Source organism: Chroicocephalus ridibundus, chromosome 4 (genome assembly GCF_963924245.1).
Source record: "Chroicocephalus ridibundus chromosome 4, bChrRid1.1, whole genome shotgun sequence".
NCBI classification, from domain to species: Eukaryota; Metazoa; Chordata; class Aves; order Charadriiformes; family Laridae; genus Chroicocephalus; species Chroicocephalus ridibundus.
In genome coordinates, this window is record NC_086287.1 from 75,845,201 (window position 1) to 75,917,289 (window position 72,089).

The 72,089-nt window shown below is 37.8% G+C and overlaps 2 protein-coding genes across 2 annotated transcripts; one reads left to right on the forward strand and one right to left on the reverse strand.

Annotated features, from left to right (window-relative positions):
- Positions 1-390: 390 nt before the first annotated feature.
- PLA2G15 (phospholipase A2 group XV) lies at positions 391-20,712 on the reverse strand. The gene is made up of 6 exons (XM_063334280.1): positions 20,480-20,712; positions 12,381-12,537; positions 10,746-10,864; positions 9,246-9,344; positions 8,603-8,827; positions 391-4,655 (listed from the first exon to the last, which is right to left on the reverse strand). Exons 1-6 carry the CDS (start codon positions 20,601-20,603, stop codon positions 4,144-4,146), a joined length of 1,236 nt encoding a protein of 411 aa, XP_063190350.1. The 5' UTR covers positions 20,604-20,712; the 3' UTR covers positions 391-4,143.
- A 16,099-nt stretch (positions 20,713-36,811) lies between these two features.
- On the forward strand, positions 36,812-39,236 carry LOC134514471 (leukotriene B4 receptor 1-like). Its single transcript, XM_063332332.1, has one exon. It carries the CDS (start codon positions 36,923-36,925, stop codon positions 37,925-37,927), a length of 1,005 nt encoding a protein of 334 aa, XP_063188402.1. The 5' UTR covers positions 36,812-36,922; the 3' UTR covers positions 37,928-39,236.
- The last annotated feature ends 32,853 nt before the right edge of the window (positions 39,237-72,089 follow it).

Below are 72,089 nucleotides of genomic sequence, written 5' to 3' on the forward strand. Positions count from 1 at the left end.
TGAACATGCATGGGTTTGTGGATCAGTTTGTAAACCAACAGTATAAAGGCAACTGCAAGCATTTAGGACGTGTCAAAAACCAGGGACTAATTTCAAAATTATTACCTGAACACAAGGATGAGGCATCCCAAGAACTTTTTTATTTTCTTTGAGATGAGCAAGAAAGAAACAAAGGAAATGGAGTAATCTCCGTCCCACATCTCCATAAATTCGAGAACAATTAACAGAGAACTCCAAGTGTACCACAAGACATTAGGTGCGTTTGGAAGATGAACCAAGCAGCAGTTACTGTGAGAAAAGGAGACAGAATCCCTGGGGAAGAAAAATAGCAATAAGTTGCTACTGCATCTGAGCACTGAGACAACACATTATTCACAACAGGAGACAAGCTGTATTAGATCAACTTTATTATGTTATCAAAGTTTGACAATAAAATATTCAAAATCTATTGAACGCATTCATACACAAAAAGAGCATATAAAATGCTAGGTCTCAGAATATGTTCCATACAAAATACTGTTAAATGTAGAGCAGCAAAGTCATTGCCAAACATTCCCTGAATTTAAGAGGGCCTTGAACACCCTGTGCTCCAAGAACTACCTTAATACCAAACATTCCTTCCTTTGGTCTGCAAGTCCTTTGCAATTATTGCTAGTTATTGAAGCCTTCTGTTTTTAAACAGAATCACATAGTGACTCTGAACCTCTTCAGAAGTATTACAATGACAGCTGAAAGCTTCTTCAGCATTTTCTATACATTTTGTCAAACATAAGAAACACATTTGGTCCTCAAGACTATTTTTTGTTTCTGAAAATATCCTAGAAGAATAAAACCAAGTAAAAATTACGGAAAGCGAGACATGATCGATATGCGTTTAGGTATAATGAAGATATGTCAGTAGATTCAAACATTTCAACTCTGCAGTGTGGCAAAGCACCTGAGTTACTCCTCTTAAGTGCCACATTCTCCTCTCCTAAAGATTTGTTTCTTCAGACCTCTCTCCTCACGAGAATCTAGAATGCTCAAGTGCACATGGCTCTAGCAGGCCTATAACAGTAATGCTAAACACTCTTGCCTTGTAGAGGAACATGCCATAGTGAGTAAGTACTTCTCAACGTGCTGAGTGAAGTGGTTCAGTTTCAACGACTACAATAATGTAGTTTACTTGCTGCATTCACTTTTCAATGAGAACTCCATCCTAATATGCAAGAAACTGAAAATGAAAGGGCTGAAGATGATTTGGTACAAAAATCATAAGTTCTGGACACAAAACAGAACCACAGTCTGCAGAACCCATCACGTCCAATCAAAGTCTCACCAGAAACGCTGTGCTTGCTCTAACATGGTGCTTAGAACTCAGGTACGCACATTCTTGTGCCACAAGGCTTTATAGTGACAAACAACATTAAAAAAAAATAAAAGCCCTGAAAAACTTTCAGCTTCATTTTACCAGGTTAACTGACATAAGTTTTAGAGACACGCTCTAGGGCTTATCTACTAAGGGAAAGCTGATTTACAAATCTTCAGGTTAAAAGATACAGTCAACTGATCTCAGAACCCAGTACTAGGTTGCCAAAGTTAGAAAAGAAGAGATTTTTTTTTTTTCTTTTGGGGCACAAAAAGAAAAGCGTAGTAAAATAAAAAATGAAGAGAAAAAAAAGAAGAAAGAGCATCTTTTGGAGTCATGTATTTTGGAACTTCAAATCACAAAAACCCCTGAACCTAAACTCTTGGTATGGGACTGAAAATAACACCGATTAATGGGTAAGGATCTAAATGAAGCTTAGAAAAATTCTTCACATCAGGTTAAGAACTGTTTACCTATGTTCTTTCCTCATTTTTTTCAGCCCTTGATGCCCATGTTGGTAGCCTCCCATACAGCCTCCATCTCCACTCATTCCAGTGCTTATTAACAGGCAGTCTACTTCAGCAAGAAATGCTGATTGTGATAAACTGTTCTCTGTAACATCTTTCTGTTGTAAACCAGTATCATAGCAATTTCTTCAAAAATCAAACCACAGAGACAGACCACAGGAAGAGCTTTATCTTTGAGCAGTCTTGGAACACAAGCCTGAAGCTTATCCAGCTGACAGCCCTGCCTAAAATAGAACACTTGGCTAAAGGACTTTTTTGTGGGGATTTTTTGTTGTTATTGTTGTTTTGTTTTTTCTTTTCAGCAGTTAACAATTACAAATGGCTTGGGGCAACTCGGTACTTACTCTGGAGTCTAGGCAATATTGCTGCTGAACTGTAGGTTCCTGGGCAGCTGACGACAGGATAAACGTTCTGTTTTAAAAATCAGGAATATGTGTCCTCTCCCTCAACAAAGGTAATAGGGGAAAATTCCGGGGGAAAATGAAGCTACATAAGGAAGTTAAAACCTAGGAAAATATTTAGCTTATGCACAACCCTAGTTCAAGTTGTTCTGGATTTACAAGTCATTTCTGATTAAAACTTAGGCCTTAAACATACCTCCTGTGCCAAAGCATTTGCATTCTACAGTAACAAGAGTTCAAGCCCATCATTTCAACACATCTTATAGATACATTTAAAGACAGCAAGTATTTCATGCATGCCACCAAAATAGTTAAAAACTTTACCGTTTAGACAACTTCAGTTTCTTAAGTAATGAATCCTCAATAGTTCTGATGAGTTTCTGAAACGCTTAAAACATTTTTTTTCTTGGAAGACCTAGCATTTTGAAAGCATTCAAAGCTGTGTTTTCAGGAAACTAAGTGCAGTCTAACTGGGTGACTGGTTTTAAAGCAAGCAAAAGAGAATCTTCAAGTGAAACTATTTCTCCAACAGCACTTCCGTAATCAACATTGTAAATATGAGGGCCTTTAGGTTATCGTTTCTGTGTCATTCAGAGTTGAATTACTCTTTTTAAACATTGAGTAAAACAATACTGTAGGAAATTAACAGAGCTGCATGTTCAGCAATTTACAGAAACATTTAAGGAACAATGTGTCCCAACTTCTTGAAACAGCAATAATGAAACTTGTGATCTATGGGAAGTGAATTTTAGTCTTAAAATGTAAAAGATTCTTTTAAGCTGAATGCAATATTGTTCCGATCACTATTTGGTCAGTTACTGGATCAGAGCTTAAGTATTTGACTGATAACAAGGTTTATACTTCATACTGTATTATGCTGGCTTCCATTCCCCAACCTAATTCAGGAAGTTCACTTTTCGAATTAATGCCCACCATACATTATCATTTCTACTACAGGAGATAATTTTTTACCGAGAAATACAATTCTGCACTGTATGGATTGTTTGCCAGTATTCAGCTCCGCTTTAATTTATGTACTACTACACACAGCTACAGTTATTGCAAGCACCAATCACTGTTTAGCTTCTTTCCCTCATTGATAAATAAAGCACAAGGTGAGAATTCCTCAGACTCCAGATTGTAAGTAATCAGGTTCTAGAAGTCAATGAGCAAACAATTTCTTCCTTTAAAAAAAAAAAAAAAAAAAAAACACACAAAACACACAAGCCAAAAAGATACCTAATAAGAAACTTCAAGTAATTCACACATCTATCTCTTTTCCCCCAAATGCTGTAACAAAAGAAAGGCTGGATACAACAAAGGTAGTACAGTACCAGACAGACCTCTGCCCTATCTGACCTAGTAGGTATGCACATTTACAAACTAAGGTACTGGAAACTGTAGATCAGAATATGCATGACCTTTTAAGAAGTTTACTGTGCTTCTCAAGTTAATATCATTCCCTTGGTTTACGGGCATTTGAAATTCCAATACTTCCTCGCCCTCCCGCTCCAAACCCTGCAAAGACCACGCAAAGGAACTCAGGTGTCTATGATTCTATGTAGTACACGCCAGGGGCTGCACAATTGCCAAACGAAAGTCTGTATGAATATTGGACACAGAGGCACCAAAATGCATATTTGACCAAATTTGCAAATATGAAAATACCAGGAAGCATCATGAAGACAAATCAGAGACAAACGATCATTTAGGACACCAAACAACTTCTTGAACAAAGCCTTAAAAAAAAAAAAAAAAAAACACAAAATAAATAATTCAAATATCTAAATATCAAGGGATTGAAAGGCATTTTCCCATATTTAGGGAAGGCATCACAGGTGAGGAAAATAACTGCCAACACAAGGTATCACAAATCAAAAAGCAGCTTTTTCACATAGGAGATAGTAGTATCATTGGATAGCATTTGAATATGCTCATTTCCTGAAAGCTCAAATATCACCACTTCCTGTTTTTGCATGTCCACCCACTTTTGACACTGCAAGGCACTCTGTAAGTTTACTGTACCATCCCCATCGCTGTAAAGAATCTTGGGTTCTTTGTCAGGAAAACTTTCATAATGGAAAGAATCAGGTGTTTCCACACCAGTACCATAAAGACAGTGTATGCGCACACCAGGGGGTGTCATCTGGTAAACCAGGGGTTCAGTGTCTTGTCTCATGAGCCAGCCATCTTCAAAATTGATGTCCCTGTAGAATTTTCGGTAATCCCGAAGAGTGTAGTTAGCTGTAGGTGTGCTTACAAAGACCTTATCTGGAGGCCACGTGTAGTTGTAGGGGAGCATCCAATTTGTGGAAACCGCTGATCTCTGCTGGTCTCTAATCTTGAGTGAACTGATAACAGGGATTCTGTTGTTGTCACCTTAAAAAAAAAAAAAAAAAAAAACAAAACACCAAAAAATAAGTGGAATTTCATTATACACAGAGTAAAGCATGAATCTCAGCCAGCAGCACTACCACTCACAGTGATAACATGAATAAAAATATTATTCCCTTTGCTTACAGTGAAAATTTGAGAAGTTTGTGCTCATTTATGATTGTCTGGATAATTAGCTGCTGCAAACTAATTTCTAATAACTTACAAATTTAAATACAAGTTGATGAATGGATGACTGACAAACCAAGAACACAGCTGCCTTTCCAATATGCTCCTTTTTAAAGGAGAAAATATTTCCTATATTAGCTAAGTAAGAAATGGGCTTTTATTTAGGCATTATTTATACCATTTGCAAGTTTTGTCTTAAGTGCTCTTCTGGAAATGTGTTTTACAGCGATTCTGGTACCTAGATTATGGTTTTGCCGAATATCCACACACATGTGAGAACTCATGAAGAGACTTTATATGCTTAACAAGATGTTTAAAGCTTTGCACATTGAGAAGAAGCAGAGTAGCAGTATTTCATTCAGGATAGCTATAAAAATAACTATGTGGTTTATTTACCGTTTGGCATAGTGTTTTACCAGTTTATGCACTCCCTTCGTAAAAAAAACTACCAGAACGTGCCTACAATTGAAAGAAAATGGCAAACTCTTAATAGTTACCTAAAAAATTAACTTGTCATAAAAGGAAACAGAAGAAATACTGTATGGCAACAGTGAACAGAAGTACTGTATGGTGAATATTACTGTTTCTGCTTATGCTATCAAGAATGCTCCACTCAATGATGAATTCAGTAGTAGTACTTCGGCAAAAGAAGAGATAGAGCTTGTTAGCTTCTGGTGGGAACCATGGAAAAATCACCAATATCGGCATCTTCCCTTCCAGTCAGCATTTCAAGACTGCTAAAATGCTTGTGTTCCTCAGAACACAGGTTTTCTCTAATGTAGCACTAACATTTTCTAGCAATTCTGGTAACCTAAACTACATCTTTGCCAGGGAGAGACAGACAAAACCAACAATTCCTGAAAGCAAAGCAGTTGATAACTACTATCCTTGGGAAATGTTTTCAGCTGACCAAGCTTTTCCAAGGCATCATATTTTCTTAATATAATATAAATCTAGAGAGCTAGATCTTATTATCAGTTAAGTTCTTAAATTAACCCAAATGCCCAATAAACCACAAAATTGTTACATTTTACCAAATTTAGGCTTACTCTTATTACAGAACTAGTGTTTGACAAAAGCATTTCTAGAATTTTTTGTAGACATTAAGTCTGTTGTTTTCTTCGCAGTTTGTTCCAAAGATGGCTCAAACTAACACATGACTAAGTTATAATTTATATGCATCTTTCTTCATATTTTAACCATTATTCTTACGTCTTCACAAAACTAAAAGCTTCTTAATAAATGACCAATATAGTAATTACTATAAATGATTTTTCTTAAAAAAAGAAAAAGCAGCCCTGAGACAGAACCAAGTTTATTTTCACAGTGAGCGTCCAATCAGACCTATTTTCTATTATCACAATGGCTAGCACTCCTCAATTCTTTTGTCAGCTGAACCTTGAATCGGGTTTTCTATTAGGTTCAGGCAGTTACAGTATATAGCGATGCAGGTCAACTACAGCATAAAAATTGAAACACTGGAACCAAAAGCGGTACTCCTGAAATAAGCGTACTTTTCAATTCCGTAAGGTGGCACTATTGCTTCAGCAAGGAGACCTAAAGATCAGTCTTTAATGCCATCTTTAGGAGGACTATATTGCTGGTATATTTAGGAGACATTGCTAAACATTGTTTTATCTGAAACAGATAAAAAGGAAACTCAAAGGAGCACAGCAAGAATCACAAAGGTCCTAAAAAATGTGTTTCATATTACTGTGTGGTATAAATACTAAAGTGTGCACACTCACCACTAAGCTACCAAATACTTGGCAGTTTTCAGCAAAGAAAGCCTGAGTTCTGAATTGAACAATAAATGGAATGTGTAGAAAAATTATTTCCAGTAGAATAATCAAACACAGAACGTGACTATTCCAGCCTTCTCTTACAGAACTGTTACAAAATACTTATCAAATCCTTTACTTTTCTCTGAAGTGCAGAAGTACTGTATGGCCAAAACCATGCTTAAGTCAGCAGGCACGACACTCGTTGACATTATAGCGAATAAAATATTAGATCTAAGGAAGACACTGCTAACATCTCAAGCTGACAAAAAACCAACCAACCAAACAAACCACCACAGTGAACTTTGTGTCTTTGCTCACCATAGTCAGGAGAACATCCTCAATTTACTGGCACTGGAATTGTAATGATACAAGTATTGATCTTGCAAAGTACATGAATAAGTAGCAGAAAGTATCACAGAAGATCTAGAGAAAATAATTCCACCTGTGTACTTTTTATCACTTTGATAACACAGCTGTGGATTTGCATGAAGTTCCTAGCTATTACCATATTTATAAACAGGAATGGGAACAGAACGAATGCATTCAGAGCTTGCCTTGTCTTTCCTGCAGCAGTGCAGTATTTTTCTTTAAAGCAACAATTCTTCTGCATACTAGCACCCTGGTAATCTCAATTTTAGAAACTCTTTAATAGACTAATGTAATCCAAGTGTTAATGCCTGATGGTAGTGATTTACTATAGATATTTGAGACAGAACTCGCCTAAAAATGTGCATTCTAATGTTACGTTCTGCCCTTTTAACTTTCATATGTGATTCTTAAATTTCTGCTCTAAAACATGGTCCTTAGTACAACAGACACACAGATTAAGAGATGACTGCATTTTAGTAGAAATTTAACTATTCATTATGCATTTGTATAGCTAGCCACTTCGGATGACATACATCTTAAAGATTAAACAAGATACCAAGCACAAAAGTTTCATCAAACAGAAATCTGTGACTGGAATTTTTAGTAAGGCGATATTAACATTGCTCACTTCCTGCCATTTCTGTAGCACGCAAACTTGTCAGATGAAGCCTGTGGGAAAAGGAAAATAACTTTGTATGGTGCCATTGCAATAGAGTACAATGTATAACTCCATACAAACATCCAGTTAAGTTTTCTAATTAGTAACTGAGTTGTACACTACCATTCAGAAACAAATGCCTTTGCTAAGCAAAGTATTCTTTCATGCATGGCTGGACATGTGCTGTGTGTTCTGCATTTTGATGAAGTCCAGTTTCTGATGTCGGCTTTGTTTAGGAAGAAGGTAGTTATTTCCAAAGCTAGTAAGTCAGAAACAAGCTAAAAAACCAAGCCAGAAACATCACGAACTAAATGCTGAAGCACATGAAATAATTATGGTATCACATGATGGGGTAAGTGAACTTTTTCCATCAGTCATTTGCAGTTACTTAGTGAAATACATTATGCTTCTTTATTCAATTTTTTTCAGTCTTAGGCATATCCAGTACGCTAAACCCAAGATCTCAAAGATTCATTTTCCTTACCTGTAGAGTTACAGCTTTTGACCGGCATTTGTGCTGTGGGCACCACTTCACCACCATGTCTACAAGTATCCCTCAGTGTGTGTGATCTTTAATCAAAGGAAACTACTGAATGCTCTGGAGTCATTAATTTTGCAATACTGGACAGAGAGCAATCAGTCTGGAGGTAGAAGTGACAAAAATAGAAGACACCAGGCCACAATAATGTGCTAAAAAGAGGTTAGGAGAGGTCAAGAGGGGAGGCAGCTCCTGGGGCATAAAAGGGATATAAAAAGACTTACACCACTCCCACAAATATAAAGATGAAGAAGTCTGGTCAAAAGGCTTGAAACATCAAGTTGCAATCACTCATGAAAAAATTATTTTTAACTTCATAGTAACTTAAACGCTCATCTTCCAGTCTCACAGTTAACAGTCTAGTTAGTATCTTGCACTACTAAAAAAATACATTCCAAACTACCAAATTACCTACCTGAAGCCAGCACACGGAGAGTTTTAGCCACTCCTCCCCACGGAGCGCCTAATGACACATAATCCTTTATGTACTTGTCTTTCCAATCCTGAGTCTGATGGTTGAGGAAGTAGAGAGTGTACATATTCCCCATGCTGTGGGCAATTAAGACAACAGGACTTCCATACTGCTCATACATTAACTCTATCATCTTGCGAAGGGCCACAAAATAGTCTCCGTTCTCATCTAAAGTAAATATACACAAGTTACACAGTTATAATTACTAATTGTGAATGCTGAACTTCTACACAATTCTTTAAAACGTTGTTTTTTGAAACTGTCTGTGGAATTAATAATACAGAGCTTAGAAATTCCAGTATTAAGTAGGATGCAGGGATGTGTTTTGGTAGTGTGGGGTTTTTTGTTGCTATTTTGTTTTTAAGCAAGCCTTAAGTAACAAGTTATTTAAAGCAAAAAAAAAAAAAAAGAAACCACACCATGGAACTTTCATCTGGGTCCAGGGGTATCCAGGCTCCAAGAACTAGTCAAAATTAAGGTTTGAAGTATAATTGTTCAGGTGAGATGGGAGAAGAGACCCAAAACATTATTTGTTGGCTGGTGGCTAGGAGAGTCAAAATTTTCTTAAAGTAACAATGTTATTTACTTGGTGCTTTTCGCCAGTCATAAGGTGCTCCTCTTACGTCTTCATCACGTTTGTAGCCCCAATCTACTAAACTCTGCACCAGCATATAGAAGTAACTGCCTATAGACATCAGATAAGAAAGAAACAGAACAGTGAAAAGATTAGATTTGAAGCAGCTGTCAGACACTATCACAAAACAAAGTAAGTTTGTGGCAGCAAGATGTGGCATGCGCAGAACCGATAAGTTCTCCCCAGCAGAAATGCGTCTTACCCTCGAACTGTAAAGAATACACCTCAGAACTACTACATTAGTGTCCTAGCTTTTGTCAATTGCAAATGAACTTCAGGTAGGGTATTTAATACATTCATAAAGGTTGGCCTGGACTTCAACAACATTTATTCTTGGCAACAACTGCTTACAGTGTACCCCAGGGCAAAATTACGGAAAGTACCCCAAAACTCTTTCTGGCTATCAGGTAGTGGACTGAGACTTAAAGTGACTGAACATAATGCTTTAATAGCAAAGAAGGGAAAGATTTGCAGACTGGCTATATATTGACAGGTGCTACATATTACAAGATTTGACACATAGGATATAAGTATTACCACAATTAAATACATCTAGTAACAGTTTGAAAAATTAAGTGTCAAAACATCCTCTTGAATATCACAGTCATATTTAAGTTTTGAGCAGAACCTCACTCATTAGTCTTGAATGCTTATCACATAGTCCCTGAAGTGAACATAGGCAATTTTAAATATGTCTCTGTTCTAGTTATGAGTCGTCTAGTGAAGATCATTAAGTACATTACTGCCCTTCTGGGGATTGCTCCCTACAGAAAAGAAAAAGAAATCCATGGTATGAAGTATGTGAAGCTCAGTGCATTACCATTAAATTACTTAATGCTTCAGCCACAGCTAACAACTCCTCACAAAAGCTTATCAGATTCAGTGTTTTCTGGAAGATGACTTCTACAAAAATACTAAACAAAAAACCCTGCAAACACATTAATGCAGAAATCCTCTGCAGCACAAATGTAATTATGTAATTACTCTGACACTGACAAAAGACAGGGAACTACAGAGCGTGGTACTGTTATCTCCCAAGCCCATTAACTCATTCTTAAGGCCAAAGAACATCTTATTTGGAACTAAGCTGAAATGAAGTGGTTTTGTTTTGGTTTTGCTTGTCAAGCTTCAGTCACAGAATTTTCTACTCAACTTATCTCATTTTCCAAAAGTGTCTACCTTCAAAGTGCCTACTTAAGTTTCATCTAGAGAACTTAAACTTGTCACAAGACTAAATAACACAGAATCTTCTTGTCTCAACCTATCAGGCCAAACAGCAGACAAAACAATGCAATGAAAACACTTAAAAGCAAAGCGAGCCATATGCTACCCTGTTTTTCTACTTCTAAACAGAATTGTAATTTGAAATCACGTTTCAGTAGCTTGTTATAGGATTTTTCTAGGGTGTCTTTATACAAGTGACAAAGCACTTCAGACACAGCTTGTACATACCAACACTCCTTTTACTTGGGTCAAGGAATTCCAAGGAAAATGTCTGCCCAAAACCTGGGACTCTGATATCCACTCCATCTGGTGGTTCTGTAATCTTACTTGTTCGGTTATATACCAGCCTGGGGGAAAAGAAAAAAAAAAAAGAGAGAGAAAAACATGAAACATGTCATATTACCACATGACAACTCTTAGCTACATTGGGTCTTACATTCTGAGTGCAGTAACAAGAACTTTAAGTGCTATTACCCAGAAAAAAAAAACACAACAAAACCAAAACAAACCAGTAACAGGCAGACATAAGAGTACTCTAATGGATAAGAGGTTACACAATGCAAACAATTATTTTAATTAACTTAATGCTTTACATGCAAAATCTGAGGCTTATCTTCTCTATAAAACTGAGCATACAGAATTGTGGCTGAACTTCAACTTTAGAATATAAGCTACTTTATATAGTTCTGTACCATTTCACATAATGGCAAAGACTTGTCAAGAACCTAAGAATGTGTCAGTAGAAAATAAAATACCTGTAAAATCAGATATCAGAAAAATTCTCCTAGATAAAAATAATTCATTTCTGTTTAACTAGAACACCGATACTGGCATAAGGGAATACTTGATACTTCTTGACTAGTAACAATTGGTACCTCAGTAAATACTGGGTATGTGTTTACTGAGGTACCAATAGAGGTATGGAGTGTTTTGTAGGTATTTTTAAAATCTATTTGAGATATGAAGAATAGGGAGTATTAGGTCAGGGGTTTTTTTAATCATTATTATTATTGTTGGGGTTTTGTTTGATTGTTTTTAATACCATTTCAATACAATTGCCATTTCTGAATGCAAGTTTTTACCCCTAGATGGAGTCTTAGAATCTGAATTGATACTCAAATCTTCACCCACCAAAAAAATCTCTCCAACCTGTAAGGCGTATAGCAAGACAAAGCAGAGGTACAACTACACAACAGCTTGGTATATTCACATAAAAGAACAACATGCCAATGCAATATTTTTAAACTGCACAAGCTAAATATTTCTTGTTTTCATAGAGACATTTATATGATTTTTACAGGAACATTAACGAGGCAGACTTAATGATGAAATAGTCTGTAAGCTTTAAATTAGGCAATGTTTTAAACGAAAATAATTCCAGAAAGAGAATTCCAGACTGCCCTTGAAGGACCCCATGTCTCACAGCTGCCCCTGAGACTGCTCTCTAATGACACACTGCCAGCAAAAGTGCAAGCTCGCATTCCTCCTGCCTGTCCCCTCTGTGCTGCCTGCTTCCCCTTTGCCTTGTTAAAACTTAAGTAACTCATCGAAAAAGCAGAAAATGTTCTGCTTTAGATAAGCCTGTCGAAGCATCTGATAAGTGCACAAACCAACACTGGGTAATGGGTAGGAGAGAGAGTTGAAGAAACTAAGAGAACATCTGCTTTTCATCAGTGATGAACAGCTACCTTAGAGGCAACAGAACCACATCTGATTCATCCTGTTACTCTACCTAGCAGAATTCCAAGTAATTTCTCTCACTGGTCTTGAATCAGAAAAGAAAGTTTAAGGCAGCTGTTCTGCACAAAGTATGTCAGTCTAAGGAAAGGAGATAACTGCAGAGAGCAACATTTCTGTTCTTACCTGATATTATCAATCCAACAATCAATGATGACAGGCAGAAGCAACTCCAAATTCAGCCAGAGTGTAAAATAACTGTCTGTCTTCTTAGAGCAGAGATAGTGCACTACTGATGGCTTATCTAACTTTGCTTCCAACTGATTACCTAAGTCCCCAGGAACTGCAAGATAGAAAAAAGAGACACTTTAATTTTAAGTGTGTAACATTTTACATTACAATATACACATGTTAATAACATAGCCCTCATATGCAGTATCACTGCATCCAGAGATACCATTAAGTTTTGAAAGTGGATAAAAAAAATATTACAGAAGGACAGAATAATGCATGCACATCTTCCACTGAAAAGATTTAGATTTTCAAACATCATTAGCTGAGGAACAAGCACATAGAATAATTCTTCATCAACAGTTCATAACTTCAGAGAGGAGGCTATATAGGAACAGGTCATGTTAGGCCACAGGTATGAAAAACAGATCGTCTCGGACGTTATCAAAATTATCTGTGTTTTAAAGAGCAAACTGAATCTTTTTGAAAGAATTTTTTCTTCAGAGTATTACAACAGCACATACAAGTCTGTCTGTTCCTTTTAAACAGTTGCTTGCAAACTATCAATTTGACATAAAAAAAATATGAAAAGTAAAAGCAGATCCGTTTGTTTTTTATTTTCACTTCACCTTCAACTGCGCTTTTGCTACACAAGATTTAGTTGGCTACCATAATAACCCAAATACATGATTTCATGTCTTTTCCACTCAGGTTTGGATGCTACAATAGTTTTGGTGTTCACTTTTTTTGATACATCACATCAGTTAATACTTGGAGAGAAAGGTCTTGTATGTGCACCTTCTCTGAAGTGCACTGTTCTTAGGATGTATAGTAAATACCAGTATTCCTTTGATGAAGTTTTAGGTTTTTTATTTTAAACAACAGGTGGAGACAGGAATATTATTTCCAAATTAGAAATAAGCTTAAAAAAAGCTCTTACAATTTTCAGCAGCAAGTTTCCAGAGAAACTTCTTACATTCTATTATGTTTAATAATTTTTTTCCTCGAGAACCAGAACGGCAAAGATACTTCAGTAACTGAAAAGTTTCTCTGTATTAGAAAAATCTATGAGTTAGGCACTTCTTAAGGGTTCTCCCCCCTCTTTGAGCACACCTTTTTTGGGTGCACATAACTGTATCCTATTTACTCGTCAGTGTTTAATTTTTAAGGCTTTTTTTAAATGCAGGCTTACCCATACAGTTGCTTCCCTCTCCCTCTCCCCCCCCGCTTCAGTAAATTATTTAGTCAAAACCGTTTAAGTGCCATAGAACATTGATAATTAGCAGTGGTTTAAAGACAGAGATAATATCTTTTAGTGGAACACCTAATTTAACCTGAAAGCCAGATATGCTTTCAGAGAAATACTTATTGCAGAACTGAAAAAGGACAAACTTCAGACTAAATATAGACCTGGACAGCCACACACTTACAAACTCCAACCACTGGAAGTTATGCCCCACCACAAAAGATATACCTCAGGATTTCTTTATTAACTACCCCTACTTTCTCATTAGGCTTTTTTTTTATTATTATTTCTGCAGTCTTAAGTGAAACGTTAAAAGACCCAGTAGCTGACCACAGTTTATTTTAGGTCGTATTTCAAGGACTCTGATATACTGGAAAGCATAGTAAGGGAGATTATAGTATTGCATCACACCCTAGAAAGGAGTTTACTGAAGTTCAGTCTTGTAACCTCACAAAATGGTGTTTAGTTATTGCTTATAGAACTATAAGGCAACAGCTTGTTCCACTGTCTCCTGCCTGTGCTGTATCAGTGCTCTTAATTAGAAAAGGAACAGAATGTAATTCTATTTATATCAAAATATCATTCATGACTGGCCAGTTTCAGCAGCAAACCTGCCAAGGACAGAACAGGTTGATTTTGTCTTCAGTTTCAATGCAAAACAAAGTAGAAGAGTGACATTCTGTTCTACCCTGGAATGTCATTTCCTTGGGTAAAATCAAGTTCTTCCAGCAAAGATACCTTTTAAAAACTCAAACAAACATCTGGAGTATCAGAACTTGCTGAGGTTTTCAAACAGCACTCAAATAACCATAAGCACTCCCACTCAGAATAGGAAGACTCACAACTGAACAAGTTTAAGATCATAATCAGGATACATTTATCAAGAAGAGTACTGAAAGCAGGAAACTGTACAAAGTCTCACTTGGACTTAATGGCGTGATCTTAGATTAACTGCAAGTTTAATTTAGTTAAGATATTTTATCCTCCAGCTTCTTGAGAACAGAGGCTGTGCTCCTGTGTCCAATTTGGAGCACAAGATGAGAAACATTACATAATTTTTACCCAAGGGATGACAAGGAACACATTGAAAAAGTGATAATTTATTTAATTATAAATAAAAGATAAGGGGCAAGTTCCATCTGTGCCAAGATACAGCACTGCAGTTAAAAAAATAGTCTCACATGCAGGTGTGATGCCTGTTTGTTTAGAAAGCAAGCATTAACAACAAAAAGAGGTTTTTTTCTGGTTTAAATTTCCATATTAACAGTGAAACTAATCTAGTTAGTTAATCACTAATTGACAACACATGTTTTATTTTCTAAAGTATATTCTGCAAGCTGAAGAGGGTTCATGATAAAGCTATAGGGAACAAAATGCAAATTTTGATTTTTCAGATTATGGAAAGAAACATGCAAGATCTTCAGTCCTCACCCCTCACAATTTAAGTGTTAATGATTTACATTTTGGCTGGAGAACTACTTAGTGGCTTTTTGATAAGTAACAGGTTAAAAAAAGATCACATTGAAGATTAATTCTGTAGGATAAAGACAGACCTTCCTGAATTTTCTGTGATGGAATTTGAAAGCAGTAGAAAAAAAGCACATTCCCTTTGCTTTCAGACCATACACAGAAAGTACCTGTGGGCAAAGTAATTTTTCTCCTCATCTTCTGATCTACCAGTATCTATAGTTTCTAAGCCTTTTTGCTGAAAACATTATAGAAAGTTCTTGCCTTTTAAAGCCTGCAGATGTTCGTAGAACTGCCCCATAGATGTACAAAATAACTGGCAAGTGAAGTTCCGCAAAATACATCAGCACTAGTTAAAACTGGATGCCCAAGAAGAGATCTCAGGCAGTACCCTTGCTTCCCTAATTTGCCGTTGTGCAATACGTGTATTGACTTCTGAACTGGGACATTTGGAAATATAATGAGATTCAGCAGAAAAAAGTGTTTCCATCAGATTTGATAATGTATCTGTTCTAGCATATTATCATTTGTCACAAAGATGGTAATCCCAACAGAACTCATTCTAATAAATCAATGAGCCCGATTCATTTCCAGTATTATAGTATCCTTTGCTGGTTTGTTGGGTTGATTTTTTTTGGTCTCAACTGCCCTGGCAAAACTAGATCTCCTTCTGGGGTATGTTCTTGTTTGAATAAAGTTCACGGAAAGCATGTTTACAAACTTCATTTGAGAGTTTAAAAGAGGTTACAGACTTTTCGAAGTCTGGAAACTACAGTAACCAGCTTTAGGACAGACTGATACTCCTGCCTGTCCCTATCTGATTCACAGTTCATGACAGATTCACAGTTCCAAATAGGAGACAATAAGCAAATTTCGCCCTGGAAAGTGACCGGCCTTAATACCTCAGAAAACAAAACCAAAAGAACATTCAACAAAAGCCATGAATAGGGGGATTTTAAATTTAATTTGGAAAAAAGAAAAGCTAGCACCTATATAATAAATGGGGGGGGAAAACTATTGTTTGAGTGGCAGATAGGTAATCATTTGGTACTTTTTTTACTACTTTTATCTGAAACACAAATATCTTTGGATATATATCAACTATCATAACTTTTTTACTGGTATAATTTCCTCAAATAACTGTCATGGTTTTGGTTCTATAAATTAGCTTTCCTTCAAAATGAACCAAGCTTTCCGGGAAATTAATTTTAAACTCTGGCCACAGTTCCCTAAGGAGAATGTCTCAAAGTAGCTCCAAACTCAATGACAGACTGCCACAGAAAAGGCCTGAGTTTAAAAATAGGAACAAGAAAGCAAACATCATCTCACATGATACTCCTAGATACCTCAGATCACATGAGGCATAAACATTTAAATCACTCCTGACATCTAGCCAGCTGACCATACAAACAGGCACACCTCAATTAGCAGTCAGCAGGAATTCAGAGACAAACCTCTTTTGCATGTAAATCAATTATTAACAAACTTCATGTAGGTGTCCTTCTAGAAAACTTTAGCCAAGTACCTAACAAATTGTTTGCAGAAGGTATCAGAACATTGCTATAGTAATTGTGTTGAGTCAGCTCTAAAAGGTAAAGAGTTCAGTGAATCCGCCTCTGATCTTATAAGGACAGGTTATCAGCTCCCAAAATTGATAAGACATGAGATAGTACACAGTGATTATTGATGGACATTATGAGAAAATGAAGGAGGAAGAACAGGTACAAAATAAAGGAACTTACTATTGTGAGCATTAGAAGACAAACGTGTTGAACATATAGCCAAACTGGTAAGAGAAGTGCAAAAATATTATAATTGCATGTAAACATGAAGCAGATATCCAGAAGCACTTGCACAGAATGCGCATATATATATATTTAATAGATATTGTCAGTTGTGTAGTGGTATTCAGTAGGCTGTCCAGGTTCTTAAAGGAGATTTTCCTGTATTAATATATTGTCCTGACTGAATAGGAAAATCTTTAAAAAGGCATGAAAACAAGTTTCTTAAGTAGTCCCCCTTCCCCCAAAAACACTTGAGACAGTAACTCCAAGAAAAATCACCTTACATTTTAATGAGCATTGTGTCTTTGATATCAAGCCTTCAGGCAGGACTCTGGAAGTAAGGTTTTGACTTTTACCTCATGTTTCTTCTCTAGTGCCACTATTATACCAATACCCTTTGATGCTTTGTTATTTAAATCTCAGGGAAATTTGAGCAATTGCATTGCAGTATTTTGCTGTCAATTACTACCCATGTCAGTTTGGTCCCTGGTCTTGCTCCCTCGGTATGTACAAACATGTTCTTTGGGCATAGTAGCTCCTGCTACTAAGGCACCATTTGATGATGAACAGACCATCTTAAAAAAATAACCTAATCCCAATGAAGCACTGCCATTCTCCACATTCCTTGTGCCAGCTCTTCCATTAAGGTAATTCAACTACAAAATTAATCACATATTCCTCAACAGGTTAATTTTCTCATGCTTTAGCAAGACAAATGACTCCACAAAGTGGCCAATAAACAGGCACAAGGAAACCTGGAGGAGCACTAATGAGCACCTATTAGATTGGCTTAGCTGTTTCACAGAACCACAATTCACCTAAGCCAGTTAGGGGGCTCTACAAATCTGAGATCTGTTGCCAGATCTGTAGTCACAGCTACAGCCAACAGTTACAAACTTGTATTGAAGCAGCTCATTTGTTTTCAGATTTGAGATTCTTAGAAGCAGCATTTTCATTAGTACCCGGGGAGCAGAACAGCGTTACCCACGTGTAAGCAATGTCCCATATTTGCAAACTACTGATCTGCTTCCTCCGCCATTACTTGGGTAAGCTTGCAACTGCAAGTGCGGTCATTACACAAAAAAAGTTGAGAGCAAGTTACACTGGGTCTTGTGACCATCACTGGTCTAAAACATTTATGAAACAATCATTATGTCGACAACATTCCTTTAAACAGCATTCCTTCTTTCTTTATTCCTTAAGATCAGGCAGCCAACTTGCCATGCACAGTATAACACCAAAGTTGTTAACTCCCCTTTCTACTTGAGGGTTTTAAATTCCGAACAGACCAAGAGTGAACGCTCAGATCATGAGACCACGTTTACTACAAGATAAAAACATATTTAAAAACTGAACACTTATGAGGAATTAAGGGTCTAGATACCAGCCTGATAAAGCAGGAGGATCAACTCTGTCTCGCCCTCCTGTATGGGCTCCAAACCATCTCAGGCTTGTATAGGCCTGTGTAACCCTGCCTTGCACACGCCTCTCAATCTCCTTTTGCATTTGTGATTCCAGTGCAATGTGTGTTTTTCTCCCCTCTCCCAAACACCTGTGCTAAGCCAGCACTTTGAATGCCTCCCTAAACCCTTCTACCATCCTCATGACAGTAATTCCTAAAAAGCTTATCTTAAAACATCACATAAGCAAGAAGGGTGAAGAAAAGGTCATGAAAAGTTAACTAGAATCAAGATGAGAACATTTCATACAGAACCAGTGAGTGACCAACAGTCACTCCTTCCTCTCCTTTATTTGTGTGACCTTCGCTGCCCATGTCATGTCTAATGGCAGCTAAGCTCTTCGTGCAGGTGTTTTCACAACAAGTCATTCCTATACATCAAGAAAACATGGTATTTTAGAATAGCAAGTTATAGCAAATCACTCCCTAAGAGCATCAACTTTCTCAAACATACAAACAACTCAGAAAAATTAAATAACTTGTTAAAACTCATTGAATCTTCACTTTCTGGACAGGTCAGGACTGGGCAGCAGAAAACAGCAAGTTTTAAAACGCAGACACTGACTAGAATAGTAAGAGATGCAAGTTCTGTAGCATTTGATGAAAATTCACTCTAACTGCAAGAAAATCTGTTTTTTAAACCACTCGCTGATGAACACGTGCTCAGCCATGCAGTATTTACCAGAAATAAGAAAACAAGATGTAGGTCAGCCATGGTTTTTAAAAGCATCCTTACAGTATATATAGATGCTTACAGTAGATTCCTCAGTAGTAACTCCATGCTTCTATAATCACTATCCTTTTATCCCAATTGCTTTTAAATCTTCTTTGATTCCTTCATAGCTAGAGTTGAATATTAGATCAGCAACTAAAACACTATCACCTATGTCATCAAGAAGCTTGTGCTGGAATAAGCGCCAAAGCTTATTGCTAAAACCCAGCATTACAGACCAGAGAAATAGGATAAAAGATTGCTTCTAACCTTCGTGGACAGAACTCAAGGAACTTTTGTTCACATTCTAACTGCAGCCTCTGAGGACATCCTTTTGTGGTTTCTTCTTCCAAATCTACATCCTCTCAGTTAGTTCAGCCATCTATTAAGAACTGGGAATTTGTACATGCTGGTCCTCAGATACACAGCATCTTTAAAAAAGGTCTTGTTTAGCATTTACCCTTTTATGTCAGAAGTTTGTAAGAGTTGTAATAAAGTCAACAGCAGAGCCTAAATTATTACAAATAAGTGGAGCTTAAACTGAACAACATGCCAGTGCTTATCCTTTTCCCAGTATTCTTCCCATTTTCTTACTTTTTCTTCCACCTTTATGGTCAAGGTTAATTGCATAATAACACACAGCATACCAAATACACCCACAGGGCTGACTACTGACATTAATATCAGAAAAAGCAATTAACATATTGGAACGCTTAAGAATTACACTTTCAGTAGGCAAGTTATTAAAACATTTAAAATTTATTCACAATTCTTCTTATCAATGGATACTAAGTAATATCTGTTAGAGGCTTTTTGTAATCATTATATGAATACTTTCTACATATTTGGTACAAACTCTTTTGTGTTAACAGGTGAAACCACAGGCCAGTAATCAATATTTATTTTTTATGTTGTGCAATGAAACGAGCCTATTATTTTTAAAGCACTTGTGGTTTGACAGCCCTAACATGCACTCGCTCCTCTTCCCCCATCCAATTACAACCTCTTTTATGAAAGGTTTGCACGGAGTCAAAACTCGAGGAGCGCGGGCCCGGTTTTAGTTAATGGGCTAAGAACGTATTTAGGCGAGCCTTGCTTTCCCTATACCCGCTGACAGGCAAAGACAACCCCAGGTTTTCAGCGTGTCTGTGCCCCGCCGTGCGATGCCGCCCTCCCCGACCCGGCCGGGGCAGCGTTACGGAGAAGATGCTCCGCGCCGAAGCCCGCCGCGCCCCGCAGCAACCCGGGGGGAGGCCGTGCCCGCCCCAGGCCTCCCGCCGCCTCCCGGGCGGGAAGGGGCGACAGCGGACACGGCTAGCTTGACCACGCTCCGCGGCGCCAAACGCCCGCACCGCCGCGTCCCCCCCGCCGCCCCCCGGCTCTTACCCAGCACCACGGGCGGCCCCGCGGGCCGGCGGCGCGGCAGGCAGCCGCCACCGGGGCAGAGCAGCAGCAGGAGAAGGAGGCTGAGGAGGGGGAACCCTCCCCTAACGCCGGCCGGCGGGACCATCACCCCAGCGCATAACCTCAGGGCCGGGAGCCGTCACCAAGCCCGTGCCCGACGCGACGCTCCGCCGGGGCTACCGCCACCGGAGTGCGGCCCCGCTGCCCGCCCCGGCCTCAAAAGCACCCGCCCCGCCCCGCCCTCGCAGGCGTCACCAGCCGATCGCAGAGAGCCCCGAGCCGTCGCGCGGCCTCGCCTCAGGGTCCCTCGGCGGGAAACGCGGTCCCCGCGTTCCCCCCCCGGCCCAGCAGAAGCCCGTGTGAATGCGGCGGCACGCATCCACACCCATCCCACCCCCTGCCTTTTGGAGGCCGCCAGGTGCCGCTGGCCCGGCCCGGCCGGTGTGAGGCAGAGTGGAGAGGCAGGGCACCCCGCAGGCCCCGGTAAGGCCTCCGGTGGTGGCTGGCAGGAGGCAGTCAGGGAGGGAAAGCTGCGGGAGCAGAGCGTTTGTCTCACAGTGCCGCTTCGTCAGCTGCGTGATCCTGCTGATTTCTAACTGCGAAGTAAGGGGTGTGTTTGCTGTAAAGCTTGTGCGTAAAACCGGGTAGTGCATAAGGGGGGCAGTCAGAACGGTTTAAGGAAAAACAAAAATACTCTGCGGAGCTGGGAATTTTAGCATTACACAGCTGAGGGACTGGGCATCCGATATAAAGGCTTATGGGCATAGTCATGCCTGACTAATGTGACAGCTAATTGGTGCAGAGTATGATTGAAGTCTGGCATTTGGCAATACTCAAAAAAAATCATTAGGCCTTTATGCACGTAACAAGAACAGGTAGACTTGTAATTACTGTCATTTAAAACCAGAAGGGACATAAGCCTTTGTGCTTCAGCAGTACCAGTTACTAGGAGTTATGTGCTCGGTTTGAAGTACACGGTGGGTGTCTGGTTGTGGAGGAGGGGAAGAAGGGTATCCACAGAAGCAGAAACTAAACGGGGAAAAAAATGGTACTCAGAACCAGTGTAATCACATCTCGTGATCAGTCATGATAGTGCTGATGGGCAGGAGAAGGTTTCCTTGGTTCACTCGTATATCTAGAGCTGTGCATACACAGTTTCTGAGCCAGGCGTTATCAGTTCATGCTCAAGGTAAAACTACTTCTGGTAGGATTGCTTTGCAACAAGGGTAACTACGGTGTCTGCTTCACAGCTTCCTACATCTCTCAGCATGTCTATTAATTTTCAGAAATATTCCTACCTTGAGGATTTAATACAGTGTGAACAATATCACACAAATTATATGAATACACATGAACAATGTCACAAATGAAGACATGGGAGTGAGAGATAAGTAGAAAACTACTTCTCATTGAATTGGTAACTCCTATCAGCTATATGCACTGTAAGGTATAAAATAGAAGCTGTTCTTGCCTCAGTAAATTCAGTATTCAACAACATTTGCAATTCCTGCAGAAAGACTTGTCAAAAAGGTCTGTGCATGAAGGCAGAATCTGGTAAAACACACACACAGCCTACTGACAGGAGTTTAGAAAAGTGGATGGGAGTGGCTTGGCATTGACATGGATGGAGGAGGACATGTCTTCCTCATCCTGAAATAAGACAGAGGAAGAATGCAATAAATCACTGAAGGAAGCTAAGTCTAAATCTAGACTTGCTTTTTTGAAGACAGTTGCCACACCTTTTATATTTACTGTGAGTGGGAAGGTGTCAACATCCAGCAAACCCAAAGGCCTGTCCCAGAGCAGGTGCTTAGTCACCATGCAAGTGTTGACTTGAAATGACCTCCTACTAAAACAAACTACAGGCTATGCAAGTATGACTGTAAAACTGATTGCAACATTGATCCTGGTATAGGAATTAAATGTTACAAAATGCAGTGGAAGACCTTATGGAAGGGTAAAACAATATTTATGGGAAACTGCTTTCAGTCACTCATGGTCATTTTCTCATCCCCCTGTACTCAGAAGCCCCAAAACGCACGTATCCAAATAGTCAGACCACGATCACTTGTGCTATGACATGAGGTTCAAGGAATGCCAGCTCTCAAGTCTTCACTACATCTCTTGAGTTCCCTTGGGTAGCAGCAAAGCAGTTTTTACACAGATTTTCTATGCCTTTTAGGAGTGAGTTATTATGATGTGATTTTTTGTCTCAATCTTTTGTTTCACTCTCTGTAAATTTTTGGGTAAGCTCTCTACCTGTTCTCTTTCTTCCTGCTGAGCTAAGAGGAATGGCCTGCATGACTTACTGTAAACTTGTTGCCATCTGCCTGTTACCAGAAGGCAGGTCTTCTGCTGATAAGGCATTTCTGCTGTAGGCCTCTCAGAGCACAGGCCTTTTGGTCTTGATGTAAACATTGCTTTTGTCATCATTTACCACTTTGATTGTTCTTACTGGTGTCCTTGATTATCACATGTATGTCATTTTTGCAACCCTTGCCTTATTGATTCTACTCATGATATCACACACAGATATTTCCATACTCAACTCAAACCAATCTTAATATTTCTGTTACAAATCTCTGTGCTGTTCTGGCAGCTGAGAGTATCTTCACACTTCACTAAACGCCCTTCCATCTTGTTCTTCAGGGAAAGCCTGCTAAGCACATAATTGCTGTTCCTCCTGCTCTGCAAGCGCAGGCTCTTCAGGTAACGGCCTTTCAGCTGATGAATCAAGTGCTGTGTGATAGTTATTTCTTTTGTTGTCTCCTTTTGGGAGATAGGACCATTCACATTCAAAATCACAGTAAATTAAGCTCTTTGCCTTTGTAAGGTTGTTCAAATACGCACAGCAAATTTGTTTACTCTGTTTTTACACTGAGTACCTGGGCCTATTGTCACTTGCACCAACACACAGGAGGAACTATGACACTCTTCAGAGTCCCTTAACATTACTTTACAGTTAATGATACCCTGCTATTAATCAAGTCACTGCAACTATTTCTAAGTGCTGTTTTGGTAGAAGGGCAATCCAGCTCTTTCTCTGCTGCAAAGCATGACTTGGCAGCAGGGCTTTGTAGATTAACAGCAATTCCAGAACATGGCCATGTGTTGCCACACAACAGAATTCTATTCATCATCCAAGGCAAATTCAAGAAATAACAGAACCAACTACAAGTCTGAACTGCCAGTAAAATGCCAGCAAGCTTATTATTATACAAAGTGATGCTATATACTGCTTCCTTCATGTGTTTTGTATCCAAAGCTACCTAGACATGAAAAAGGAAGTTGTTACAGTTGAAACTGCTGATAAAAGCAGTATTGTACCTTTTTCACTTATATATGAGGTGAAAAAACATCATTATCCATACTCTAGAGGCCAGTTTGTTACTACTGTAGAGAATTTTTTAAATGTGCATAATTGTCTTCTAAGGAAATACTTTTCTTTCAAAAAAACACACCAGAAATAAACTATATTAAACACCGGAAACTACAATATCAGTAACATTATCTTTGTTTAAGACTCCTTGAGGGCTTGCACTGGCAACTTGACAAAACCCATGAACTGGATATGAGTTTGCACACTGGTTATTTAAAAGACATAATCCTTTCCAGAAATCTAATATTTGCTTAAAGATCTTTTATTTGATGAAACAGAATTCTCTGTTTGCCTCTGATCCTTACCATTTAAGTAGTGTTTGCGTTGGCTCAAATACCCCCAAACATGATTGTGCTGAGCTAGACACACTAGTAGAAAAACAGCAAGTTTCAAAGAAAGATGTGAAGACAACCAAAGTGTTGTCACAGATCTACACTGTAGGCAGAAGCCTGTGTCAGCACTTTCCCCATTGTTAATGTGTTTCATTCAGGAATTTACCAAGTTCAGAATAAGTTCAGATTGTTAACACAGTCATCATCAGTCACATCTTTCAGAAATGTGCTATCCTAACTTTACCACCTCACAAGATTTTACCAGCCGTCCTAATTTTTGCATTTGAATTTGCACCAATACAAATTGTCCTTCAGATCCAGAATCTAACCCTAATGAAAATGAGAATAGTGAAATATGAACACTTGCAGAAGCTTCTTATACAAGAAAGAAGGTAAAAGATTTAATAAGGTGGTTATTATCATGTATTAAAAAAATAATATTTGGGTCAATTTCCAGTGATTTTCTTTAATCATCTTCCTTGTTACTTAGTCTATAGACAGCATCTGCTACCCATTTCATTTTTTCCTGCAGACATCAGTATGACATCTCTTTTTGAATTCCCAAAAATTGTCTTTGGAAAATATTATAATACAGATCTGTGATGTTTCTTTCCTTCCAACCCTGAAACATCACAGACCAGCCCATAACTTATTTAAGTTATGTTCATATGCACAATTTTGAACTTGTGCCCAAGGCCAGGAAGGAACTTGTGAAAAGAAGTCAGGCCTACCCAGAAACCTCCATAGGCCTATGCATTAATAAAAATGAACGTGTACACAGGTATAAGGAACTTGGGAAGACTAGAGTGATACATTTTGTTTTAGTTTGCCGCAAATAGTCCGATTCCATAAAGTTCACATACAGGAAAGCACACTTCTTCAATTTCAAGCTTCATTAGAGAATACAAATTTTTTTAAAGAAGCTGGGAAATTTTTTCCCCTAGTAATTCTTCTGTCTGTACCACAACGATTTCCAGTGCTCCTTGACACAACAGATTTACCTTTCTAAGTTTTCCTACACCAGTAGGAATCCAGGCCATTGTTTAAACATGACTTCATTTTGGAAAAGCAGCACTAAAATGAAATCATACAGCACCAATATGATTTTACTTCACCGTCTACAGATCAAGATAATTGCTTGTGTTTTTTTTTAAACAAATATCAGCCCTTAAAACTCAACTCAAGAGGCAAAAAGCAAGTTTAATCCCTTCTTAAGAATTTTTTGAGGCCCAGCTGAAGCCAGTCATACCTACACAATGTATTTTGGGTTTACTACAATTGTGACTGACCTGTAATAATACTTACAAGTTGCAGCTGACCTGAAAGGTCATAAACACGTATTTATCTTAAAAGCTGAGTGTGCATTTGAAGGAGGCTTTTTTTTTTTTTAAATAGCAACACTGGGTTATGTAATAATATTTCTTAACAGCAGCACTGGGTTATGTAATAATATTTCTTCAGAGTAAAACTTTAAATATAGACTGTTCCATAAATATACCATACATTTGGTTCAATTTTCGCCCAGTTTTGTTACATTAGCCAGAGGAGAGTTCCACTTCTGTACTGCCAATGGAGCATATTGATTTCTTACCTTTAGCAAAGACGTTTTTTAAATCCACTGTTGGACAGGTTAGCAGACTTTTTAGAAAGTCACTTCACTTGTTAAACAACACTTTTTAAACTTAAGCTGTACTTGTGTATAAGTGCAGTAGCACAGTCCCAGAGTACAATGAACCAGGGCTGCAAAGATACTTTCCCTTCCTTTCCCTTCTGCCTGCTTCCTCAGCACTTCACATTTGCTCCATATTGTTCTACATGCTGCTGCTCACTAGCATTAAGGCAGGGAACAAGGCTTGAAATCAGTTCTTCAGTCTCTTTCAGGCTGAATTTCGTTACAGTGCAGAAAAGGGCCAGAAAGAAGGGAAGAGGGCAGTTGGATAGCGGGAGTACGGAAACGCAGGCTTACATGAATATCAACCTGGAACATCAGAGCGTAGCCATTCCCCATGGTAGGATATCCAGAATTAATAGATCCCGTCACTGTCATCTCTCCTATCTTCAAACCTTTAATCTGCACAGTAGGGATCATGTTACTCTTTTGGCTCACATTTTGCTAAAGCAAATCAATTTGTGCTTGTAAACCATCCACGTAATAGAGCTTCATAGTAAATTGTGAGGAACTAGTAGCTAACAAGCTGAATTGCAGAATTCCTGCTCAGTCAAAGAAAATTTTGTTAGAATCCGGGAGTGCAAAATTCTTTGCAAGAATGTGGGGACTTAAGGTACTGGGAGTTTTACTCAAGATTTACTCATAGTTGGTGTTTTGGGATTGGATACATGAAGAATTTTGAAACTGAAGCTAAGCAAAACATGGAATTTAAAAATAAAAGGCAGCACGAGAAGATGGAAAGAGGAAATACAGTTTTGTGTAGGCTGAATGTATGAGGATAAGAGTTGAAAATATAATCTATGTTGTGATGAAAACTGAGTAGGTTGAACCCTCAGGGACAGTTTATGTCTTGCACAAGTTCCCATAAATTACAACAACTTCCCAGCATGTTGTGTGAGTGGTAGAACTTGACATTTTTTGCTGTGCAGAGAAACTGTTTGCACCCTCTGAGACAAAAAACTAACAAGGTAGTTTTGATCTGCAGGCAAGATACTTTTCGGGTGAAGAAAAGATTTGGAGAAAAAGCAGAGTTCAGCATACTGTTACTGTAAAGCTACTGTGTCTTACAAGACTGTAAAGTGGCTAGGGCACAGTGACATACTTGTCAAAGAAAGCAAAAGCAATCTTGTTTGTCATGTGGCATGAGTCAAACAGCAGCATTTCAGGATTCTAGCTCACATATAATGAAAAGGCAAGGAGACCACTATTCATCTGTTTAATAAGCTATTTCATCCGGTGTCACACCTTGTTTGGTATCCCAGTTGGGCAGGGTGTCAGGGGAGTTGCCGAGAAATACAGGGCTTAGGAAATTTGCTAGCTGAAGGTTACTTCTGAAAAGACACAACACTACTGCTACTAAATCCAACTGATTATGGACAAAAGTGAATCCATTTCTGGAAGCAGAAGTGTGTCCAGAACAACTGAAACTGATGTCAGTCATTTAGTAATTTGTTGAGGGGGATTTTGGTCTTTATCTAGTCTCATTAAGGCTTCAGTCACTCATTTTCAGTGCTAAATTGTTCAAACACTGAAGGATGGAAAAACATCTGACTGATCGTATTTGCTGAGAGACTTCCCTTCAGCCTGTAAGAAAGAATCCGAGAGTTCCTCTTGAGTGGGTGCATTAAAAAAATGAACTGATGAGAGTTTAACTGAGTTTAAGGGATATGTAAAGATTATTTTTTATTCTTCATGGCTCTTTGGATCTGAAACATGCATCCAATCCCACTAAAAGAGGCATCTACAAAGCAAACAGTCTTAGATTTGGAGATGTAACCCACTAATTTTCTATCATTTAAATTTAGATTAACACATTAAAAACCAGATATGAGTAGGAAAACTGACTATGGTTAAGAACCAAATAAGAAAGTCCCAAATTTTACGGAAGTTTCTTAATTAACATAAAACCCAAACAAAATTAACAAGATTAACAAAATGAATTGTTCACATCTGAGTTTCAACTGTCAGTGCGTGTGAAAATAAATGCCTGATCTGCTGTTTGGCTGGTATCACTTTCCAACGAAAGAGATAGATAGTCTACAAATGCATCTAAATTGTGCACAGGCGCTTACTGTCCCAGCCCTTGGGCATGTTCAGTTAAAAAGTGTTGCTTGACAAGTCCTGTAAGGACATAGTTCCCTTCTAGACTGAGGGATACAGGCAGCTGGGAATGATTAATCATGGGAAAATGGTTTAATCAGCAGCATCGTAAGTAGCATTGTGTCAGGCGGTGTCAATCATGTCCATGCAAAAATATAATTATAGGAAAATTAAGGTTGGAAGGGACTTTTGAAGGTTATTATTCTAATACTTTTGTTCAAATTATAGCTAGAATGAAACTTAGATCAGGACAGTTATTCTGATAGTTCTATTGGGCAAATAATACAAGGAGAATATAAAATTGAGAATTCTAATAAAATTCCACCATTTCATTTAAGCTTTTTCTGGGATTAACACTGAGTGAAGGGCATTTTGAACAGGGGGCAGTGAACTAATCTGTCGTGTTTTAAACTGCAAAATGATATTTTAGAGGCATTTATGGACATGTTAGAAAAAGGGAGCTTGACAAAGATTGTCTGGACTTTGAGAAAATGGATTTAGTAGAACAACCTTTTTTTTTAAAAAAATTAACATGCTATAAACAACTTGAGATGCTTTAAATGTTGATGCCTTGCTACCTTGCCAATATGTTACTAGAATAACACTCTTAAGAGTTTCTTCATGATATGGTGAAAGTAATTTGGCTATCAGTGTTTGGCAGCTAGAAGTGAAGCTGCTCCAATTGCAAGCTGAAGAAGTATAGAAAATGGGTACTGCTATCATGTGACATAAAAAATTTTCTGCTGAAAGCAAGAATTATATGAGCTTTCATGTGGCAGATAAATTGGTCTCATGATTTCCTGTGAAAGGATGTACCATTATGAGGCAATTTCGACTCTTCTACTTGGACCTCATCCTAACATAACTCATGAAAACAGTTTTGCTGTGTTTGTGGGCTGCAAAGATGCTTTAATTAGCTGGAGAAAACAATTCTCTCAAAGATTCTATCTTACTCTATTTTATTGGATATTTCCTCATTTTGTCAAGCTGCTAGACAGTACTAATTTTTTTTTCTGTTGCGCTTATAGAAGATGACTGTTTTCAGATAACATAGAAAGGCTAGCAATTTTCAAAATTTAAGTTCTGTTTAAATGTCTGTTTAAGTTCTGTTTTTATATACTTTAGAGTTGTCTTAATATCTGTATAACCTTGTACAGAAGATAGTATTACATGATGATAAACAATAACCTAGCAAACCTCCTAAACTATAAATTCAGCCTAACATTGTTCAAAACCTGAATCAGAGAACTAGAACTTGGATAAAGTTTGTGACTAGATCTGTGATTTGTCATGGGGGGGACCCCCTAATAATTTGATCAGCTGATACTCAGCAAGAGTGTCTAGCAAGAGCCCTAGCCATGTTTTTCCCTACTATGTAGCCTGTTTTTCACTCAGTAACAGACCTCAGAATGTCCCGAAACACAGCACTCTGTATCAGGATATACAGCACATAGTAAACATTTTCCTATGCCAACGTGAAGTACATCCAGCTAATACAGAGGGGAACCAAGGCAGCAGAGCTACAGCAATAGTTTCAGTAATATTGTGGTTGGATACCACACAACGTGGTCAATACATAGAAACTCAAAATGCAGGAAAACAGAAATAATGAAAAAAGTAGTCACAAATTTGCTGTGTGTAGGAAGAACAGATATTAAAAAGATACCATTCAATACTATTGAGAACTAAATGCTTCCCACACAAATAGGCATAACAAGACACAAATCTACAAAGAAAAAATAACATACACAATTAAAACCGCCTTTCATAAAATACAAAATACCAGCATATTTAAAGGATACTTGAGTTTTAATGGTTTAAGCACCAGCAATACACACCAAGCTCTACCAGACAGAGGACAACCTATGGTTTAAGGATTACAAGGTAGTTGCATCACATGAGGATTTCTATGATTCTGGAGCATCCGGAGTAAACGAAGGAAGAACAACACAGTGACATTTGGAACAAAGTCTTCTAAATGCTGGAGCACACAGTGGCATTGAGGGAAAAAAAAGCTAATTATTATTTTTATGGTTTGAATGTTAAGCTAAACTAATCCCCAAGCTGTCCTCCTTTTTACACTGTAGCAGGCTGAAACAAGCAGACATGAGATGAGGGATTTTAGACCCTCATGTGACTTGGTTTCTTTCATTTTCCCTTTGTAGAACACTGCAGTTTAATTGAACTCTTGAACTTCAGAACTAGTCTGTTCATCTGTCTCAAAGAGACTAAAAAAGAACTGAATGAAGGGAGAAGGGCAACGGGGATGATGAAAAATGTGGAATGGTTTCTATGTAGGGATTGATCATGTATGCAAGAACTTTTCAGTCTGAAAATGACAGACATAGGGTTTAATCAAATAAGGCCTATGGAAAAGATAAATAGGGATCAACTACTCACTGCTTCTTCTAACATATAAACTGTGGGGAGCCAGATGAAGCTGACAGGGGACCACCAAACAAACAAAAGGAGCTGGTTCTTCACACAGCATGTAACAAAACCGCAGTGCCAAAGGTTTACATGAGGTTCAGGGATAGACTTAGGAATTCTACAGAGTAAATGTCCACAAAGCTTTATTAAACACACAGAAACCATACTTGGCTCAGGAAACTCCTCATCTGCAATTGGTTAAATGCCAGAGAATATCTGGGGCAAGTATAGTCACACGTGGCTTGTTCTTTTATTCTTCCTTAGGCACCTGCTTTTGGCTGCCAGCAGAGACAAGATACTGGGCTAAAAGGACTTTTTGGTCTGACTCAGCATAAGAAATACAAATGCCTAAACCCAGATCATGTTATTAGGCTCAAGAGGCAAATGTAAGGATAATATGAGATTGGACGACTTTAGAGTCTGTTAGCCTTACATTCTATTAGCATCCATAAGTAGTTAGATTTTTAAGAAGAAAATGGTGTTAGCACTTCCTGCCAGTGAAAACACTTGCTTCATTTAGTGGAGAAGTAATCATTATTCACAGCCATTTCTGATATTAAATAACAGTTCTACAGAACCAATAGATCACATTACAGAGTGACAGGAAATTACCTGTGCCTGAAGGTTGCGTATCTTACCTTTTTTCCATTCAATATATTGTGTGTGCGTTTAGTAAATAGCTGTTCCTGTAGCTGTATGTGGTATCTCAGAATCAATCCTGACTACCTTTTTATTTCAGATTAAGAATGCTTGGACAAGATCATTCTGAATAGCAGCACAGTACAACATGCTAACGTCTCTAGCGATGCAGAACAACATTCCAGGTATGCTAATTACTAAGTGACCGAGGGCATAAGTGTTCCAGTACAAGTTTCTTTAGCTAACACACCTATAGTGGCTGCTACAGAGCAGGATAAAATCTTTGAATTCCTCATAAAATTAGTACAATCTTTCTGCTTTCAGCACAGTTAACCGGTCTCCTGATGTAAGGCCAGAAAATCAAGACTTCCTGTCACACTAAGCCCCAAGCTAGTGGCTCAATGCTTGTGTATTAAAGGAATTAGATAAGACTTGGAAGCTGCTCAAATCTGCTGAGCAGGGTTGTTTCACAAGATGAGAGATTGCAATTTGATCAGCTTTTCAGAGAGACTACAAGAACACGCTCCACTGAAGGAACAATTGTTAATATCATTGCCAAACTTTCAAAACTTTGGTAGTTCAGAGGCACAGAAAATTAAATCAGACTCCAAGCTATTTTTGTTGCGGAGGGAGCTGCCCTTATTATTTTAGTTACAGCAGATTATAACATTGGAAATGGACATATATCAACACAGAACTAAGAGAGCTAGAAATATAAGTATTTAGAAAATAATATGATCCGCAAGACAGAAAAGACATTGTGATTTTTATCTATAAAATTGTCAATAAATTAGAAACTATTGAAATTTAAGTCACAATTCTCTAACCTTCTTACACAAAAGAATCGGTTCTATGGGTCTCAGCATTGAACTCCGTGCACCATGAGCAGAGAGAGGCTACACCTCCATGGCCCACAGTCTTAGCCAAAAAACCCAACAGATGGTTCCCCAGTGCCGCCCCGTGTTGAAAATACGTAACTACACAGGCAGATCCTTTTACGTAAGAGTATGCCATAGGAAAGAGCGTATGCCGTTTACGTGCAGAGCAACAGGTACCATCTGTGGTGCAGCACATGCACAGCAAAGTACGGGTTTGGTTTTTTTCATCAGAGATCCTTCACTAAGAGATGCACATCTAAAGACTTTCTTTCATTACACTGCTGAATAGCAAATGCAGACATTGATCCTATAGTAATATTACATGCAATCCCTGCAAACGAGGTAGGAATGACAGTAGGTTTAGCTAAACAATAAAGAAAAATCGCATAACTTTTGGCAGCAAATCATCCAAGCAGTATTTGTCATCGGTAATTTATTACTCAAGGAAGAGTATGTAAACAATGTATTTGATTTACCCAGTAGCAATTGAGGGGACAGATATGCTTGTGTAGATAAGGATTTTGGCTAGCAACAGTTTGTGTATGTACAAATAGCAACTTAGCGACAGCTGATTTAGAACAGGCCAAAGTCTCACCTTAAATTGTAACAAATCTGTACATTTACTGTTTGAAAGCTTGTACTATGAATAACAGGACATTAAAACTATATATGTTCATAATAATGTTGAGAAAAAAATATTTTTAAGTTTCTCCATAATCTCTGAATAATTGTTATTCATATTCCTGCTTAGAGTCAGAATTACCTTAATTATCTCCACTATCTTAATTAGCACCTCTACTCTCATGAACCTAGTACGTCTTGTTGTACAAGAAAAGTATTTCACCATCTACTTGAATAGTTTCACAACTGCTGGAAACTTGTTCTGATTGTCCGTGATCATTCTGTTCGGGTAAGAAAGGTACCAACATGTAAGCATGTACTGATGCACGTACAACAGGTGCCTTGTAAGCACTCCTCCTATCACAAGTTCTAAAGCAGTTTTCCCTGAACATAAACAGAAAATCTTTTCTCTGTCCAGTTGTATAAAACTATCATTACTTGCTACTGAGCTGGGTAAGGGATATAGTTCTGTAATATTATTAGAAGACTGATTAACAACAATGCACACAGCAAAGAATATTCCAGATTTTCTATTTATAGTGCAAGGTACACATCTTTTATTATGTTCTGGAACTGATCCCAGGGTGGCTCTTTGCTAAGTTATTTTCCCTGGTGATAAAGAAGCACTGAGAGTGTTCTCACTTGCTACCTCCTGGGCTGCTGACACAAACAGTGTTTGCAAGAGCTTAGAAATGTCTGGTACGTGACTCTTCCTACATTGCACTTTCCTTTGAAGTAGTTGCAGAGCAGAGACATTATTAGCTGCTGCGCACCATCGTGAAATCCCATTTATATAGGACACCCTCCTGTAATCAAGGAGGCAGCATTTAGATCAGCTATGAACTAGCCCGTAATTCTCTGATCAAGGCAAAGTGTGCCACTTTCACGGTGTCATTAGTAGGACCATTGAATTGAGCTGCTTGTAAGATGGCTATGCCAATCCTGCAAACACTGCCTTGTCTCAAGGCTGAAGAACTAAGGGGTTTAGACTGGTAACTTCCTCCCTTTAGCATTAGCAGGCAAACAAGGTTACTAACATCAGTTCCCAGCGTCTCAGCAGATACATGATACTTGGTGATCATTATTCTACAAACTTAGTTGATAAACATCCAGGGGATCCTTCTAAAGACAAAATTAGAGAGGATTTTAAAAGACTTTTTGGTACAGCTATTTATACAAGTTATGCAATCTGGATTTCCCATGCATCAAGTACTCTGTAAATGTTACAGGCATGCTCCTACTGTGTGGAGGGGTGGATGCACTTTGAGCAGAGGCTTTTAGCACAAAGACTCTCAGCATCTTGTAGTGAAATTCTAATTCTCAAAATAAACATGCAAAAGCTGGAAATATCATTATCATTTACATTTAGCGGTCCAAAGATGTCTGAAAATGCTCAGTAGCAGTGTAAATTACAGACCATCCACCAGAGGGAAGCTCATGCATATATACAAAGAAAAATAAATAATCTGAAGGATGAATGAAACACACCCTTAATATTTAATCCAAAGCAAATTCTATTAAAACTGTTTCTTTGCAGTAGCACAGAATTCTTGAGCTTGGAGAGTTTTCAGAAGTTATTTGAATCTAAAGATAACGGACAGTTTCCCATGTTAATAACGAACTGTTGCACTACATATAATATGCATGCACACAAAAAACATGATAGGTTTAGCCTTTTTTTTTCTTTTTTAACACAGAAATGCAGCCTAATTTCACTGCTGTTAATAGAATTAGACCAGAGTTTATGAGGTCAGAAGTCCAACTGCGTGTCCATACCTTAAGAGCCCCACCCATGTTTGGTCACTAGAATGAGTAAGGTACTGAGTTGTTTAGCATGTTATTGAACATACTACACTGCTTCCCTTTTTGGTGGAAATATTTGTTAAGTTTCCCATAAAATATGTTTACGACTAGTCTAAGTTTGACCAATAACAATCAGACACTTCTAGAGAATATTAAAGACAGCTTACAAACAATCTAAAGTTTTCACAGTAATCCAACAGTCACACAGAGCTTTTCAGAAACATGCTTCCTAGCTAGTGTTAGCTCTAATATCTGTGATATTAAGACTAATAGCCTGTCTTCAGAGTCTTACTCAAAGAAGTCTTAGCATTTCAACACCTGTCTGGGATCTTTTTTGGAACAGAAATCCCAGGCTGTTACTGCAATTCTGAGTGGAGAAACATGTTTCTGAAAAATGTAAGGACAGATGCTTCAGAAGCTCAACCAGATCCATTCACCGCTGGATTAGAACTATGCTAATACTGATACCAATCAACAGTTGTACAGACAACTTCTCTTTGCCACCAAAAGTAAAGTTTTAAGGAAGAAAGTCTTACAGAGGTGTCACCCAATGCTACAGGGACACGCAGGTTCTTTTAGTAGAATTCCTTGACAAAATGAGGACTGGCCACAGGGCTGTCGTTACAGTTAGAGCTTTATTATGACATAAAAATTTTAATTATCAGTATAGCTTACTGTTATCTACAATTTCTAGTAGCTAGCATTTCTTATTGTTACACAGATTATTTTTTTTAGCAATTACCATAGCTTTCAGTTAAGCAGAACTTCTAGTAACCAGTATAGCTTTCTTATTATCTAGAGTCTTTAGTTACCTAGGCCTAATTACCTATAGTCATCTGTGCCCTCTGCAGATCAGGTCAAATTCTTAATAATCAGCACACGATACAATAATCATAATCTAGATTCAGACTTTACCTTAAAGAACCTACCTGTCCCTGTAGCATTGGGTGACAAGAGGTACTGCGCATCTCTCCTTGATTATTTTTTTTTTTCAATAAATAAAAATCTGCAATTTAGTTCAAACTAGTTATGCCACTGGCAATAAATTAAGCCCTTCCGAAGTTACTTCTGGAGAAAATAATTATGTGTATAAAGGTCATTTTGTTAGAAGAAGAGACATTGCCCAGCACTTCCTTTCATTAGTGGATTTTTACAAGTGGTTTTCAGAAATTCCGTTTAGAATACAAACAACTGATTTGGGTTTTTCCCCCTACCCAATCTGTATTAAATGTAGTTAAAAATAAAAGGAACTGGAATCATGTATCTGATTAAATCCAAATTAAAATCTTTATTACACAAATAGTATTTTGACAATATAATACTTCAGTGGAGTTATTCTGGATTTGTTTTGATCTCATTATACTCTTATGAGATCAAAACCAACTAAGCTGATTTGGCAGTGGTGGTGTTGCAGTCCTTTTCCATACTTTTCAACTTAATATTCTGTACTACATTTGCCAGGTTTGTAAAATTCTACTTCAACATTTAGGGAAATAATCTGTATCACAGTCTTAAATCTAAGAGTGCAATCTATGCATAACTCCTTTTTTCTGTGCATCTTTTTAATGGAAACCACCCTTCCAGTTTTACTTCTGTGACTCAAACATTTCTGTTGGTGCTGCTGTTTTAGTTCCTCCTTTAACTTTTTAGAAATGGACTTTGAAAGGAGATGTTTTGACATCAGGATAACAAAATAGTTTCATATTCCTTGGCCAGACACTGAAGAACTTAGGATTCACACGAGATTTGAATACTGCATTGACTACCAAGTTTCCTAGGAGGTAAAGTCATAGTCCATTGCTGGCACAACAGGAGAACAACAATATATTTTCTCTCTGACACAGATCATTTCCTCCTGTAACCCTATATCCAGACTATTCTGATGGTTATTATTTGGCTAAGGAACTGCAGTTTTCCAGACCATTAGAAGTACAACTCCCACACACGTTATTGTGCCGGTACAGTCTTGCTATAGGACAAATGTTGATTTCCTTTATGCCAGCATCTTTCTAAAGCATGAATTTCTTTCTTTCTGCTGAATTTAAAAACATGACATGAAGGCAGTAAGCGCAATGATCTTTTATGCTTTGGAATGGAATTTCATATCTAACATATAATGCACATTTGTGGTTTATCTGCCACCCCTCTTTTTCGGCTTTTATAAAATAAAATATGGAGTTATTAATGCAAACGAGTAGAACAGCAAACAGGGTTTCTTTCTCCTCATAGCTGTTGATTAGATCAGTAACTTTAACAAAGTAGCAAGCTTCTTTAAAACAGGACACTTTTGAAAGATCTAGAAAGAACAAAAAGCAAAGTCAGGTGCTACGCTGTATTTTTATTTTCGCTTTGTATGCAAAAACGCACGCTGTCTTCCTAAACAACAGGAACTGCCATATGTGGTCATATGTTCGTAAGAGTGAGAATTAGGATGTGAGCTCATATGCCGTATTAGTCTACAGAATATCAGCTAGAGAACTTTCTCTTGAGTAGTTCACTAACAGCTTCCAAATAAAAACAGAGTGCAAAGCACTGAGGATATTGGCAACTGATAAGAACTGAAGAATTTCCAGAATGAGTCAAGCTGAGGAAAGCAGTATCCACTCGACGTGGAATATTGTGAGGTCAGTAGTCTGCATAATACTGAGCTTGTCATTTATTATTGGGACCCCTGGAAATTGCATTGTCATCTGGACTGTTTGTACAAAAATGAAGCAAGTATCTCCTTCCGTCCTGCTGATCTTGAACCTGGCCATTGCAGATGTCCTTGTACTGATTACTTTACCAATTTGGATTTACTCCTTTGCTGACTCATGGATTTTTGGAGTCATCTTCTGCAAAATACTGGTTTTCATTATTTACTGCAGCATGTATGCTAGTATATTTCTAATTACAGCACTGAGCTTGGAGCGGTTACTGGCTGTGTACTACCCTTTCACAATTCAAAGATACAAAACAAAAGAGAAGATTTGTTTAATCATGTTCCTCATTTGGTTCCTGTCTATTGCTTTCGGCATTTCTGTCATTCCATTTCAAGAGACAGAAGCAGCAAATGGTGGACTACTATGCACATGTCGCAACTACTCTTCTAGCAGACAAAAAGTGTCATATCTTTTGCTGGAGACTCTTGCAGGTTTTGTAATCCCTTTTTTAATTATTTGCACTTGTTATACATGTGTTGCAAGAAGAATAAGCAGAATGACTTACCAATCTAAGCAGCGATCAGAACGGCTCATTGCCAGCATTGTGGTGGCGTTCATTTTGTGCTGGTTCCCTCATCATCTCTTTAACGTCTTAGATATTATTTCAATTCAGATAGAACTCTCTAACGAGGAAATGTCTTTGGCACTGGATGAAATTGTGGGCAGAGGAGTGTACATCTCTGGAGCACTTGTATTCATCAGTAGCTGTATTAACCCTCTACTTTATGCTTTTGCTGCACGAAGATTTCAGAATCACCTGAGATTTGCCAAGATATCGAAGCTGTTTGAACAGATGAGTCAAACAGAGGAAGACAAGAAAAAAAGTTTGGTTGTAACCAAACGGGAAGAGACTTTAGTAAGCACAGAAAATCTCTAACAAGGAACATAGACTTGGTGAATAATCTGATTCTGTGTCATTCCTTCAGTAGTCCTTTCTCCTCATGCTCTCAGTTTCATTTACTAAGCAGACCAGGTAAAACTAGAAGTTACTGGGCTTTGGTTTGTGTGTTATGAAAGAATTGGCATTGGCAACCTAGTTCAGTTCCTAAGTTAGTACCCACATCACGAAATTTTCACTGGTGCTGAGAACTTCAGCAAGATGGCTATAAGCTCAAAGTGTAAGGAATACAGCATTTTTACTTTCCATTAAAATTATTTGTGATTTCTAGAAAGTCTGTGTGCAGAAAAAAAAAAAAAAAGGACTCTATCTGGAAAACAAAAGCTTTGAAAGTTTAAAACTAAGTTTTCCCTCAGAAAAAAAGTTAGATGCTCAGAAATCCTTATATAATCTAAAGTTTTAAGAGAGCACACCTAAATTCTTGATATGGTTAAAAATGGTTTTAAAGTATATTAATGACTCATAGAGCTCTTTTGGGTAGATGGAAAATATAAAGCTTTTCTTATTTATTGCTTTATTTAGGTTTGAAAGTAATAAGGGCTGGTTACACAGTCGAGCTCATTTACTGAATTATCTTGTGTTAATAGGTTTTAAAAAGTAAAATGTGAAGTGTGACATGCCTCTTCAGGAAAAAACAGGAGGTACAAGAATTCTGTGTTGCATGGCAAACATAGTTACAGACTTCATGCTATATTTGATGTCAAATACATTGCATACTTCAGTGGCAATTAAACTATTGATATATTAAATATGCATACTGTGAGTATCCTCAAAAAGTTTGATTCAGTTAAGCTTCCAAGATGTCTATTAAATTATTGAGGAATTGGATCAAGCTCTGGTGGGAGGGAAGGAGGGATCCTCAATACTATTTTTATGTGTAAGAAAATTATGGTAGTGGTACAAATAAAAGCATTATTTTTTTCTTCTCTTGTAGAATAGACTATACTTTGCCATAAGAGACCAATAAATTTAGCAGTTGCAGGGACCTTATTTTAGTTTTGTGAATGTGCGCAAACTCACTGTGGAAAAACTGCGTGGCATCAAGTGTTTGCTTTTGAAGGTTTTTTCTTTTTACTTCAGTTGTGCCTAAGATTTTTTATGCTTACTCTTGCTTATTTTGAAGTCAATGATTTGTAATAATATGTTGTTCTGGAGAGCTGCCAAATGGCTACGTTAGTCATCTTTACAAAGAAATTACAAATACTAACTATAACTTAATTTTCAAAATCTGATTATGTAACAAGCAAAAATATTTGAGTTGTATTAATTTAGCTTGTAAACTGAAATAAACATGGGGAAGTAAAATCCTTAACTGTTAATGGAAGACTATTTCTCTAAACTTTGCATATGCATTTTTTATTCCTGCTTGTTATGAAAAAGTCATTTTTTAATTCTCAATAGGAGAAAAGTCCACACCACAGAGGACTTTCCATCAATAGGGCTCCTTCACTAAAAACGAAAGTAAATAAAACTTCAGGAAGACTATGTTCACAGCAAAAAGTAGCCGATAGAATCCCTTAGACTTTACCCCATCCACCTACCACTCTTTTTTCACCACACTAATGGCTCTTTAATTGCTATTAGTATATTCAATACAGCGATGTGGCATTATCTCACAATAAAAGCAGCAACTTTAGTTATCTGTTGCATAAAAAAATGTGAAGCCGTATTTCTCAATATATTCTTGAGACAGGAGTCACTCACTGTTCAACACCACCACAGAACAGATGAGGAGGTAAGCAGCACATGAACACTGCAACTGAACTGGAATTCTAGGCCACAAGCAGTCAAGCATTTCACAACTTACAGGCCGGGAAAAGACCCAGACGAACTTTAGTACAAGCTAACGAAACGAAATTTTCCTTTCTATCAGTCTGTGCCCTATATCTAGGTATAGTAAGTCTTCTTATTAGGAACTGGGTTAAACCCCTAACCATCTCTCTGTGTGTATCATTTATGTCATAAACGAAGCAGTATTTTTGTGCTATTTGCTATTCAAGAAGCCTTTTGGGAGCATTGACTTAAGTGCCTTATGCTCAGCTATGCCTAACCCACAACAGACTATAAGGGGATCTAGTGGCCAGATACACAGTCTGTGCAATACTGCCTACTGCAGTGGTGTTTGGGGTTTGTTTGTTTTTAAATCAATAGATAAGGAACAGTGAGTCAGCCCTTTTTTCTCTTTTTATCCTGTCACTCACAGACAAGTGAACTTTGCTGCTCAGGCTGCGTCCTGCCTGGCATCCAGGAATCTTAAAAAGGGAAGTAGTAACATCCACAGACCGGTACATATATTCTAGGGAATAATAAAATTATTAGTTAAGGCAGTTTTGAATTGAAAGCTGTTACTCTGAGGATTCAGAATCATTTACTATCAGGTGCTGCTCTTCCACTGAAATTATAGTACTTTAAGTATAGAGACCTAAACTAAGTTAACTAAACAATGAGAATGTTTCTTATGTTTCTTTGTTCAACAGACCAAAAAGCAGCACAGTAGCTATATTCTACTTCTGTTCTTTGACAGCAGATAGCGTGAATTTTCTGCATCAAATGTGTTCTCACATTTTCTCCGCTGCTTTTTACTCACAACTGCAGTACTGAAGTACTTTTAAACCATGCAGTCCATCAAGGAGCTAGAACCATCCTCCTATGTTCAAATTAATGGTCTTGGACAGCTGCTTTCAGTAATCAGTCATCTTTTAAGAACTATGTTTCTTTTGAAGATGGTGTGAGGAATGATAAAAGATGCTAAAATGGTAACCTGAACTTATTTCACTTTTCTACAAAACAGCAGCCTTAGGTAATTTCACTTTTCTACAGAGCAAATAGAGTTAATTCTTGCAAACATTGGTATGCACAGACAAAAACATACCAATTTAATGGTTTTGGCCACACAGCCGTGATGTAACTGGGTCCATAAAAGTGTAGAAGTATAAGCTGATGGCATGGTTGACTGCTTCTTCCTTTAAGAGGTAAACGTCAGGCCTTTCAACATAGGAAGATTTACCACTTCATCTGTGCTAATGTGCTCTATTGCAAAACTACAGGAATTCAAATAGGCCCATTCAGCCAACAGAGAGTGGATATTCTCATCTACTAAAGCGGAATGCCAGCCAAACTTAAGACCTGGCATAGATTTGGTCCAAAATGCTGCATCTTATGGTAGTGATGCTTCATGCTTCTTGTTGACTACATTACATCTCCATCTTATATTGAAAGACTGATAGAAAGCAAAGACTTTCCTTGATTGTTCAAGCTAGTTCAAAGCAGTACTTGGAGGTGAGAACAGTCTTAAAAGTAACTCTTGAGACACTCAGACCCTTCTGAGAAAAAATGAGGTTTCATCTGAGTTCCTCTTATTTTTCTTACTTCCTAACTCTTCTGACCTTGTTTATGAAGTCTGTCTCTGTGGTTTCAGTGTCCAGCTATTTACCATGACACAACAAGGAAGAAGGCTGGGCTGAGAAAGGGCTGCTTCGGTCACCTGAGTCAAGTTACCTCAGATTACAGTGAAGCACAGGGAACATTATGTGGAATCAATGCAACATTGCTTAGAACACTGAGTACTAGAAGGTGACCAGACGGTTTGAATTTCTCATGTTTGTAAAAATTAATAATCTTCTAACATTAACACTGAAGTCCTACCCTGCCTGAAACTTGATGTGAACATTCCATGGGTGTACATCAGGAATTTATTGCATTTACAGTAGTAGGATCATGCTGCATAAAGTGAATTCATGATATATGAAAAGGATTGAAAGAGAGCCTAAAGTATTTTTTGTTCATGCATAGCCAATATACAAGAAGGTGTTAAAAAACCCCACAAAGAACAAGTATCAGTCTTACACATTTTGTTGCCTGCTGACATCAAAAGTTTTCTATGACCATCATGGTAAAGTAGTTATTACAGAGGTCTGGATTAAAACAGTAGAGCTTTGTGGATATTAAGAGGCAACTTGTAATTTAAGAGGTAACACAAGGGAATATCACAGAGATCATTGTTTGCAGGCAGAAATGAGGCAACTGCATCGTATTTTTTTCTTTAACAAATATTTTTTGTTAATAGAATATTTTTTTCTTTAACAAAATCAGCAGAACATTGTTTAGGAAGAAGTAGAGCAAAAGTTAAGAGACATTTTAAAGACAGTTAAGACCGCAGTTATGGAACTCCTAGGATTTCTATTAACAGGACTAAAAGAAAGATTTGCTTGTAGGACTTAGGTGAAAGGGGTAAAGGAACCTGGACCTAACAGATGTCATGGAGACTACATAGACATGTAAACTCTTTCACATTCAAGCAAGAGTCTGATCCATAATAAATATTTTAGAAGATGCAGAATTAGAGAATATTAACAACGGTGTAATTTTTCTCTGGTTTTGTATCCTACAACTCTTGTATTACTCCATTTACTGTATGTACAGGGAAAAGGAAAGAATAAAGAAAAAATTATGTTTAGTCAGAGTGGAAAAGCAAGTAAGAAATAAGACATCTAAGATTACTAAGAAGAATACGGCCTTAGAATGAAATTGAGAAGTTCAGTTACGAAAGCTGAGTATACAAAGAGAACAGAGAGGGAAGTGAGAAGTGTTCTGTTGCAAGGCAGTTTCAGGTTTTTGTGAATGCTTTCTTGTCAGATCAGTTAATCGCTAAAAGAGTTCTGTATTAGAAAACTCCTCAGCTAGATTTCCACTGATTGTTGATAGGTTAGATGAAAGAAAAAATCCAATAAAACACAGTTTAGAGAGACATAACCGTGTCCTCTGAGAGGGTGAGTAGCTTATGCTGCTCCTGTTAGCATCAAGAGTTGGGTGTGACCAGGGCTATGATGATGGCCACCAGGATTTCAGAAACTTTACAACACTGTTTACAATACTAAGAAAATTCTTGCACTGATAGGTATGGAGATAACAGTATCGTATACTATTTGGCTCCTTTCTGTCTTCTTTCCCCTTAAGTCAATTATTTTAAGTCATGCTGGTGGTTCTTAGTAAGGATTCAGCACTTTAAGTTGAAAAAAAGGTTCAGATGAGAAGAAAATTATTTTTATGGAATGTGTGAAGTCAGTGATTTAAGCGATAGAATTAATTGAAAGGCTGCTATAAAGTCTTTCAGTACATGCTCAACAGTCACAACTCTTAAATTAGGAAGATTATACATCTGCTACAACTGCAAAATCCACTTATCTTAATAGAAATCAGCTACCTGAACTGCATTTTGATTGCAAAGGTAACTGGTTACGCTCCAATTTTGGCTGCAATTGTGTAAGTACTAATAATGTGTACAACTAAGCGCATCACAATTTCCATTGGCTATTAACTAGAAAACAGTGCCAAGAGTACTGAAATGTCTAGAAACATACTGACATCCAATACAGTATAGCAAAGTGGCTGTTCAGAGGGTCTTAAATCAGAGGATTAATAGTCTGTGCCGCTCTCAGTTGATCTTAAGATGAAAAATATGACTCCTCATTTTTGTATAGCAGACCAGTTCATGATGTATCACATTACATAAAAAATTAAGGGTTAATTGTTTTATTTCTCAGACAATTATGAATTTGAAGCACCATAGCCATTGACACCTTATGCTATGGCAAGATGTGGCAGTGTAGACAATCTAAAAATATGTTGCAGATTCCATATCCTAACTGTACTATGTAACTCCAACAGTTATTGTAATATTAACACTCACTGTATATTTCCCTATTGAACTTGGTGAGTAGTATCAGAAACTTAGAAGTCATGGACTTTTTTTTAAACATGGTAAGTAATGAATTATATTCTTGTCCATTAGACATAGAAATATATCCACGAACCTTCAGCTATGCTGTAAAAGTAAACATTATGTTGTTAAAACTGAAGGAAGAATTTAGCATAGCAATCTTCTTACATGCCCTGTCCTCTCCTGCCACCATGTGGCTCTTCCATTTAAAAAAGTTAGGCCTAATGATAATACTCAAAGTCACTGGATAACTGGTGGGGTAGTTTGTTCATTGTTTCAGCTGTGAACCGTATTTTAAGGTTCAGGTCATTGAGACAGACAGGTTCACAAAAAACCACAACAGTGTATTAGGCATCCAAATCCTATTCATTTCAGAGTTATCTAGTTGGTTCTTTTCTTACTCTTCAGGAACGCAAGCCTGATTATTTCAAACATCGCATAGATTAGGCAGACCAAGAATTTTTGGCAGAATATAATTACCTCATGCCAGTTTGTGAAAAGCCTATACTGAAAATGACTTTTTTTTCCCCAAAAAAACATCAGTAAACATGTTGAGCTATATCCTGACTCTTGAACTTGAGTAGTTCGCACCTCATCCCAGGTGATAGTACTGATTTCTAGGCTCTTGGTAGTTTTGAGGTGCTCTCAAACAGTTTCAAAAGGTCTTGACTTCATTGATAAAATTAGGAATAGTTTTTGCAGTCTTAAAGATGTCCACAATAAGAAAGTCACAAAACCCTTGCCTTTAAGAAAAAAGGAGAACTGTTAAGAGTAAAACAAAATAGGATCAAACAGATTTGATTCCAAATTCCCTTTTTCTCTATTGCAATATTTAGTTTCTGTATGTAATGCTGTCTGAGTCAGTCTATGAACAAGGCTTTGCTTAATCCTCTTACATTTGTCACATTGAATAGCATTACACTAATCAATTAATCCTATTTTTAAAAAGATCTGAATCAGAAGAAACTGATTTTGCTGAAGAACTACTTGTAAGCTCTTCTAGGAAGAAGAGCTCATGAATTGAAGGGTTCTATGTATGTCTTTCCTTAAATATCCATTCTACCCTTCGACTTGCATTCTATATTACACTAGAAAACAGACAGTTTACATTACAGACCTTGCTTTGCTTTGCTCTGTGATGACTAAAGTCACGTGAAAATCCAAGATTTTCTTTCTCTGTGGGTTCACACAGGGATCCTGTTGTTGTTATGCAGACAGGTCCAAGGGTCAAGCCAGGAAGTCTGTCTGTATGTCAGAGTCAGGATCAGGTCCACTGAGAGTAGCCAGCATCAGACACAGCCCAGCGATCACCAAGCAGGACCACAGTGGGTGATCAAGGCTGAGGGCAAGCCATGAAGTCAGTCCATAGGTCAGGGCCTGTATCAGCAAGGTACATGGCCAAGTACAGCCATGAAGTCAAAACAGGCACTCTAACAACATAGCTCAGAGAGGGACTGGAGAGCCAGGCCTGAGTTTTTATGGACTCCAGGACCTATAAGCAGGGTCTGTGGTGTGGAGACCTCAGGTGGAGCTAATCAGGGTCATTAAGGGTTATTAGTGCACTCAGGGACCTGATAGATTCTCAGCAGCAATGGAAACACCAAAGAAAAAGAACAGGATAATCCAAATTATTCATGGAATAATGCTGATAAGCCTCTATTGCTATTTTATGTAATGTGTTAAGTTGGGCAACTTTCTATAAAGAGGGAGAGCCTTAAAGAAAAAATGATGTTGTCTTTGCTTTTTAACATTTCAAGGTTGCTACTTTTTCACTGATATTTACATTCCTTCTAAATTTAGTATTGCATTTGAAGAAGAATTTTAATATAAGAACTTCAGAGTCTTCTTCTTAAATCTAACCCTTTTTCTTTCTTAAAGTCTTGAAGTTTTGTCACAGTTTTTCTGTATTTGAAAAACAGGGAGATATTTTACCTCCTCTGAGGTACAGAAAATAAAGTCTCAACTGTTCACCATTGGAAATACCTGAAAATTCTATCAGTGAAGGAGCTACGAAAGCATACATTGTTCTGATCGCAAAGATGTTATCACAAACTGCACCGAGAATTTCACCTGCTTTGGATCACTGAACTTTGACTGGAGTTAACCAGACGATTAAATAGCCCAATATTACCATAGGGTTGGCTAGGTGATATGATCTTTCATTTTATTTAGATGAATGCCATTCGTTGAATCAAGTTAAATATTTAGCATCCTGAGCACAAGAGCAAAAAAGAAAAAATGCTTGGAATGTGTTTGAAAACATAATGATGCATTTCCCAAGCATCAAATTCATATTGCATTAACTATAAAGTACATGTTTCATTGTTGCTATGTTATTCTACGCACAAAAATAGTTTTAGGCACACTGATAGTTTCACAGGGAGGTAGTGATGCTATTTTAATGTTCAAAATTACTGGTGTTATTCACAAGTATTAAACTATATCAAAGGGAAGGAAGCTAAGAATCCATAGAGCATTTTCCTGACATTTTTACCAACAGATGAGGGAGCTGCAGGAGGTGAGCAGGCCTCTAGCCTGAGCTGACCTGATAGCACGCTCTGTTTAACACTTTCCTCACACACCCGTTCCTCCTTACATTCAGGGACATAACACCCTTTTCTGTGCTTCAGCTGCTATTGTAGTTGCTTAGTTCCTAAATGCCTACAACAGCATGGAAACACCATTTCTGAAGGAGCTGAGACCCTTGGAGCTGCCCACACGGCTTCACCCTGTGCCAGACCCCCCAGCTCTGCAGTGGCGAGTTTGATTTCAGGTGTACTCATTTCTAGCTCTTTTTCAGCATGTCGGAGTAGCAGTGAGACAATGGCCAATAGATGCACCCCTGAAGTCCCACCTTGCCATTACTTTTTTTATGTGTAGGAGATGCCTTCTCATTTTCTATGTTTACAGTCAAAATTAAGCAAACAGAATGTGGCATTAATAAGCTTGGAAAATGAAGTTTCATACTTTCAGGCTAAGTGTAAACAGGCTTATTTTTCAGCTTACCTGCTTTGGCCAAAACCGCTTCCTTTTCTTTCTCCTTCTTCCCCTTTCCACACGCAAAGTAGCTCAGCATCATTCCTGTGTAAGGACAAGTACAGTGGTGTCTCTGATCCCTGCTACAGGCTATAACTGTGATGTGGAAACACGCCTGAGATCAGTATCTTTCTGAAAGCGGACTACAAAAAAAGAAAGGGAACCCAATTTGATTTGTCTGAATCAGGAGATAAAGATTAGCCTCTTAAACTAGCAACTTCCCATATTTTATTAATATTATAGTTTATTCAGTACTTCAAAGAGCTGTATTAAAGGAATAGTAATTACTAAAAAATCCAATGGCAGGAAAACCTAAGGGTTTATCTCTTTTTCTATAACATCATGAACTGCTTTGAACAGTTAATTATCTGTGTCTAAAATCTGTCGTTTAAGCACTAACATTGGATATGTAATTAACGATTACATGATCGCAAATAAACCAATACAGCATAAAAATATTTTTTCTCTAAGGAGGAAGGATTTTAACCTGTATAAAAAGAGGTTCAGGAAATGGAAAATTGCCTCTTTGCAGTGGTTGACAGAATTGAAGAGACTCCATTCGATTGACAAGAAAATAGGGAATGCCATAGTAAGAAAGGCAGTGAAAGAAACAGAAATATTTCTCTGCTAAATTTTTAACTGGCCTATGGAAACCAGGGCTGGAGGTGTTCATGGAAATTAGTAGCGTTGCGGGAATTTTAAAATGCTATAATTTTATGACCAGTTATACAAGCTAAGGCAATGATACGACGTAACCCTATCTACTGCCTCAGGGTATATGCTGGGGGTCAGGAGGGCACTGCTTTTAATGCCCTGGTATTACCTGTATCTCAGAAGAAGAATTTTGTTTGTGTTTTGTCTGGGTAGAATTCACATTTCTAGAAACTTTAGATCGTTGATGATTCTGGACAAAGAGTTCAGTTTTGTATTTAACGGAAAACTTTTCTGTAGAAATTCCATCATGCCTCAAAACACAAGCCAAAGGTAAGAATGGGTTACAGATGCTGCCTTGACGACCTGCATGCAAGCAAAACCCCTCTGCACAACTGACAGAGGCTGTGCTATTTATGATCCTGGTCTGTGCTGTTATTAATCCCAGTTTACAGACAGGAAAATGGAAGGTGAAGGCAGGTACTCAAGGCTACACAACAAGTGTCAGGGTAAGAGTTAGAAAACTGCGATAATATATTACCATAGTTAACCATAGGTCTAACAAAATTATCAACATACAGCACAGGTAGGCAAAATACTTCAAAAATTTTATTATTAAAAGACTTTGCTGGCTTTTTATAGAATTGATATTTCAGGAAGTTGGACTTCTTAAACTAGTATGGAATTAAACTTAGTAGGGTTTTGCAAGTGCCTTCCTGGATTGAGTACAAGGGAGAAATAATAACAGAGAAATTTCCATTAAAATAATACATTAAAATTTAAAAATTAACATTTTCTCAGAGCATAGTTAGAATGAAAAAAGAGTTATATATATAAAGTATATATTAATTATATAAATAATTGCCTTTACAGACAAAGCTTCCCACATTTTAATTAAAGTACAAGTTTTGGCTTTTGATTGTGGAAGTCTCTAAAGAAGTTTTAAACAAAAGCAAGGAATATGTAGTCACAAAGCAATCTCAAACAGCAATTTTTATCTGGAACAATCATTTTAAAGAAACTAAAAAATAACAGTCTTCAGACTGAACACCTACTCTTTAGGTATTTGATTTCAACATGTCTCAGAGGTCAGACTGGAATCCCAGGTTATTACTTCTTACATTTACACAGAAGATCATACATAAACAGTTGTTTATTTCCATCACATATAATCCCTCCTTTTCGTAATGAGCCCAGAGGCTATCTTAAGATGTCTTAGAAGCCAACAGAACAAAAGGAGTGTTTTTTATTCTAGTTTCAGACTAGAACTAAAAAGACATTGTAGACTCAGACTTGTAACAAATTGGAAATGCACTATGAAGCCTAACATTTTTCATTGATAAGACAAGCTTTGATTTTTAAAATTATTACTATATTAAAAACCTCTGTTGTATCGTCCCTGATTGTTACTTCCTGAAGGTATATTGTCTGGTATGCTGTATCATGATTTGTTGTTTTAACATCAGCCTTCTAAAATTATGTTTCAAATTGGTTATATATTTTCCATTCAGATGTAATGAGCACAATGGTACAGGACAGATCTTTTGTAGATTAGTTTAATTTGGGGCAATTTACACTTCAGAGAAGCCAAAGAAGGTGAAGGCTACATCTCTTATGCATCCATCTTAAATGGATTTCCTTCTCAGTCTACAAGGCGTTTATCTCAAGTATATACTTTAGTTTCAGGTATTTTTCATGGACAGCTTTCTTCGCGAGTTCAAATGTTGTCTCCAAGTTGGACTGCCCATTATGAATCATTGCATTTAGAAAAAACCAATCCAATGGGAAGCTAAGTTTGCTGACCTATTATTCATGCCTTCACAGCTCTCCGTTTTTCACCCCGTTGTTCAGGACGTTGAACTGGGTGGATGCTGCAGATGACACATAGCTCTTTCGCTTAGCTTTCAGTTTTATGTAACACGCCTATCTCGTTGCCTCTGGCATTTATTCTTTTATAACCTACAATATTCACATATTCACTAGAATACAGAGAAGATGATACATATTTAGAAAAGATTTAATGAGCTAATCAATCGTTGTTTAACCTTTTGCTCAGTCAACACAAGGAACCAATGAGTGTATAATAACAGTTTGTGTTTGTGTGCACATATCTGTATATGTGCACATGCATTGTTGTATATATGGAGAGATTGCATATATAGTGTCATGGTTTTTTCACAGGATAAATAAACTGTTTTTACTAAAGTCAACCAAATATCTATGTTATAAAAGCAAGGAGAATCCCTAATTGTGCAAGGAGTTTGTTCCTGCATAACTGTTGCAGGCATTATTTACTCTCATTGACTTTAATGTGACCACTCCCAAGCTTAAGATTAAGTATGTGCTGAATGTTTAAATTTTCAGAGGAACCAGAATATAAAAGTCTTCTTAAACAGAGAGCTGGTTCCAAGGATATTTTTTTTCTTTTGGAAGAATGTTCCTAATATGTATTTACCCTGGCCAGTGTTATTTCCAGTACCTACAACAGTTTCTTCACATGTGTAGTCTTTTGCCACCTGAGTATGTGTTTGAAATATGAGATGCATCTACTATCTAAAGATATTCAGATATTTTCCCAGAAGGAAAAAATTTTATACATTAAGAAAGAAGGGCCCAGCATGGTCACCTAGCCTGAATGTGTATATATTGTACACAAGTTCATATTGGCTAACAAAGTATCATAAAGTCCTCTTTTGAGTAGTAATAGCACATAATAAACTAGAGAAAGAACAGGTTGCAGACAGCTTCTGCAGAGCATGTGATCTGCTGCATGTTCGCACCCTAGCCTGCCCTGGGGTAGCTTCTTTGTACGTCTGTACCTATAGGCAGTAAAATATTTTTTTCCCCTTTTGCACAAACTTCATTTAATAGGTGCAAGCAGCCAGGATAGTAGAAATAGAAAAAAAATAGTATTTAACTGGCTAAATTTAGTCTGAATACCATACAAAGCCTTCATGACTTAGGTATAACAAAGTATATATAAGGTATATTAAACAAGCAGGGAAATTTTTAATATATAACCAAAGTCTCTATAAACAAGTAAACAGTGAACACCACTGAGAAACAAAAATTTGAAAATGCAGATTCGGATCTGTTTGCGTAATGTAAGGTTTTGAGATTAAAAATAAAACCCAACAGGCATCATGAGATTTGTAATAAAAAACACAAATGCGTAAATCTCATGGTAGCTGCCTCTTGAAAGCCTTTAATACTTCAAGTGCTATAATAAAAAAGCTGTGCTGTGGAGCAAAATAGGAAAGGAGAGACTGGAAGTTGAGGATATTACTAATTCTAATTTACTCAAACTTTTGGGGGCATTATTTTGTTAACAGGAATAGAATAGACATGAGAATCTGAACATAGAAGTTTGAAAAGCTTAAGAATACTAATAGCTCCTATTCTATATACATGATGGCAGTGGCGCAGTTTTCGCCAGCTAACAAGGTATTTAACGAAGGTGGTTAAGTTACAAAACTGGCTCCCTATAACTTTGGGGGATGTCTTAAATTAAATTAAAAACCTGATGCTTTCTAAAAGGACTTCTCTCTTGCCTCCACCCTTCTGTAACCCACTCTGCTCTTGGCTGCGTGATCCCACTGCTTACCTTGAGCCATCTCTGTAAACTCATCTGACTGCAAGTTGTTCAACCTCATAAAACAGTAAAACAGTTATCCTTGCCCACCTTCCAAAGGTGTACATTTTTACCATGTTAGTGAGTTTAATTGCCTGACCTTGAGATCAATCAGATAAACTCCAGAGGCAACACAACAAAGATGGGGGAGAAAAAAAGAAGCTAGAAAGGGCGGAAGGACGGGATGCCCCCCCTCCAAGAACTGTTAATTTGGCTTAGCCACTTGTCGCCCTCTGGACTCCCTAATTAACCTGTAGAAAGAAGTAGGTAGCTCCTGAAGCAATTTAGAGAAAGATCTTACTTGTCTATCATCGATATTAAAGTATAAGGGGATTACTTTCACAATTTATCTTCTTAAACAAAAGGTTTAACTTTATGTGGTATAAATATCCCACCTTCATCTTCCTTCCTCCAAATCCAACCTCCAGAGCAAGCTGGAAAACATTCTGTGGCCCTCAATGACTTTTTTCCATCGTTAATCTTTTCTATTTGGCATCTCTCATCTTTCTGGTGACATTTTCTCCTCAGTACTCCTTTTGTTTACATTTCTAGGCATGGGGCTTTTTTAATTTTCTTTTTTTTTTTTTTAATTTAACTCATTCACTCAATACTTTGTTTTATTTCCATGTGTGACTTTGCTTATAATTCTTCCCACTGCATCATTTGTATTAACAATATATCTTTTGTTCTGATTATTGCTCCTCTTCTAGCTATATAGTTGTATTTACATTCTGCAGTTGCTTTGGCTTTTGGATTTTCTGCTATGAATGCTATTTTCTATTTGACAATATTGTTCTCTCTACAATGGCTTACTTTCTCTATAATGTTTAATTTGGGGTATTTTTCCAATTTTATATTTCTTTCTATTTCAGACTGTTTTTCCAGCAAAAAAGGCAGGAGGTTGTAGCAAAGCAAGACGTCGGTAGCAAATAGGAAAAAAGCCTCAGGAAAAGTAAGAGACAACACTTTTTATCAAGCTGAACTTGTTCACTCATTTGTTTAACCCCTGCCAAATAGGATGAGTCAGAGATTTGACTTTTTCCTGGTGCTATGGATCTAGCCAAATATTTGTTTCAGAAGATGCTTCTATCAACCTAGGGCTTTTAATTTCTCCAGTTCTGTAGCATCTTACATCTGTAGCTCCATAAACAGCAGACCCCCTCAAACGGGCAGAGGCATGTCCTCATGCCTTAGATCACGTAGCACAGGTACCTTGATTTAGATGTTGTGGGAACAGCAGGCTGGGGGGTTTCAAGTTGGGCCTGTGACTGAGAGGTGGTCTCCCAGGGAGACGAGGGAAAGAAAGGGAAGCTGCAGCGCTGCTCAGAAAATGCATGGAGGCCTGGCCGTATGAGAACAAGTGTTTGGAAGCAATTGTGTAAATCTCATTTTCAGTGCATGAAACTTAATAGGTCTGAAGATTACTTTCAGATTTTTATATTCCTGTGTTGCCTATCAGATAAGCATTCTTTCTGATTTTTCAGAAAGAAAATGTAGTAGATAAAGTAACCTCTTTAGGACTTCTTAGAACCACAGTAGGCAATTGGGAAATAGAATCAAAACTTTCTGATTCTATAGCAGCTCTTTTTCCATTAGGTTGTCTTTCTCATGTACATCATGCTGCTTGGCTGATAATATCGGTGTACTTGTTCTTTGTATCAACATGTTCTCTCTATATATTTCTCCTCAGAGTTACAACATACGTAGTGATTTTTAATTTTTTTTTCCTGCTATATCCATCCTCTTGTTTCCTCTCTCCCTTGTTTCTTCAGCCACATCTTTCAGTCATTCAAGTTGCCCCTGTGAGAGGTTTTGCAGCATATTTGTCATATTGGTGCTAAAAGAAGGAAGCTCACAATATAAAATATTGGAAAAGGGATAAAAAAGATCAGTTTGAGCTATTGTATCAGTGAGGCATTAATAAAAGTCCAGTTAAGCCTGTGTCCTGTAAAACCATCCCATAAATTTTCCTTCTGTTGTAACTTGAATTTGCAAATGGAAGCAGATTCACATAGTATTTGAAAACAGACTATGACTCAGAACTGATGATGTCTGTTTCCTTTCCTTTCGTCCTCATAAAAGCATGACATCATGTACAAATTGAATAGCCTTTCCAATTACAAAATGAATCTGCTTCGTGACTGTCTGTGAATCGTCCTTTAACACTGCGTGAGCTACTACTGCAATAATAAAGTTTTTTATCTGTAAACTATGTCTTTTAGCCTGTTGCTGAGTAGACCATAACATAAGTGATTTTGGAGAAGTTATGAAAGCTTTCATGTCTATTGACCCTGTACATCCCTGGCATACAAAGACAGGAATTCCAAAGAATATCCTATTTATCAAGGGATTATTCACGTAACAAGCAATAAATAGTTACCTTCTCTTCTGGTCCAATGTTTTCTGGTAATGCTTCCATTGTTAATCATTAACATAGTAGTGTTAAAAGAATTGTTTTGATCTATTAACATTCAGAAGAGTTTTAATTTGCTGACATGCTCCACTCTGCAGGTCCCCCTGCAGATATATATATACCCCCTATAGATACCCCTGAAAATATGCAAAAATGGCATGCATTTACAGGATGAGGAGCAGCCTGTTTTGTGTGTGTATGTGTATGCACAGAAAATATATTAGAAAGCAGGAATAAACTTGAGTTTCTGCTTATAAAATTCAGGGACTGGTGATTTTCTTTCTTGTACAGTATAATATAAAATCAGATTAGTTTTTAGTTTATTGTGGTGAAGCTCAGTTGATCTGATAGAATTTGGTAAATTACATTTCCTTTCCTGTTTTACAGATGACTGAATTTTTCCCTTGGGATATGGTGTGAGGATTGAAGTAAAAGAGCTGGCTTTGGTCAATTCCTTTCTCAAAGTAAGTCAGATAAAAGTAAAATTTACATTATCTTAGTTACAGCTTTAAGGAAAGAATAACTTTGCTTCTAAATGTGGCTAAAATCAGTATGGGTCTAAAAAAAAAAAAAAAGGTGACTTGTGCACAGCGCAACTATGACTATAAGTGTAAATTAGGCAACTTTGCTCCTGGCACACAGATATTACTTAATACAACCACAGTATCAAACAGAATACATATAGCAGTAGAGAGCTTTCTGTCTCATATTCTTAATAGAATGCACAGACATTTATTTCATTTAGTATGTCGCAATAGCTGTAGCAAACTAATTTAATGGAATAAATAAGAAATAATACAGAGCCACAAGTCTAGTTATTTGCATACTTAGTAGACTTCCTGAAGCTGGAAGTCAACAGTGTTTATGGTATCAAAATTCCCTGCCTTCGATCTTCTTCTCCACTGCTAACTGGCAGTTTACTGTAAGCATCAAAGTAAAAACATGTCTTGAGGGTGGATTTTAAGTTGAATACTAATTAATTTGAGCAGGGTTTTCTAGGTTTAAGGGATAGTGTGAAAGGCAGGTTTGGGCATAAATAAATAAACAAGAAGCAAAACCTGCTGTCTAGCTGGAATTAATTGGGATGACAGATGAAAACCACTGTGGAGGACCAAGCTGATTGAGGGCTGTAAATGTAGGGTTGAGGTGGGGGCAAAAATCAAAGATCTTAGCAGAACTTCTGACTGATTTTAACAGCATTTTTGAAAGATTTAATTTAAAACGTGTATGACTAGTGTATAAATTTGTTTTGCACGCATCCTGATTAGTTTTGGTAGTGTTCTTGTTATTGTCAAAGCAAGAGCTGATTGTGCACAGTCAGTCTGCAGAAATGCTTAGGAAATCAGGAATTCGGATGGTGGATGCACAGTTTCTTCTCTCAGTTACAAAGAGAGTTTTCAAAGTTTGCTGCCCTTGTATCGCTAGCCTTGTGTGTGGTCCTTGGTGGTGATAGTACAACTGTTTGTGAGCCTACATGGTTAAGCAGATCAGGGAAGTTATCTGTGTTAAAAATAACCCTTTTTTTAGGGTTATCTTCACCCTTAATTTCCTAAGAAAAAAGGTTATTTTTAACACAGATCAGTTATTTGCTATGTTTCATCATGCAGCCCCACATGCAGTTGTGTGAACCATTGTATCAAACCCCAGAATGGGGGCAGGCAACTGTTTAAACAGACTTTGCTGTTTATCAAAGAAAACACAGAATATCAAGACAGTCCCTTCTGTCAAGGGACTGAAAAGTAAATTTTTGTTTTCACATTTTGTCAGTGTAGAAATTTGCTTTATTGTTTCTATGGAAGCCACTGCAGAGTGGCAAATATTTCAGGAGTAGTCAGTCATAAATGTAACTGGTAAATTATGGTAAAATAAGCAGAACTGGGACACTACCTGCCTGATTTTCTTACAGATACATTCTGTTTGTTTTCTTGGTATAGTTGCAAATAGACAGTACGCATTTTCATGTGTAGTTCTGCAGGTTATTTCTTTTCCATGACCTTCAGAATTATATCTGCTCCATTCACGAGTTTAAGCAAGTGCTTAATCATCATCACAAGTAACAGTTCACCAGTTTGAAAGGCAGGAGGCATAAGATCAAATCATTGCTTTTGAGAAAGTGTCTCTAACTGGAAATTTGTCAGTCAGTCTTAAAATAGGAAGTAGATTACAATCTGGTTTGTGTCTCTAAAGATTTTTCATAGATACTGCTTATCTTTCAGTGTTCTTGCTGAAAAAAAGAAATGTATCTATCTGAACTGGTCCCTTGATTTTCAGCATCAGCAGAGAGATGGAGCTTAAAGCATGTGGACATTAAATCTAGCCTGGACTACTAACAGATGATGTTTTATTTCCTCCACAGATAGATTCAGCCTTTAAGAATGTAATTTTACGCCTTTTAAAATCAGTTTCTTATTTAGGTCTCCAGGGTAGGATCAAAAATATGTGTGATAAAGATAAGTTACATTGTATTCTTTGGATAGTAAAGGCTACATATATACAGTAACCAAGCTTTGCCGTAGTGAGGAGGCAGGATTACTATATTAGAGTGAGAACAACACTAATGGTTATAGTCACTGCTTGCATTATTTTACACCACTGCTGTACCCCCTCATCTATATTGGGGAAGAGAGGGAGAAGAATGGAGATGGTATGTAGTTTTACTGGGGGTAAATGGCAAATAAGAAAAAAAAATTAAAAGGGGAAATTTAACATTGCTAAATAAAAAAAAGGACATAAGCTCATTTGTTTGGTGTTGTTTGGTGGTGAACTCTTTTGTTGCCCAAATAAGATGCGTGCAAAACCTTGGTAACCACTCTGTCGACAAGACTATTGAAGATTTTCCATGGAATCTGTTCCATGATCCCATTTGCATCACACAATTTTATGAGAGTCCAGATTGTTTCCCAGATCTTGTATGACAGACCTTCCTAGCACTTCCTACCTTGTGAGAATATCCCAACCTACCAGCCTAGGATATCAAGAAACAAGAAGAACAAAGCAGTGACTACAGAAATTTTCTTTAACTTAGCACAAATAATACTTTTGAAATGATTTAATTATTCTGGATTTATGAGAGATTATTTCAGAACATTATGAAATGATCTAAAAACATGAAGCTTGTCTCATCTGAAAGAAGATTTGCATCTTGGATGAGAGAGAGTTAACAGCCTGAGGCTGCACTGGGGTTTCCGAAGCTCAAAAAAGATTTATTACTTTTTTTTAGGAGTTCCTTGTATCTTATATAGAAATGTAAAATCTTGCAAATTTGGTTTCCCAGTTTTAGAGTATCTCTTTTGTCCACTGTTTTGATCTCTTGAAAGTGTGTCTCAAAGTAATAAGAAACCTTCATCTTTTTGTTAATGGGATCACAAGCTTTCCGGTGAATGTGGCTGAACATACCAAACATATTTGCATGCTGACAGGTGGGGTAGCTATGCTCCCCTTGGGGCAGGGTTGGTGGATCTTAGGTTGTAAGTAAAAACATGTCTGTTGCAGTGAGTAATTGCTTGCTTCAACAGTAATTTTAGCCAGGCTAGCAATGAAGCAGGCTCTCCCCTTTGTGTCAATTTAGGATGAAAATTAAGAGAATCACCTGAAAAATCTTTTATCAGAATCCTAACCAGACTGAACAAAATTATTAGAGCTTTTGAGATTTTGAAGTTTCAGGTTGCCAGAGGAATTATTAAGTAGATACTTTAAATTTAAATACAGCTTTCCTTTTTCACTGTCGTGATCACTAGTTTTTACATATGATCTAGTGCATATCGGCATAAAACGAGAAGAAATTAACTTGGTTCTGTTCATAGCTTTGCCTCAGGACTTGATTTAATCATCTGGTCCAGCCTAGCTTCAGATGGCTCATGACATCTCTCGACCTGTTTATCTGCTACTGGCTCTACTCAGAGGATGACAGACACCTCAGATTCACCAGCAGGGACACTTTGCTTTGCATGATTGCAGTTGTTCACACCCACACTCTCCACCTTGCTGCTCTTTAAGGCTGCTGCAGCCGTTCACACAGTGGTTGCCGAATTCTTGCATATTTTTTGACATATTTTTCTATATTTTACAGCCTGCCATGTTAAAGAACACCAAAATCTGTGATATTTATCTTCAGTGTGTTGGGTTGTAAATTGCAGCAATACAGCTGCTGCTTCACAAGCTTCACAGCTGCTTCATAAGCAACTGTGCTGAACCTCTACAAAGAATATAGAAGCAGGATGCACATCGAGCTTAGCTTCTTCGTTAGTCAGAACCGCAAACCCACTCGCAGATCACCTCCTAGACTGCAGTTTGTAGCAGGGTATTCTGAAGCTATGGTAGGTCAGGGTCTGATCCATAGGAGCAGAACGTCTATGCAGCAAAAATGAGGCACATACCTAGGAACAGTATTTTCATCGGCATCCTAAGCTAATGCATCCCTCTGACTGGTCAGTTGCCTTCTGGTAATTCAGCTACCTTCAGGTATCTCAGCTGTGACATGGGCTTAGGAAAGAAACTAAGAAGAGGAAGAAGAAGAAGCAGAAAATAACACCGTTTCTGCATGCTCATATTATAAAATATGTGGATCCCAATAAATTTAATAGCAGATATAAAGATAGTAACATAAAGACATTTGAGTGGTCAGAGCTTATAAGTGATACTATTTTTATCTCCGTTTAGGAAACTAGACAGATAACCCGGATTCTGCGATAAAGTTGAGTTTCATTCTCTGATTGTCATACTAATGTAGTATTGGAGTAACACCAACATTAGTGGGATGTTCAAAGCAAAGAAAATTCTCAAATGAAAATGCTCTTTGCTTTACATAACTGATATTTTTTCTTAAGCAAATAATAACATTTGACATATGGCTCTTAAAAGACAAAATCCTTATTATTTCAGCCATGCATGGGGATCTATACATCCCTGAGCAATGCATAAGAGAATGTAAAGCCTGCCCTTGAGCCCAAAGCCCTGCTGCCCAAGACTCTTGTTTTCTTGATCTTCAGTGGAAAAAACTAATGGTAAAAGTTGAGTCATATTAATGTATATCATTCTATCATCACAAAATAATTAGACATCATGGGTTTGTGAGTTTCAGAAACCAAAATTTCTGTGTAAGTTTGAAGTCCTTTATATTGAATTTCCAAGTTAATACAATAAAAAGCTAGAGCACCAAGTTTACATACGTAAACTTAGACAGTGTCAACAATTAAAAGGCCCTTATAATTAATTTTATAAGTATATTTTTACATGATTCAAATATATTCCTTCTTTCCTATGTTGAATATCTTTTGTATGTTGTCTACAGTGCTGTATAAACCGTATGAATTAGGGTTTTTTTAAGACACTAATTGAGATATCAGTCTTCCCGAGGTGAATATTTATCCTGGGTCAGGGTCCAGTTCCACAGCAATATAAGATGACCAGGGTGACCTCTGGCAGCACAGTTGTAGCTCCATCCCTCCCATCCCCTGCTGCACACATGCCCTCTCCCCATCAGCCCTTTGCTTGGGGGTCATATTTGCTCTAAGGTGACCCTCTCAGAGTCAACTGAGTCAGATTTTCCCACATTTTTATCATTAACTTGGCCATTCTTACTGTAAATATCCAAGTTATCTTTTTATATAACAGTAGTTTTCTGGAGAAAGAGTATTTTAAGTGATTGGTATTAAAGCAGATACCTTTAAGTAAGTGGAAAGGCAACTTTCAGGAGCTCTCCAGATGTTGTAGGAAGGGAAACTTGGGGACCAGTCAGTGGCTCTTTTCTTGTAATATACAAGAAATATACAAATTTCTTCAGCTTTCAGTGTTGACCTCTGTTAAAGCCAATAAATTCTTACAAGCTTTTTAAAAGAATCTTAGTGAAAATTGATTTTTTACTAACATACTGAAGAACTGTTCTAAACTACTTTAATTTTAGGTAAAAGCAAAGGAAAAAATAAACAACAGAAGGCTTCTGGATTTTTGAACAATGGCTTTGATAGAATTATGTAGAATTATTTTTTCCAATTTGTATTTTAATAAAAAAAAAGTCAAATGTGTTGTTTTTCTATTTGCACGTCAATTTTACTTTGGAGAAAAAAGCCTTTCTGACAATATTGGATCAATCTTCTGATGAAAGAGGCACCTTTTTTGAAAAATGCAAACCACAGATTTTTCTTGCCTGCAGTCATCAAAAATCCCTGATTCTGTGTGAAAAGAATGTCAATCCAGGTGTTGTTGCCAAATTCCAGTATGATAATTACATTTCCTACCTAAATTGTCCCCTCTAATTTCAATTAGACAAGGTTTTATCCGTTTTCTGACTTAAGATATCTGTGTTACTGGTTCCCTCCCTCCAGGCAGCTGACTGACTTACTTTTGAAGGGTGACAGCGTTTCAGCGTGGCGTAGGCAGATCCTGTAAACAGTGTGTGCCTTGTAATTGCTTTCTAAAACTTCCTGTGTCTGGACTGTAGAAAGGAAAAGCAATGGAAAGGAGAGATCATGCTATTATGAACAGACAGTACCATGGGAGTAGAGGCTAGTAAGACATCATTTGACATGGTAATATTCAGTATTCAGTAGTATGATAGTATTCAGTCTTACAAATGTGAACAGCAACAAAAGCCTAATAAAGAGCAGCTAAAATGCAGGAGACTGACCATCAAAACCTACAAGTCAGTTACAACAACTTTTGACTGGTGAACTATCTGGCTAGCTGGGGAGGAGAAAATAAATAAAATCCAGACAGCTCAATCTTCTCTGCTTCTACCTGAGGGCTTGCCTGCTGGTGGGGAACGTCAGTTGTGTTACAATGCTATTGTGATTCACAGTCCTTGGGTAGAACAAAGATCATAGAATATACTAGGTAAAATTAAAGGAATTTTGCCACAGATCCCGTTGGTCCACTTTGTCTAATGATCAGTGTTTGCTCTCACATGAGGGTCTAATCATAGTTCAGGCTTTGCCTCTGGATTTTTGTAGACCTGTTCTCCCCTTGATCCAGCAAACTGTATAGCTACTTCCCTGTAATACGATGTTCATAAGGAAAGCTGCAGTCCTAGGTGAAGGAATAGGAAAGAATTCTTTTCAATGTTCGTGAATTCTAGCATTGTGTGTCAAGAATAGTGCAGCATTTTCAAGGTGGTTTATGTCTTTTCCTTGTTTTCGCTTCCTTCATATTCTTGCAATCACTAGGAAAAAGCTCTTAATGTCTAGGTATGTTGGATCTGAGCATTTTCTGATTAGTACATTCCTGACAAGCTTGTCATATTTGATGCTGTGTCTGTAACTCTTATGACACTGGCAGCCAGTCATCTTGCACAGCAAATTTGCAGCCGATACCAGTTATTTGTGCACAGAAAAACAGTATTATGCTTGCCTTTACTAGCTAAGCCAAATCCACAGAGAGTTGTAGGCTAGCTCACATTGCTGCAGCCCAGTGAGTACTGCTTTTAGGAATAAAAATTATTTTATTATCCTAAGCAGGAATATTTCAGTAATAGGAAGTTTTATTTCAATTGTTGGTTTCTAATAAATATTTTTCATTGCTAGAAGAATTTCTCCGTTAAACTGGAGATGGCTAAAGAAAGGCTCTCCAGTCTTTTCAATATTCTAGGCAAGATGCCAACGTCAGAGCATTTCTCTGAGCTACTATTCCCTTAAGCCATGTGATGACAAACTTCCTCTTGTGTGAATCCATGCATCTCGGTAGCATGGCATGCACTGCATTCTAGGTGGCTCAGCATATACGTACACTTCCCAGTGCAACTGAAAACCGAGCCTTGATAGAATTATTTCATAGGGCAGATTTGGCCTTCAGTCCACCAGCTATTGTGGAGTCAGAGTTTTCCCGGTTTTCTCCCTGCTTGCTGACTAGCTCACTGCTCTTTTCTAAGAGATAGTCCTCTCTCTTACACTCTGCAGTTCCAATATAACTTGCTAGCACAGTGAGAGTTTATTTATACAAAATACTAACAGATCTGTAGCTGCTAAAGATATTACTTGCACTCCCAATGCCCATACTACTACTTTGCCATTCCCCAACTGCAATCCCACTATATATACTCACAAACCTGCCTTTCTGGCAACAGACTTCCTGTGATACTTTGTGCATTCTTTTATGAGTAATCCCAGTGACTTCAGGCTTATAAAACTGGTCCTAGTGAAAGAAAACGAAATCTATTTTTCAGATGGAGAAGACTGAGGCACAGATATTTACTGCTCTACTCAAGGTTCTATATAAGAATTGATTATTTTTATTGTTTTCTACAAGTAATGAATTTTCAGCTTTGAATTTTCTGACACTAAGTTTAAAAAATAAAAACCAAAAAACAAAATTAAAACGATATTCATCTCAGAAGCAAAATTTGGAGGACAGCATTTTTGGGGTGTGATGAACAATTAGTTGAGAGATTAACCATGAAAAAAGGCAAAATGTAAGATATGCTGAGATAGAATATGGTTTCCAGCTTTCGTGAAATGTGGATGAACATATAGACTGGGTTATGATGCATTTTTAAAATCAATCTGTATTACGCTGAGTTATATTGGATAATACTCTGAGAAGAAACAGTTTCTTTTTACATCACAGACTTAATATTGAAGAATATCAGAAGAACAGGACCAAATAAATGAATGTCATTCCAATTAACATAACAGAAGGCCCATCTATGCGCACACACAGCTGCTCTATCAGGGTTCAGGGTTCTAAAGGATCAACAGGAAGGCCACAAGGGTAATTACAAAGTAATTAAGTTCTTACCCATAACAAAGGATCAAATATCACACTTGATTACACTAATCTTACTATACTCAAAAAGATATATAGATGAGTACTTCACATTGTGAATCTCTCTGATCTTCTGTACTTACCAGTGTTGTCCGGAGAATCCGAAATCACCTGGCAGCTTTTTTCCTATACGGCTCCATTAAAACCTAGAGATTATGTGAGATGAATGACTGTCAAGCTTGGAGAGTGCTGTTATCAATGCAGTGAGCAGCAGTGCCTTCCTATTGAATGGCCTTGTCTCTGATTACTGCACCATCACCTGTCTGGGTACCCAGAGGGCTTATTCCCCTACCACCAGTACAGGAAATAGCTCTGTCCTTAGGCTTATGAAGGAAAAGGTAAAGGGGTCTTACTATCCTTTGTAAGAAAAGAGGGGAGTAAGACAGGAAGAAAGGTAAAAGTAAGTAGTTATGATGCAGTTCTGGTTTAGGAAGCTCAAAGGCAAACTGAGTGATCCCTGTACTGGTACCTGGGGTATTTGCAGATTGTCTTGTTTGTTTCCTTTCCTAGTCAGATAAGGGCAATTTGTATTAATCCCTTGTATAATTTCATTGAGCTTCAAGGAAACTTTAGGTGAAGACTTGCACAGTGTAAATACAATATTGTAGCAAGTAGCAGGTTTTTTTAAAGCAGCAAGAGGTTTAGAGAGTCGGAGGATTGCTTTCTATGACGTAAGGATTATTGGTGGTTCATGACATGTTTGACACAGAAACAAAATAAGAATTTTGCTGGCCTCATCATGAGAACTAACTTTGGGTCTGAAGCAGCTGATATATTTAATGATGTCACTCTCTTCACCTTCCCAGTCCAAAAAAGCCTTTTTTTTCCTTTTGTTTGTACATCCCAAACGTAAACAAAAGCCAAGGTTTATAAAAAGTTCCCCAAAATAGAAAAGCTACTGACTTTGTGCTTCCAAGGTTGGTCTCAAAAAGCAAGGTCAGTGACTGCTTTTGATTCCCTGTATCCTGACACTTCAATGATGTCTCTAGAAAGGAAGCCTAAAGTTTAGGAAGCTAAAAGATACATTACTCTCATTGAAAGCTCATCCCTATGAAGCCTTTAGTTTAACTTTTTTTTTGGCTTATTATTTGTTTCAGTGTCTTATATCCAGTTCCTTAGTGCCAGTGACAGAAGTTCTTCAAAAGTTATCCTGAAATTTACCTGGCTCCCTCACAGAAGAGAAGACAGAAAAATAATCTGGTGTTTTCACCACAAAATGCAGAAGTCATCTTTAACTTCCCTCAACAAATTTTATTCTCATATGACAACATGATCAAGTCATTTGAGCTTGCTGGAAATAATCAGATGGATTGTTACTCTTGACCTCTGAGAGCTCCTAAAAATTATCCTGAGCGGTGCTACATATAAACTAAAAACAGAAATACTGGGTAAACCAGTTACACTGGTACAACTGGAGCAGATGATGACGACTAGTAATCTCCTGTCTCACAAGAGAACAGCACCAATTGTACATCTGAAAATTTTTTTCTTGCACCTTGTAAGTACAAGTTTCAGTTTCATTCCTAACCCAGAACATTATATTCATGAATTACTGAACTGTAATATTTCTTCCAGTACTTTGGAAGATAAAAATATTTCAGGAAAATAGATACACATGTTAATTTCTCTTTGAATGAAATGTTAGTTGATTGTCACTCTTCAGAGATTATTACATATAATCATTCTTATGGATTTTACTAACAGAAAAAAATATAGAATAGTATAGGTTGGGAGGGACTTCTGGAGGTCTGTGGTACGACCAAATTACACAGGGCTTGTTTATAAAGATATGAATATCTCCAACACAGAGATCTCACAGCCTCTCTGGGTCCACATTTTGACATTTGACCACCTCATGGTGAAAAAACCATCTCCTAATATGTCATCAGAACGTGCTTTTGTGCAGCACGTGCCTCTGTCCTTTCACTCATCTTCCAAGAAGAGTCTGATTCTATCTTCTCTGTACTTTTTACCCTTTACAGTTTAATTTACAAAAATTCAATGTCGTCAGAGCTTGAGATAAGGAGTATCTCAGACAAGTTTCATTCAAATGGTGAGTGTGCATTTCTGATAATCTGATTTTACCTGTAACCGTTAAGATCAATGCACATTGTAAATATTTTCTGTTTTCAACAATAAGCCAGTGGTAATGTCTAACATAAGATGATCATTTCTTGCTTTCCAAAACTGAAGAGCTTGCTTGTATTTACTTGCAAAGAGAATTGCCGCAGGCTGTAAGTGCAAATCAGTTAATATTTTTTTATTCTAAGATACAGTACTTAATGTTACTGGGGAAGCTATCAACTGTGGAGAATGAAGATAAGTTATACATGGAATCTACCTCCAGAGTGTTAGAGTAGAGGCTGCAGTGATAGGCCTTTATTGCTGTGACCAGCGTCACCTGGGGCCTCCACCCACACCCATGGCCAATTGGTCCAGGAGCCCTATTTCAGCTCAGGCCTGGGAAGCTGCTTCTGGCCTGAGCTCCTTGTGAAGGAGTGGTGAGAGTAGGGCTGCTCCATGTGTTTGGGGGGTGGGGATGGTGGGGCAGCAACCCCGGAGGCATGAATGGCTGTTGCCTAGGCTACCGGTGGGCCAGGGGTAGTCCTGCAGTGCCTGACTTCGGTATGCAGGGGTCATGAGCCTTCGATAATCCCAGGCAAAGCAAGTTAATGAGCCAGGGCCTATTCTGGGAGTCCCAGTCAGCAGCAGGAAGAGATGGGGCCAGAGATCACAGTGGAGAGAGACAAACTACCTATGACACAGGTACATGTACAGCATGGCTAAGGGAAGGACTCGGGGCCCGGGGCTGAGATGAAGTGGGCTCTTGGACGTGTAGGCATGTTGTGTCGATGGAAGCCTCAGCTGAGCATGGCCACTGAAGGCCTACTAATGTACTTGGGACACTGGCAGTGATTATAGTATATGCAGAAAGTAAAACAGCCATTCTGAAGTACCTTGACACAGTTAATCTCCTGAATGGGTAAAATGATAGGTAAATCAATGCAGCAGAAGTGGAATCTATACGGTAAGAACTGGATTGGGACTGTTATCTGTGAAATCTGTGTGCTTGGTTTTGGCCTTCGTTCTGGTACAATGTTCTCTATGGGCCATCTATTAAATGAGGAAGGATTTCTGTGTGAATAGCTCACAGTGCTGCAGTTTTTGCACTAAGTGGGAAAACATAGGATTTCTTTCAGCGGCTGCTTACCTACATGCTGCCTCATCCTGCTCACATACACAATGTTCTTCCTTCAGGGAAGCATCAGCCACTCCAGTGCAGATGAACATGTAAAAGAATAGCAACAGGACTAATTAACTACCCAGTTTCTGAAGGTAGATAGCTGAGAGGTCGGTTGCTACCCTTGCAATTTCATTCTCTACAGGATGTTGTTGAACACTGTGTTGCCCACTTTACATGGGTCAGATACCGTTTCACTAATTCTGACACAGTGTCACAAATTAACTCCTAATAGCGTGCAATTAGAAGGTAAGCAATTGGGGCTTGTCATTCCCAGAAATAAGTGCAATTTAGCTTTACAAGGCATACCTTAAGCCTTCATCTTTTCACCTAATGCCTCATAAAGATTTCAAAAGGTAGTCTAGTTAGTCTTGTGACTCTGGCATCTCCAATTCCTAGCTCTTCTGACTAAAATGAAAGAACAGATAAAGACTTGCATAGTGCACTAGTTTTCTTGTGAGCAATTGCTGTATTTGCTAGAGTGTTGTTGTAGGTTCACAAATTGTAGATTTTTTGAAGCTGTGAATGGAATAGGAATTCCTAGAAGACTTTCATATTAAAATATGAGATATCTTGGAAATCTTGCATCTAGTTAGTATCTCTGAAGAATGAATTCATAAGGTCCAAGATAAATATCACTGTCAGAAATGTACTTTTTTCTTCCCCTCACATAATGTCCTTGAGATACATCAAACACCCTATGACTATTTCTTCTTTCTTTGCTTTGGTTATATGCATTTCCTGTAAGCCATTACCAGAATGTAAATGTTTCAGGATCAATCAACTCTTATGGCACAGAGGTCAGTGTTGCTGGCTTATTATCTTTCTACTGTCTTTCTTCATCCTTTTTCAGAGGCCAGCATGTGTTCAAGAGCATCCGGGACAACCCTGTGTAAGCTACGATCAGGAACATGCTGCAACTGTAGCACAAGTTAGAGCCCAGGGTAGCTCCTATGGTGAACCACTAGAGGCTGCTCAGTAAACGCAGCCCACAGCCTCGCCCCTTGTGGAGGGTGGATGAGGTCATGTGTATGACTGAAAAAAAACATTACTAGAGCAGTTACCTAAAAGACAACACGTTCTTCCTGGTTGGGATTTTGAGGAGTTAGAAAGATAGACGTTAAAAAAAAAGTGGGGGGGGCATTTCCTTTTCTGATTTCTGGGTCATTTTATTTGCTCATTATAAGCATTAGCAGTTGAAGACAAGATCTTTCTGACTGATGCATTCCTATTAGACATAGGCCATTCTGCTTGATGAAATTGAGGGGAAAACAAAAATATATACGCGCAGGAACAAGTTAGAACTCCAGCAAAAACATCAAGGGATTTCATCCTTGGCCATCCTTCTGAATAACTGCTTAGGGGGAAAAAGTGTGTGTGTATATATACTTATATAATATACATTTTAAGTATATATAAATACATGTGCATGTTGTTGAGGAAAGGGTACCTAACAAATCCATTGATCCTTCTGTCTTCTTGTTTCCATCACCCATTGGAGTTTCTTGTTAAACTCAGATGAAAGAGAAATTGTTTTCTGTTCACTGGAACTGATGTCTCTTCAATGGATTTACTAACAGAATACTTTATTTGGATGTTTAATAAGGTCATACAGGGAATTGCTGCAAGTATTGTACTAAACCCTGAATCACTGAACTTCAAAAACATTATCTAGGACCTTTGCAGCTAAGAAGAGTAAAAACTATATAGATGTCATGAGCTCTTATAATCAGCATGAACTACATCATAGAAATGAATGGTGTTTACCAGAGTCTAGAGACAGATTCAAAGGAAGAAGAGGTAAGAAAGTATCAGAGGCAAATGAGAGCTCTAGAGTGACCCCCCAAAATGGAGGTCATCTGAGTCCTGACACTTTCATCAGTAAATTTAGTATTGTGGAGCTGAAGGGACAGTAGAGTCCAAAGCTTACTAGTAGCTCGGTGCTGATTCATCTGGGGTGTTAAATGTTGCATTAGTTAAAGCAACAACAATTGAGAAAGAAGCTATTTCCTGGAGATTAACAGGTGATGGGGAAGGCTCAATGGCCCGAGGCTGCTTTTGTTATTAAAAGGTGGGATGGGGAGGAAAAAAGCTGGCTGCATGGTATTTGTTCCTGAGCAAAGCTGGCTAACAGGGACAGGATATCTCTAAAATGACTATTCCAGCCATCAGTTTGCAGTCCCTTCTTGAAAACCTGAGTCACTTTGTAGCAGACCAATATTAGATGTAAAGAAAGCAACTGTTGAAAAGGGTGTATCTGTGCATGCTGCTGTGGATACTTGTGCAGAACTACCTAAAGGCAACACTGAGAATACATATGCTTGTGCATCTGATATGTTGAAAAGATCTGTCCTTCATACCATCAGGTTTTTGTGATATTCTGGAAAACAAACGCTGATATTCTTTTCCAAGATCATTTTCTGTCTCACTCGCTGCTGGTATAAAAAGTTTAAGTGTAGTGCTGTGCTATTCTTTTACCTCAGCTGTTACGTCTGTGCTTTAGCTATCACTCTAAAAAAGATATGAAAATGTAAAATTCCAAAAGTAATTTGAAAGACCCAGAGGCTGAAATAGTTGCTGTGTATATTTCAAAATACTGCTAGGTAGCTGTGAGTGCGTGACCCATTAACTAATGAAGAGTTTGGCTGCTTACTGTTTAATCTCACTTTATTGTTTTGTTTCCTTCTGTACATGCATCAAAAGGAAATAAATGTTATGTCTTTAGATCAGGATGTATGCCATGATATTTTTAGTTATGGCACCTTGAGGAAGTCTGTTCTTCTGTCACCTCTCATACTAACATTATATTTGTTTGAAGGACCCAATAATGGCATAACATCGTCATCGATGCTGCTTTGTGGCAGTACTTGCTAAAGCAGCTTATAGTTAATACAGCATTGCCAGCCCCAACCAACTCCCAGAAAGAAAAAGGCTGTGAAACTGCAACTTAAGTTAGCTAATGGATAGTTAGGGAGTCAAGGCTTCTGAAAATTCCCCCAAAAATGTTCTTGCGAAAGCAAGTTTTAAACTCCTGGTTACAAACACAAAATCAGCTTTTTGCAGTGTGTAAGCAATGAAAGGGGTGTTGCATCATGGCTTTGGCCAGCCTTACGGTTAGCTGAAAGGGGGAGACTCTTGACTCTCACTCCTGACTGTATGCCTCTCTCCTTATGTAGGCGCTGGCAGTGACAGACTCTGTGTAGAACAAAGGCAGCCTGGTGACTAAAGGGTGTCTTACTGGTGAATTAACAAGTTGCATTGGCTCAGCTCAAGTCTGACCACAACCACATCAGGTACAAAGAGATGGGATACATGAAGCTGGGAAAGAGGAGAGTGGGGAAATGAGAAGGACCTCCCACTTCTGGCAGTGGTAAGTTGTTAAACCAGCTTAGCTGTAGTTTTTAACTTCAAAAATTGTGTTCAGAAGTTTTGCCTGAAGAGGCAAGTGTCAAATTAAAGATTTTGCTCAACAGAGTTTATGTTCAGAATTCGATTCAAATTTGCAGGTGGTCATGTGAGCCTGTTGTCTGATAACTATTCAAACCCTTAAAGTTTTATACTCTTAGGTATCATCTCTATATTAAAGTGTTTTAAATTTTCTTTGGTAATATGATACAATGAAACAAAACATACAGGGACTTAAATACCCTCAGCCAGTTTTGCAGTAATCTTACCATGCCCACTATGATGAAAAGGGACAGAGTAATGTATCAGTTCCTATGATTTAGCAGTTTCCTAAACTCTAGTCAAGCATTCTTTCATTGGTGCCGCTGGGACTAGTGAATATGCCATCACCAATAACCTGGTTTTTTTGTTCCTGTTGTCTGGAGCAGTTCTGGCAGCAGAAAGGATTGTATGAATGTTCCCTAGTATTCATACTATATGTATATATATACCCTATGGATAAAATCATCACAAATGCCATAAAATGTCTTTGTTGGCTGTTTAAATGGAAGCAGATGACTGTGAAGGAAATTAGATACCATGTACCTGTCTTTCCTGACAGTAGACTCAAGAAGGCTGCACTTTCTGCTGTAGAAGCTCTGACAAGCAAACAGGATGTCTTATTGTTTTTGCCTGACAAAGCTGTTCACAAAGTAAACTTAATCTATACCAGGTCTGGAAAAACTTTCCTTACTCTGAGGCTGAATAGATCTTTGAAATGCTTTTGGCAGGCCAACTATTAGTACGTACTTCCGTGCGAACTAGTTACAGTTCACACAAAATATTAAAAATGATTTGCTGTAGGCCACACGAGAGCTGAATTAAATTGTGAATTGTATGCCTGCTGGATCATTGCTTGGCTACCCTGATCTACATAGTAGAAAACATTCAAGCAGAGGATACCATATTATTGACCTGTAAGGGTTAATGTAGTAATGATGAAAGCTAAACTAAGCAACCAAATGGACATTTACCATTTAACATACATGATACTGTGTTTCTAATCACAAATGATGCTACTGCTGAATGTTCCTGTGGACTGTAAATTTTCCTCTCGTTTTTTTGGAGCTGCAATTCAAGACACAAGACTCAGGTGGTTTGTTTTTTTCCCAACAAGTGGAAATAGTCCTTTTCTCCTGCCTCTTTGAAACAAACTGTACAGCAGCGCAACTGCAATAGCAGTGTTTGTCCTCTTTCCTTGTGTGTATTGCACAGTCACTGCCTAAAAACATTTTCAAAGGTGACCTAATTCTGGGTGGGCTATAAAGAAAAATACCTGTTTAAAAAGGGAAAGTATAGCCATGGACTCTTCAAGGCTTCTGCCTATCACCTCTATTATGAAAGTCTCCTATCTGATTCCCACATGTCATTATTATATGTATATAAACATACGTATTTTATATTTAAAATTGGATGTGTCTATTATCCTGTGGTTTTCTTTGTAGTGCATATGAAGTATGAGACTTACTACTGTTTGAACATGCCTCCTATATTTTTTAGATACATCTACTTGTTTTGATATTCTTCTTCAGGGTAAAAAATTCAAATTGGCCCAGAGAACACACAAACCTGGGGGAAAAGTCTAATCATTGGGTAGAATTTGACTGTCATCTTCCCAAGACACTAAGGAGAATTATTAGAATTAAGCTGGAGGAAGCAAAGAGAAAAGGTAGAAGATGTTGTGCAACTGTTGAGGAGAGACTTCTTCTGTAATGCTTTGTAAAACAAATAAAAGCAAGAATTTCTTCATGTGCAGTTAGTCATTTAAGACTGACTTTGCAAATCTGAATGGTGTTTGATCTGTGCATAAACCATAAAAGTAGTCTAGATACAGCTTAATGTTACATCCTTCTACTATTTCCTGAACAGCATACAAATTAGTATGGATTATTATTTGATCGAGTCCATGGGAGAAAATCCATTATAAGATATTGGTTCAGCTGATAGCACTTACCATTGGATTTGAAGGTGAGACAGTAACTGCAGAGCACTGGTACGGGGTACTATGCCACTACCATCTTCTAGAGCATTTCTTATAAAAGGTTCATGGTTTCATGGCCAGACACAAATGCATAATGCTATTATGTCTACTTAAAGGCCTCCTACACTGATTTCAGCTTTTTAGAGCATACTTCACTGCATGCCTAAGCCAGTGTGTGGTCTTGCAGAGATTAAATGACAGCTAGGTTCCAGTAATATAGTTCTACCCTATTGCCATGGGCGAAGGACAGAGTTTTGGTATTTTTGAAATGAAAACAAAGGCAAGTATTACAAATGACCTTAAAATCTGCATTCACTGCATATCTTACCATGGTGGAATAAAATGCGTCTAAATAGTGCAAAGGAGGAGGGTACTTCAAGCATGACTAGCAATCCATTCTTTATTCAGAATGCATCTGGAGTCCAAGAAGTATAATATAACTAATTTATATAAAAATAATGGCAATAAAGCTTTTCCTTTCTTGCTTTGATTTTTCAACAGGAATTCACCCATGTACAATTCAGGACTAGTAAATAAGTTCTTACAAGGTCCCCTGGAGTCTTTTATCTGCTGACTTCTATTGAGCCTGCTTCTGAGGAAGCAATAGTTGAACTTGAATGCAACAAGTTAGCCCTGTGCTGAATGCTGCCTTCGCAACTGACATCTGTCGTGTCACAATGAAACTTCTTGAGAAACTGCACAAATGGTAAGAAATATGAGATCTTTTGGAGGAATGTGGTTTACATTACATTTGGGATCTTTGCATGGCCTAAGAAAAATTCAGTCATGATCCAGCTTTGGACTAAAGCCTGCCATTGGAGTTGACTTGATATAAACAGTTCTTTTCTACATTCTTAATCAATGGAAGCATATCCTCAGCCCCTTCCAAAGGCCCTGTCAAGCAGGTGTCTTTTGAATTGTGGCTAAAACATAATGTCACACTATTTCCAAGTAGGAGTAGATATCCTGAGTTTCTGAATCCTCACAGAGAATTCTGCCAGTTGTGCCTTTTGTTATGTCAAGGATATCAAATTGAGGCACATGGACTGCAACTGTGGCCATGTGTTGGCATGTTTCTACACAGAGGAGGGAGTAAAGAGGAAAAAAAGATCAGAGATTATACACCCATTATATGTAGTACTTGTAGTTCATAATCAACACATAAAAAAAATAATAAATTGCTTTGAGTCAAGCAGTTCAGAAGTAGTCCTTGCTGTACTGACATGAACTTCATTTTATTAGGTTTTTACGGTGCATCCTTATGCAGAGTA

Bases quoted from the DNA above. Each gene is read 5' to 3' on its own strand.
- PLA2G15 (XM_063334280.1), bottom strand. From the start codon at position 20,603: ATGGTCCCGCCGGCCGGCGTTAGGGGAGGGTTCCCCCTCCTCAGCCTC. The intron at 10,865-12,380 runs GTAAGAACAGAA...CTTTTCCCCCAG, and splicing joins TGTTGGATTGATAATATCAG to GCTGGTATATAACCGAACAA. The intron at 9,345-10,745 runs GTATGTACAAGC...TGATGTCTATAG, and splicing joins CCCAAGTAAAAGGAGTGTTG to GCAGTTACTTCTATATGCTG.
- LOC134514471 (XM_063332332.1), top strand. From the start codon at position 36,923: ATGAGTCAAGCTGAGGAAAGCAGTATCCACTCGACGTGGAATATTGTG.